Source organism: Lucilia sericata, unplaced genomic scaffold (genome assembly GCF_015586225.1).
Source record: "Lucilia sericata isolate MDLA Ls3-8-SP2 unplaced genomic scaffold, ASM1558622v1 Contig001863F_arrow, whole genome shotgun sequence".
NCBI lineage: Eukaryota > Metazoa > Arthropoda > Insecta > Diptera > Calliphoridae > Lucilia > Lucilia sericata.
In genome coordinates, this window is record NW_023995754.1 from 10,456 (window position 1) to 82,544 (window position 72,089).

Below are 72,089 nucleotides of genomic sequence, written 5' to 3' on the forward strand. Positions count from 1 at the left end.
CAAAAGCTTTTAATAAGTTTGTAGTTCTTAAAAGTTAATAAGAAGGCTTTTAGTCCTTAAAAGTTTCTAATAGGAAAGTTTTAAAAAGCTATTAATCAAAAAACTTTTAGTTTTTCTTTAGTTTTAAAAAGCTTATAATAAGAAAGCTTTTAGTACTTAAAAGCTTCTAATTAGAAAGCTTTTAGTACTTAAAAGCTTGTAATGAGAAAGCTTTTAGTTCTTAAAAGCTTCTAATAAGAAAGCTTTTAGTTCTTAAAAGCTTTTATAATAAGAAAGCTTTTAGTTTTAAATGCTTCTAATAAGAAACAGATTAGTTCTTAAAAGCTTTTAATAAGAAAGGTTTTAAAATTTAAAAGATTATATTAAAAAACTTCTCAGTTCTTAAAAGCTTCTAATAAGAAAACTGAGAAAGCTTTTAGTTCTTAAAAGCTTCTAATAAGAAAGCTTTTAGTACTTAAAAGCTTCTAATGAGAAAGCTTTTAATGCTTAAAAGCTTCAAATAAGAAAGCTTTTAATGTTTAAAAGCTTCTAATAAGAAAGCTTTTAGTACTTAAAATATCCTATAGAGAAAGCTTTTAGTTCATAAAAGCTTCTAATAAAAAGCTTTTAGTTCATAAAAGCTTCTAATAAAAAGCTTTTAGTTCATAAAAGCTTCTAATAAAAAGCTTTTAGTTCGTAAAAGCTTCATATAACCCACCAAGTACTTAATATTCTGTAAAATCAATTGTTCATTTGTAATCACAGTGAAATTTGATAGTAATTTACTATCTGTGTAGAGATTGTTGTGTTCCTAGAGGAAGAGTAGACCTTCTCGAACTGTAGGGTTGTAAATACTAACACACATACTTATGCACAAATAAAGAGAGACACTTGTGTTTACATAAAAAACACTTATAACGCACAGGTATTATAAACAAACATGTTGTACATATGACAGCCGCCTATAAGTATGCCACAAAAAATATGTTGCACGTTTACAGTCATGTTTGTCAAGGGGACAAAAGTACAATGTTTGTCTGGAATGTGTCTGTGTGTGCGTATTTTTTCATTATATTACAATTTGTATTGCAATTCATGGATGGTTTGTTAATGCAACTACTACTACTGCTGCCGCTGCTGGGAGTTGTACGGAAAACAATTGCAAACCAAAGGAAGTTTGTATCCTTCCGCTTACGTTCATTTTATAAATAAATGTGTGTACAAATATATGTATAAATTTGAGGTTTTTGGTTGGGAAATGTTTTTTCTCTGCTCCCTGCCTTATTTTATATTATAAAATATTTTTCTGTTGCTTTTTTGCCAGCCATTATATTAAAGAATTTAAATTAAAATTTTACGCATACACTCGAGGAAAAATATGTAATTGAAAACTGAAAACAAATAAAGAAACGCACTGAAAAAAGAGTCATAAAGAACTGTGTTAATTAGCACGCTCCAATATGCAGGAGAAAATATACGGTCTATCTGTATATCATTACCGGCAGTACATTCTTGTCTGCTGTATGTACTGAAAGTATGCGATAAATGTGTCCATAAAAGAAATTACTCACACAAAAAGTATGCAATAAAAATTTTTAACTTATTATTGATATTTGTTCAATAACATTAAATTATAAAAAAATTTACGCGAAAAATTCCTTTTTTCATTTAGAGGCATATTTTTTTAATGGATTTTCCTTAATCTGCTTGGGGTTTCATTTTAGGTATCGTAATGGCGAAGTGGTCAATGTTAATGATACGGAGCGCTATGAAGGTGGTAATTCAGAGAATGTAGCCTTGGTTATACGTTCTACCGAGAAACAGGATATTGGTAATTATACCTGTCAATTGTCGAATGCCATTGGCAAAGGTGTTTCCGAACAACAAATTGATTTGGATGTACAATGTAAGTTTGTGTGAAATGTAATATTTTTCAACAACCAATATTTTATTTATAAATTTAAACATCTTTCCCTTCCTACGCAATTTTAACTTTATTTTTTTTATAGATGTACCAATTGTTGAAGTTTTGATGATACCCGAGGGTCCTGTCAAAGAAAGTGACGAATCGAATGTTACTTTATTTTGTAATATCTTAGATGCCAATCCATCGGTTTTAACTAAAGTTCGTTGGTATGCCAATTCAACATTGCTCAAGGAATTGCCAGATTGTGAAGAGACTAGGGTAGGTTTAAGGTTTTGTTGTTTTCCTTTTGCTTCAATTTGTTCTTGTACAAAAGTTTTTATTTAATATTTTTCTTGTTAATATTACAATTTCTTTTTTTATTATTATTATTATATTTTGTAGGAGGATTTATGTCATATCGATCCTAGTAAATTGCTATTGGAAAGTATAGGACGTGGCTTTTTCTATAATTATTCCTGTGAGGGTTACAATGCTGCCGGCTGGGGACCACGCAGTGAAGATAAAGAATTGTTGGTAAGTTAATAAAGCAAGAAAAAATAATAACTTTATTAGAAATATTACAAATTTAAAATTAAAGATCTTAAAGAAGACAAGCAGATATTATCTTAATGCATTGAAAGCTATGTATTTAAAAGCTTTTAATAGTTTTTTATACTAAAAATAAAATAAAACGCATAATACCTTCTGCTAAATATTTCGTCTTTTAAGATATGAAGTTATTATATAAAGTTTAGTATATTCAAAGCTATTTGAGAAAAAGCTCAATAACTTATTATAAAAAGCTTTAAGATAGCCTTCAACGTTTTAGTATCTTTTGAATTATTGCAAATATTTTACAAATTATTAAAATTTCTTAAAAAAAAACGGCTAGATTTTCTTAAAAGCTTGAATATTTTAATAAATGTCTTAAGATTAGCTCAAAAGCTTTAAGATTTTCTTGAATGCTTTAATATTTTTTAAAAACTTTATGATTTTCCTAAAAAATTGTCAAATCTCAATGTATCTGCACTAAAAGTTATGATTTTTTGAAAGTTTTACTCAAAGCTTTTCGACCTTTCAAAAGCTTTTTTGCAAGCTTTTATTACTTTTCAAAGTTTTTATCAAAGGATAAAATTAAAAAAAAAAACTTTTACATTAAGCGAAAAGCTTAACTATTTTCAAAAGCTTTAAGTTCTCTTAAAAGCTTAAAGTGTTTGTTTCATACTGACTTAAAATTAAAAGCTTGACACTAAGTTCAAAAAGTTCTGTTTTCAAATCAAAACTTTTGTATTCTTCTAATCAGAAAGCTTTTTAATTTCTTATAATTTATCAAAGGCTTTTTGTTTACATTAATTTAAAAGCTTTTCATAATTATAATGTATTTAATAGAAATTGTAAATATATTTTGTGAGCTTTTTATTATATATTATTTTTCAAAAGCTTTATGTTATACAAAGTTCAAATCAAAGCTTTACTTAAAAGCTTTAAGTTAGCTTTAAATATGTCAAGCTTTTCCAAAAACATTTTGCATAAACTGTCTTGACATCAAAAGCTTATTATTTACAGTTATTCAAAAAGAAAAGCTTTTTGTTCACAAGTCGTTCAAATCAAAAGCTCTTTAATTCTAACGGTCTTTTAAATCATAAGCTTTGAAATTAAAATTTTTCTAAAACAAAAGCTTTCATATTTCCAATAAGTTTTTAAAGCTTTTTGTTCAAATTAGTTTGAAAGAAAAAGCTTTTTATTTATAAATTATTCAAAATCAAAAGCTTTTTGTTTATTGTAAACTCTTTAATTTTAACTGTCTTCAAATTAAAAGTTTCCAAATCAAAAACTTTCTTATTTCGCCTAACTTTTAAAAAGCTTTTAGTTTAATCTGACCTCAATTCAAAAGCTTTTTATTTAAAAACAAATAAAAATCAAAAGCTTTCTGTTTGCAATAAATATCTCTTAAATTTTAATTGCCTTCGAATCAAAAGTTTTGTATATAAAATATTTATAAATTTCTAAAGCTTTTACAATATAATTAATAATTTTGACAGCTTTTCGGTTAAGTCCAGATGGTTCCATAAGCGTTTAGTGAAACAGAAGTAGAAAATGCTTAAACAAACAATGTTCAACTTTAAAAGTTTTTCTCTAAAGCCTTACATTTTTTTTAAAGAAAGCATTGAGTTTGAAGTTTGTCATATCATGAAAAAACACACAAGTTTTTTTCAACTGAATGTTTAAGTTTTTTAGTTATTTAAACTGCTTAAGAGCTTTTGGTTTTTGCATAAATCGCTTTTAGATTGAAGATATTTTAAATATTGTTTCTTTAGTTGATTGCACTCTGAAAGTATTTCTTATATTAATTAAAAGCTATTAGATATTATGTAGTAGATATTAGTAGATATTATGAAACAAACACTAAATAGTTTATTCATTAAACATTTCCTTCCATCTTCTCCACAGGTACACTACGAACCCGGACCAGCAACTTTAACACATTTTCCCTTAATTGCTGTTAAAAAGAAGAGTGTTACTTTTTCATGTTCCGTAGATGATCCCGGTTATCCCGAATCAAATAGGTTTGTACAAGAAACATCCATAATAAGAAATCATACACAAAATCCTTTAACAAATAAATATCAAACATACCAAAACTCACAAACACATTATACATCAACGATATCAAAAACAAGTTTAACCAATAACAAAGCACAATCATCAATGTCATTATTATCATCATCATCATCATCGTCGGCAACATCATTGCCATTAACATCAACACTACCACTAGCATTGCCACAAATTCACTTTTATACCATACAAGCTTTAACTGCTTCTGAAATTGAAGAAGCTTATGAAGCTTTAATTGGCGAACATTTTCAAAAACAACAACTACAGCAAGTACAAATACATGACCATTACCAACACCAGCAGCAGTATCACCACCATCATCATCAGCAACAGCATGCACATTATATGCCTCAGCATAAACACAATCGAAATCCAAATCATTCTCGTCATCAGCATCATCGTCACAAACAAAATTCTCATACAAATCGTAAAGATAATAATGATGATGATGATGATGATGACGCTGATGTTGAGAATGATAATAACCAGGGCGACAATGCTGAGCAGCAGCTAGTGTATGAAGATGATGATGGTGTTGTGAATGTATATGATGATGATGGTCTTGGATACGAGCAACAGCATAAAATTGCTGCTGTTGTACAAGAGCATAAAGAAAATCCTCATGTTAAACCAAAACATGTGCTTAAAGAAACGCATGCACTAATTGATTTAACAAACAATTCCCTTTGCACACTACTCACATTGACCACATTCTCACCACAATCACAAATCTTAACATTGCTTACCCATACGCCAACAACAACAACAATTGCACATGGAATTGGAAATAATAATAATGCTGCCACAAAAACCCATACCAACACCAAATCAATCACAATGTCGTCATCACAATCATCGACATCATCATCATCACAACAACAACAACCAACCGCCACCCTTTCCTTTTATCGTAAAATGGGTAAATTCTCTTTTAATGCACGTACCACAATGCCTTCACCTAGATTCCGTTGGCTGCGTGGTGGTCGTGGCCCCCTTCAGGATATTGTCACCAAGGATTGGACTGTCGAACCCGTTGGCCTGGACAGTCGCACCAACTACTCTTGCTATGCATTCAATGAGGGCGGCAAAGGTGTCATGGCCACAGTCAATTTGGAAGTACATGCACCACCATTTTTCATTAAGAATTTGCCACCATACACTGGTATGCTGCATACGTCGCGCAATGCCAATCTAACATGTCGCATCGAGTGTGTGCCACGTTGTGAGATTTCCTGGCTAAAGGATGGTGTACCAATCGAAAAGAATGATACACGTTACTTTGTCAAAGACAAATACATGGATGCCTCACCGGCAACGGGTGATTTCGAAAGTATGCTTTCGGTGCTGGTAAGTAAATCGTTATACAGAAATAACAACAAAATAATTTTAATACAAATTCTCCAAGTACAAGGAAATATTGAGGAAAATTTCAAGCATTTCTCTTTTTTTAAATTGTTGGTAGGCGGGGGCTAAGGAGTTTTATGTATGTAGTACATTGCGAACAGCAATTGAGATTAATTAAAGTAATAAATTTTTGTTACTTGTATAAAGAAGCAAAACTGCAGCAAGTAAAAGAAATTAAATGGGGAAAAAATAAGAAAATATATCAAGTGTGTTGAGTAAATGCATGAAATTGATAGAAATATTAATGGGTTTTTAAATGAAAAGCAAAAAGCTTTTAATTAGTTCGAACAATTAATTAAACTAATATGGGAAGAATAAATAATTTTCAAAAAAAAAAGAGTTAAAGAATTTAAAGGAAAATTTACTTTTTAAGAAATAATAGTTAATGAAGTAGAAAAAAGCTTAAAATATTGTTTAAAGAGTTTAAAAGCTTTTTTTTCAATTATAACTCAAGATCATTACACATTAGTTAAATCAAGAGCTTTTGCAATCATTAAGAATACACTAAATTTAAAAATAAAGTTTTTGGTTTTAATTGTTGTAAAAGCTTTCAATTTAAAATAAAAAGCTTTTGATTTTAAACGAGTCAAAATAAATAGCTTTTAATTTAAGATGAGCTAGATAAAAAAGCTTTTGGTTTAGAATAATTTTAAATGGAAAGCTTTTCGTTTCAAGACATTTTGCATAAAGTTAAAAAAGCTTTTCAAATCTGCAGGATTATAAACAAAACTTTTGATTTTAGTTGTTCCACAAGCATTTAGTTTAAATTAAAGCTTTTGATTTGAAATCAGGTAAAATGAAAAGCTTTTAGTAAAAGCTTTTAATTTAAAATTAAAAGCTTTATTAAGCGAGTCAAAATAAATAGCTTTTGATTTCAGATTAGCTAGTTCAAACCCCTTTTGAGTTAAAATAATTTTAAATAGAAAACTTTTCGTTTCAAGACATTGTGAATAAAGTTAAAAAAAAGCTTTTCAAATCAGCATGATTTTAAATAAAACTTTTGATTTTAGTTGTCCACAAGATTTTAGTTTAATTAAAAGCTTTTGAAATCAGGTACAATGAAAAGCTTTTCTCTAATTAAGCATTTATAAACAAAAAGCTTTGCGACTTAATAGCATTATAAAAAAGCTTTTGATTTGTGGTAGGTTAGGATTAAAAGCTTATGATAAGTAACCAGTTGAAATATGAAGCTTTCGATTAGAAGTCAACCTAAACAAACATATGTTCATTTAAAAAAAAAAAGTTTGCGTTGGAAATCATTGTCAGTAAAGTTAATTGTTAAATCATTTAAAAAAGAGCTTTTGATTTTAAATAAGTACAAATAAAAAGGTTTGGGCTTCAGAAATATTTAACTTTAAAGCTTTTGAAAAAAAAAAAAAAATGAAAATGAAATGTTTTAGTTTAATTACACTAAAAGCTTTTAACATTAATTAATCATTTAAATAATAAGCTTTTGATTTTAAGTAAGTGAAAATAAACAGATTTGGGCTTCAAAAATATATATATTTTAAAGCTTTTAACTTTTATGACACCAAAAATGGTTCAAAATTAAAACACAAACTTTTTTAAGCTTTCTATATAGCAGCTCTAAAAGTTTTTTTTATGTTTTTGATTTTAAATAAGTTTAAATAGAAAACTTTTAGTTGAAAACTATTTATTGTAACCAGTCTTTAAAGTCTTTCAAAATAAAGAAAAAAGCTTTTTCAAATCTTTATTAACAAAAGCTTTCTATATGCGACATTTTACATAAAAAGCTTTCCAATTTATGTTTTAAAATAAATGAACTTTTGATCTCTGAAAATTTTGAAAGAGCTTTTTATGACAACAAAACTTTAATAACTTTTAAAATTAATAAAAAAAAAACTTTTTAAAATCATTTATATATAAAGCTTTTAATAAAGTTATTTTTTATATAAAAAGCTTTTGATTTTCAATAAGTTAAAATCAAAAAATTTTGATCTCTGAGTATTTTTAGTTAAAAGCTTTTTACTTTTATTTCGACAAAGGCTTTTCAAATAGTTGTTTTCAGTTAAGTAAAGCTTAGTTAAATTTTAGGAAAAGCTTTTGATCTGTTGAAAGTTTATACAAATCACTATTTTAAAGTAGTTTAAACGAAAAGCTTTTGACTTTTAATAAGTCAAAAGCTTTTGGTTTCAAAACATTTGAAATAAATAGTTTTGGTAAAAGCTTGTAAACGGATTTTAAACAAAGAGCTTTTAAAAAAGAGCTTTTTTAAATAAAAAAAACTCTAATATATGTGTAATAAGTTTTTGTAAACGGGAACATAATTATTTTATAAATAACTTAAATGTTTTAGTAATTATCAGAAAAGCTCTTTAAAGCTCTCAATATATTCTCCTTGTACGCTTTGTATTAATATTTTAAACTTACTCTTCATATTAAAACATACATATTTTATTTAATAAAATAATCTTTATTTACATCTATCTTCTCTCTTTCATCCTTCTTACCACTTTAAGCATTTCAATATGTCCAATTGGCCAAATAACAAATTTGACATTGAGGGAGATAATGCCAATTATACATGCGTATCCACAGGCAATACAGTGGGTCCCGGTATTAAAAGTGCCACTTATTTCAGTATTGAATGTAAGTTTTTTTTTTTGACACATTTTTTACAAAATCCCTTTTTTAGTTTTTAAATAACGTAAACAGAGAGAAAAAATCATCAAGATAATCGTATTGTTTTCTGTTCTATATGTAAAATATATGATTTTTTTTTTGTTTTAAAAATCCCTGACATATATGTCACTTGTAGTTTGTTTGAGCTTTCTTTTATTTTATGTACGTATTTTGTAATAAATACAACAAAAAAAAAACTTGTTGTGTTATTGTATTGTTTTTCATTTCATGTGACAGATGCACCCGATAATACAACGGTATCAGAAGAAGTTGTTTATGTAGCAGAGAATACAATACCAGGACGTGTCATATGCAAATCAAGAGCTAATCCGGGTAAGGGGTTGTGTTATTTTTTTCTATATTTTGTTTTTATTTTTGCTGTTGTTTTCTATTTTGTATTTATATTTTTAGTTTAAAATGTGTTTTATGTAGATTTCTTTTCCTGGGGGTTATTGGAACAGGGTAACAGTTTGATAGAACAAAGTTGAACTGAGATTTAAAATATTATAAGTAAAATTTTATTTGTAAAGCTTTATACATTTAAATGACTTTAAAGTTTTTGCATTAAAAGTCTTTCACATAATAAAAATTTGAATTTAAAAGAAGCTTTTCGTATTTTGAAAGCTTTCAAACAATTAGCTTTTGTATAAATAGTTAAATGTCAAACATTAAAGCTTAAAAGCTCTTAAAATTGCTTTTGAATAAAAGCATTTGGTATTGAAAGCTTATTTAAAGCTTTAATCGAAAACAATTTAAAAAAGCTCTAAAGCTTTTTACAAAAAAGGAAAACTTTTGAAATTAAAGCTATTTGAAAGCTTTTTAATAAAAGCTTTATAAAAAGCTTTCAGTAGGTATTCTAAATAGCATTTAAATTCAAAGAATTCAAAAAGAACTCAAATTAAAGCCTTCAAAAAGCTTTCCAAATTAAAGCTTTTCGTATTAAAGTATACAAAAAGCTTTTAAATAAAAGTTTTCAAAAAAATTTTACAATTAAAGCTTTCTATGAAAGAATTTAATAAAAGCTTTCTAAAAAGCTATTTAATATAAGCTTTCTAAAAAGCTATTTAATAAAAGCTTTCTAAAAAGGTTCTTAATAAAAGCATTCTTAAAAACTATTTAATAAAAACTTTCTAAAAAGCAATTTAACAAAAGCTTTCCAAAAAGCTTTTAAATTTAAAAAAAGCTTTAGAATAAAACTCCTTGCTACAATAACTCATAAAACAAGAACTTTAATCTTATATTAAAAAACTTTTAAAATATAAAATTTCTTGTATTTCCCTTTCCTTTCTATACAAAATTTTATTGTTTATGATTATTATTCATATTTTTTTAAACTTTATTAAAACAAAACAAAAATAAAATTAACAAAACCCTTCCACCCCTTCATCTACTTTTACAGAGCCCACTTATGAATGGCGTTTCAACAATAAAACTGTTATACGTGGCAATGCCTTGATTATAAATACACGCATGAAGCGCAATGATACTGGTCGTTACACTTGTGTGGCCTATAATAAACATGGACGCAGTACAGCCGAAACATTTATTGATGTACAATGTAAGTATTAATACTAAAACCATAACGACAAAAAAGGCAACATTAATAACAACACAAAAAGGAAAAACAGTCCATACTCCGATGTATCCACAGCAAAACCTTTTTGTATTTTGCCATTTTTTCCCACTTTATTAATAATTTTAGGAGTGTGTATTTTAAGTTTCTGTGGCCTTTTGTTGTCGTCCATATGTGACCACTTAGTATATTGTTAACAAATTTTGTACAAAAAAAAGAGAGGAAAAGGATTTTCTGTTATATTTTTGATTATGTCCTTTTTCCGGTTTTGTTAGGATTTTTGTTCTCTGTTGGGTTACATACATATATTAAGTTTGAACCTGTTGTCTGGCAACATTTGGTGTTGATTGTTATGATTATAAAAAAGGTTTTATTTAATACACACAATATTTCCCTTTTTTCGTAGGAAAGCGGTATGTTGTGCCTGATGTTTCCCAAACCCTTAAAACTCTTTAATCTTTGTCATCTTTAAAAGGTGGTAAGAGAAGTTTTTTGTTAAGGAGTGGTCAATGTTGAGTTATAAATTTTAATATAGCCACAAAATTGAACCGATAATGTTTAAATAAAGACAATATTGTATGGTTTTATAACGTCCGCATTAACAATAATATACATTTCTGGTCAAAAACAACAAAGGATATAAGAAATAATAACTTACATTTCCATGTAAGAGTGGGACCCAAGTTTTGTTGGGATAATAACTATTAGGAAGCCTCAAAATAGTCATCTAGTTTGTATCTGCAAATCATTATCGATAACAATATGTTTTCGAAGCTTTGGACAATAACATTTTCAATGTTATTCTGTTATGTGCTAGTTCAGTTCTAGTTCAGTTCTAGTCAGTTCTAGTCAGTTCTAGTTCAGTTCTAGTTCAGTTCTAGTTCAGTTTTAGTGGTAAGTTCTAGTTCAGTTATAGTTCAGTTTAGTTCAGTCTAGTCAGTTCTAGTTCAGTTCTAGTTCAAGTTCTAGTTCAGTTCTAGTAGTTCTAGTCAGTTCTAGCAGTTCTAGTTCAGTTCTAGTTCAGTTCTGTTCAGTTCTAGTTCAGTCTAGTTCAGTTCTAGATTCAGTTCTAGTTCAGTTCTAGTTCAGTTCTAGTTCAGTTCTAGTTCAGTTCTAGTTCAGTTCTAGTTCAGTTCTAGTTCAGTTCTAGTTCAGTTCTAGTTCAGTTCTAGTTCAGTTCTAGTTCAGTTCTAGTTCAGTTCTAGTTCAGTTCTAGTTCAGTTCTAGTTCAGTTCTAGTTCAGTTCTAGTTCAGTTCTAGTTCAGTTCTAGTTCAGTTCTAGTTCAGTTCTAGTTCAGTTCTAGTTCAGTTCTAGTTCAGTTCTAGTTCAGTCTAGTTCAGTTCTAGTTCAGTTCTAGTTCAGTTCTAGTTCAGTTCTAGTTCAGTTCTAGTTCAGTTCTAGTTCAGTTCTAGTTCAGTTCTAGTTCAGTTCTAGTTCAGTTCTAGTTCAGTTCTAGTTCAGTTCTAGTTCAGTTCAGTTCTAGTTCAGTTCTAGTTCAGTTCTAGTTCAGTTCTAGTTCAGTTCTAGTTCAGTTCTAGTTCAGTTCTAGTTCAGTTCTAGTTCAGTTCTAGTTCAGTTCTAGTTCAGTTCTAGTTCAGTTCTAGTTCTAGTTCAGTTCTAGTTCAGTTCTAGTTAGTTAGTTCTAGTTCAGTTCTAGTTCAGTTCTAGTTCAGTTCTAAGTTCTAGTTCAGTTCTAGTTCAGTTCTAGTTCAGTTCTAGTTCAGTTCTACTTCAGTTCTAGTTCAGTTCTACTTCAGTTCTAGTTCAGTTCTAGTTCAGTTCTAGTTCAGTTCTAGTTCAGTTCTAGTTCAGTTCTAGTTCAGTTCTAGTTCAGTTCTACTTCAGTTCTAGTTCAGTTCTAGTTCAGTTCTAGTTCAGTTCTAGTTCAGTTCTAGTTCAGTTCTAGTTCAGTTCTAGTTCAGTTCTAGTTCAGTTCTAGTTCAGTTCTAGTTCAGTTCTAGTTCAGTTCTAGTTCAGTTCTAGTTCAGTTCTAGTTCAGTTCTAGTTCAGTTCTAGTTCAGTTCTAGTTCAGTTCTAGTTCAGTTCTAGTTCAGTTCTAGTTCAGTTCTAGTTCAGTTCTAGTTCAGTTCTAGTTCAGTTCTAGTTCAGTTCTAGTTCAGTTCTAGTTCAGTTCTAGTTCAGATTCTAGTCAGTTCTAGTTCAGTTCTAGTTCAGTTCTAGTCAGTTCTAGTTCAGTTCTAGTTCAGTTCTAGTTTCATGTTCTAGTTCAGTTCTAGTTCAGTTCTAGTTCAGTTCTAGTTCAGTTCTAGTTCAGTTTCTAGTGTCAGGTTGTAGTTCAGTTCTAGTTCAGTTCTAGTTCAGTTCTAGTTCAGTTCTAGTTCAGTTTTAGTTCAGTTCTACTTCAGTTCTAGTTCTGTTCTGCTCTAGCTATGTTCTAGGTCAGCTCTTAAATATTTTTCAATCTAAAAATAATTCATTAAATTTTCTTATTTCATCCTTAATTCTTCAAAGCTTTCTTTTATTTACTTTCTCAGTTACTTAATTAATTAAATTACATCAACAATTTTAAATTATTATTTACAGTCACCCCACGCTGCGAAATTGAGAGGCAAGAGATTGAGGATAAGGATACGTTAATTTGCACAGCATATGGTAATCCGGAAGAGGTAAGAATTATTTGTAACACAACAAGCACTTATATAAAAACAAATGGGGAAAAATACAAAACATCAGTAAAAAATCCTATTACACTAAACTTTAAGTAAATACAAATAAAACCATTCACGCAATCGAGGAGAGAAAAAACATAAATAAACTACAAAAAAAGTTTAAACTTTTGCATATAAAATAAATTAAATAAATATAAAAACACAAACTGAACGTAAAAAACAACATTTATATTGTAATGAAATATTGTAGTGAAAAAACACCAACAGACAGTTAGTACAACTGACATATAGACAGATAGACTTCGCAGCGACCAAACGTCATCGGGGCTACAAACACATCGTTTATCAACTGTTATCTCCATATGAATAGTGTAAAACCCCTACACTTTGCTGTCTTTTTTAACCTTTTTTGTGCAGAGAGTGTTACGCCCGAGATTAAAAGGTAGAAGGTGTTACGACAGTCATCCTGCTATACAACTCCTCTCGTACCCGTACAATTGTATGCATGTCTATAAACATTACACAAAAAGCACCTGTTAAGTGGATAGAAAGTATGCAACAAAAAAGTTAACTTTTAAAAAAACTACAAATCAAATAAATATGTAGCGTTGAAGCAGAAGAGAGAGGGAGAGCAAAAAAATTCAGTGCAACGTGGGGTATAAAAATGTGCGTGTTAGTCGAGGAGTTAGAGATTTACTTTAAAAATAAAAAAGTTTAAGTGGTGTATTTCTTTTTCGGGGGGAAATGAGGGAAATGTGAGATCCACTGATTATATAATGATAAATTTTAAAAATTTTCGCAAACACATGTAAATATGTTCTAGTTTTGTTCTAGTTCTAGTTCTGTTCTAGTTCTGTTCTAGTTCTGTTCTAGTTCTGTTCTAGTTCTGTTCTAGTTCTGTTCTAGTTCTGTTCTAGTTCTGTTCTAGTTCTGTTCTAGTTCTGTTCTAATTCTGTTCTAGTTCTGTTCTTGTTCTGTTCTAGTTCTGTTCTAGTTCTGTTCTAGTTCTGTTCTAGTTCAGTTCTAGTTCTGTTCTAGTTCTGTTCTAGTTCTGTTCTAGTTCTGTTCTAGTTCTGTTCTAGTTCTGTTCTAGTTCTGTTCTAGTTCTGTTCTAGTTCTGTTCTAGTTCTGTTTTAGTTCTGTTCTAGTTCTGTTCTAGTTCTGTTCTAGTTCTGTTCTAGTTCTGTTCTAGTTCTGTTCTAGTTCTCTTCTTGTTCTGTTTTTGTTCTGTTCTAGTTCTGTTCTAGTTATGTTCTAGTTTGGTTCTAATCTCTCCAAATTTCCCTTTCTAGTTTTTACTAGTACTGCAGCCACGTTGTATAAACACATGCACATAAATAAAATGTTTTGCTTATAAAATACGTGTTTTATTTATTTTTTTTATATTTATATATTTTTTTCGTTACCAACCTTTTGTAACTTTTGCTTCTGATATCTACTACATGTTGCAGTTATTGTTGCATTTGTGTAGTGGAAAATAAAATTCAAAACTCATATATCAATTTTTAAGGGTTTTTCCACTATCTTACTTTCGAATTTTAACCAGAATTTTCAATTTCTATTTACGTATGACTGATTATTTGGCTCAACACGAGTAGCTTTTTTGCACGTTTTAGTTTAGTTTATTTATGTTTGCTCTTTGGGGTTTAAATCATTACTTGAGATTTTTTATATAGGAGCCAAAAATAATATATAGTATTAACTAAAAGTAATAACAGTTTGGCTAACATACGTTAGAGTTTAAGAATATATATTTTTAAATTTAAAAGAATTTAAATTCCTTAATTTCGAAGTCCTTCTTATAGCTAAGCCAACAACTAAAAATATGTATGTAACTGCAGAAGTCTCTTAACCTTTACCCATCAAGTTTTCTTAAAGTCATTATTGTATTTCTGTTTATGCTTTTTAACTTTATATAACAACAGTTTTTCCAAATAACACCCTTTTTTATTTGCTTTGGAAAATAAGGTTCTTGCTGTTAATTTTCTATAAATAAAATATTTTATATATTTACATTTACATGCCCAATTGATTACTTGTTCTTTTATGACGAGATGCAGAAATAAAAATTTTATAAAATGTAAATAAAAAGTAAACATATTAAGGAGACTATTAAAAATGTATGTTAACAAAACATTTAACCGAACAGTTGAATGGACGGTCGGACAGGCAATGATAATCAAATTTTATACACACACTTCTGCAGATAACAGTAAATTTGTGCACATGTTCTGGAAAATGTCCTGCAGACTTGCCAATGAATTTTTATACAATTATATAAACCATTTTCTTTTATAGTTTTTTTTTTTGTATTAACATTTAAATACATTTTTATTGAATTAAATGTGTCACATTTTTGGAATAAATTAAATTGTGAAAACTAAAGTTTAAACTTGGTTAACACTAAGTAAACTTAGTTCTGTTCTAGTTCTGTTCTAGTTCTGTTCTAGTTCTGTTCTAGTTCTGTTCTAGTTCTGTTCTAGTTCTGTTCTAGTTCTGTTCTAGTTCTGTTCTAGTTCTGTTCTAGTTCTGTTCTAGTTCTGTTCTATTTCTGTTCTAGTTCTGTTCTAGTTCTGTTCTAGTTCTGTTCTAGTTCTGTTCTAGTTCTGTTCTAGTTCTCTTCTAGTTCTGTTCTAGTTCTGTTCTAGTTCTGTTCTAGTTCTGTTCTAGTTCTGTTCTAGTTCTGTTCTAGTTCTGTTCTAGTTCTGTTCTAGTTCTGTTCTAGTTCTGTTCTAGTTCTGTTCTAGTTCTGTTCTAGTTCTGTTCTAGTTCTGTTCTAGTTCTGTTCTAGTTCTGTTCTAGTTCTGTTCTAGTTCTGTTCTAGTTCTGTTCTAGGTTCTGTTCTAGTTCTGTTCTAGTTCTGTTCTAGTTCTTTCTAGTTCTGTTCTAGTTCTGTTCTAGTTCTGTTCTAGTTCTGTTCTAGTTCTGTTCTAGTTCTGTTCTAGTTCTGTTCTAGTTCTGTTCTAGTTCTGTTCTAGTTCTGTTCTAGTTCTGTTCTAGTTCTGTTCTAGTTCTGTTCTAGTTCTGTTCTAGTTCTGTTCTAGTTCTGTTCTAGTTCTGTTCTAGTTCTGTTCTAGTTCTGTTCTAGTTCTGTTCTAGTTCTGTTCTAGTTCTGTTCTAGTTCTGTTCTAGTTCTGTTCTAGTTCTGTTCTAGTTCTGTTCTAGTTCTGTGCTAGTTCTGTTCTAGTTCTGTTCTAGTTCTGTTCTAGTTCTGTTCTAGTTCTGTTCTAGTTCTGTTCTAGTTCTGTTCTAGTTCTGTTCTAGTTCTGTTCTAGTTCTGTTCTAGTTCTGTTCTAGTTCTGTTCTAGTTATGTTCTAGTTCTGTTCTAGTTCTGTTCTAGTTCGGTTCTAGTTCGGTTCTAGTTCGGTTCTAGTTCGGTTCTAGTTCTGTTCTAGTTCTGTTCTAGTTCTGTTCTAGTTCTGTTCTAGTTCTGTTCTAGTTCTGTTCTAGTTCTGTTCTAGTTCTGTTCTAGTTCTGTTCTAGTTCTGTTCTAGTTATGTTCTAGTTATGTTCTAGTTCTGTTCTAGTTCTGTTCTAGTTATGTTCTAGTTCTGTTTAGTTCTGTTTTAGTTCTGTTCTAGTTCTGTTCTAGTTCTGTTCTAGTTCTGTTCTAGTTCTGTTCTAGTTCTGTTCTAGTTCTGTTCTAGTTCTGTTCTAGTTCTGTTCTAGTTCTGTTCTAGTTCTGTTCTAGTTCTGTTCTAGTTCTGTTCTAGTTCTGTTCTAGTTCTGTTCTAGTTCTGTTCTAGTTCTGTTCTAGTTCTGTTCTAGTTCTGTTCTAGTTCTGTTCTAGTTCTGTTCTAGTTCTGTTCTAGTTCTGTTCTAGTTCTGTTCTAGTTCTGTTCTAGTTCTGTTCTAGTTCTGTTCTAGTTCTGTTCTAGTTCTGTTCTAGTTCTGTTCTAGTTCTGTTCTAGTTCTGTTCTAGTTCTGTTCTAGTTCTGTTCTAGTTCTGTTCTAGTTCTGTTCTAGTTCTGTTCTAGTTCTGTTCTAGTTCTGTTCTAGTTCTGTTCTAGTTCTGTTCTAGTTCTAGTTCTGTTCTAGTTCTGTTCTAGTCTGTTCTAGTTCTGCTCTAGTTCTGTTTCTAGTTCTGTTCTAGTTCTGTTCTAGTTCTGTTCTAGTTCTGTTCTAGTTCTATTCTAGTTCTGTTCTAGTTCTGTTCTAGTTCTGTTCTAGTTCTGTTCTAGTTCTGTTCTAGTTCTGTTCTAGTTCTGTTCTAGTTCTGTTCTAGTTCTGTTCTAGTTCTGTTCTAGTTCTGTTCTAGTTCTGTTCTAGTTCTGTTCTAGTTCTGTTCTAGTTCTGTTCTAGTTCTGTTCTAGTTCTGTTCTAGTTCTGTTCTAGTTCTGTTCTAGTTCTGTTCTAGTTCTGTTCTAGTTCTGTTCTAGTTCTGGTTCTAGTTCTGTACTAGTACTGTTCTAGTTCTGTTCTAGTTCTGTTCTAGTTTTCGTTCAGTTCTAGTTCTGTTGTAGTTCTCGTTATATTCTAGTTCTCTTCTAATTCTAGTTCTGTTCTAGTTCTGATTGATTATTTTATCACGTCTCTTTCAAAATTTAATATAGTAATCATTTGAATTCTATGCACCACTCTTCTGGAAATATAGGCTTCCCGAATAGTCCACGTGTCTATCGGTTTATGTGTAAACTTTGGTATCAAACTGCGTAGCTCCCAGACAGTTCAAATATAATCATATAGCTTATCACAAAGTCGATTTAGATCTACTCAATTTCCCTATTAATTTTCATCTTACTACTTACTAAACTACTCCTCTATAACTGTTTACATATTCTTTTTTTGTCTCCTTTACAGGCCGATTTTTCATGGTCAATTAAGGGTGATAACGAAACAGTCGAATGGCTGGGCAACGGTGACCATAAAGCATTTAAGGATAAAAGCTATTATGAACTAAAAGAAGATTATGCCATAGCACGTACCTATCGTTGTGTGGCCAATAATACAGCGGGTGCTGGTACATTCTGTGAAATCGAAGTTGCCGGTAAGTACAAAAAGAATAATTTTAATAATACACTCAGAAGTAGGAGTACGTATGTATGTATAAGTAAGGGATGCACGATGACTAAATAGTAGTTTGTATGTACTCTCGTAGTAAAATTAAACTGCAGTTGCTGCAGCCGCTTTAATGACAGTAAATAGTAGTAAATGTTGGACAGAATTTGTAGAAAAACTAGAGTGAGTTAAAAGGAAAAAATTGTGCATTGATTATGTGCCTAAATGGTTTATAAAAAAAGTGTATAATGTTTTAAAAAGCTTTCAGTATACTTTGTTTTTTCACTCACTCTTGCAATAAGTGTTTCATATACTATATTTAGCTTTAAATGGCTTTAAAGGACTTGCAAAAGTGTAAGACAATAACAATTGAAACTGAAATTAAGTGATGAATGGTCTTTTAAGTGATGAAAATAAACGCAAACAATAAGAAAATAAAAAAAAGAATATAAAAATCACTTTAGTAGCTTTTAGCTCTATTTCCTTTCTCTTTTTGTCAAGACAATGGTAATTTGGATAGAGTTCAAATTAAAGTTGTGCGAAACAAAACAAAAAAGAAGACTATTAAGTGTAAATTGAAGACTATTTGCGTTGAGTAACGTTTTTTTATTTTCCTAAAGAACAAAAGTGGAAAATGAGTTAAATTTAATTTAAATAAGATAGATGTAAAGGATTTCACTCTAGCGAAGAAAGTCTGCTTGGTCTTTTAACAGAGGAATTCAAAATTATACCGGAAAGTTCATAAAAAATGCAATAATTTACTTTCTGTAACAGCGAAGTTTTTCCTTTGGAAAAGCCTGAAATAGCGAAGGATATTCCTTCTTTGATACAGTAGCAGCTAGCCATGGATGTATTCTCTTTAGCACAGCTTTAGCTAGCGATGAATATACTTCTCTTTTGTACAGCTGGAACTAGCGATTGACGTACTCTCTTTAGTACAGTTTGAGGTGGCAATGGATATACTCTCTTTAGTACAGCTTGAGCTAGCGATAGATGTTCTCTCTTTAGTACAGCTTGAGCTAGCGATGAATGTACTCTCTTTAGTACAGCTTGAGCTAGCGATGGATGTACTCTCTTTAGTACAGCTTGAGTTAGCGATGGATGTACTCTCTTTAGTACAGCTTGAGTTAGCGATGGATGTACTCTCTTTAGTACAGCTTGAGTTAGCGATGGGTGTACTCTCTTTAGTACAGCTTGAGTTAGCGATGGATGTACTCTCTTTAGTACAGCTTGAGCTAGCGATGGATGTACTCTCTTTAGTACAGCTTGAGGTGGCGATGGATATACTCTCTTTAGTACAGCTTGAACTAGCGATAGATGTACTCTCTTTAGTACAGCTTGAGCTAGCGATAGATGTACTCTCTTTAGTACAGCTTGAGCTAGCGATAGATGTACTCTCTTTAGTACAGCTTGAGCTAGCGATAGATGTACTCTCTTTAGTACAGCTTGAGCTAGCGATGAACGTACTTTCTTTAGCACAGCTTGAGCTAGCGATGGAAGTATTCTCTTTAGTACAGCTTGAGCTAGCGATGGATGTACTGGCTTTAGTACAGCTAGCCCTAGCGATGGATGTACTTCCTTTAGTACAGCTTGAGCTAGCGATGTAGGTACTTTCTTTAGTACAGCTTGAGCTAGCGATGAATATACTTTCTTTAGTACAGCTTGAGCTAACGATGAATGTACTTTCTTTAGTGAACCTTGAGCTAGCGATGGATGTATTAACTTTAGTACAGCTTGAGCTAGCGATGGATGTACTACCTTTAGTACAGCATGAGCTAGTGATGGAAGTACTCTCTCTAGCAAAGCCTGAATGAGCGATGGTTGTACTTTCTTTAATACAGCTTGAGCTAGCAATGGATGTACAGTCTTTAGTACAGCTTGAGCTAGTGATGAATGTACTGTCTGCCTTGCAAAAGGAGAAACTTTTTAATTTAAAATCACATTTAATTTCAAATATTTACTTCCAATTTACAGTGCCAATCGTATCGATATAAATCTCTAACTACAGATTTACTTTGCCATCTAATCCTTATATTTATGTTAATATTATTCACATAATTTCAACAAAAGCCATTGATTTTCATGCAAAAACTAAAATAAATATTGTTTTTTAGAATAATCAAAAATTACAACAACAAAAAACTTTTTAGTTAAACATTTTTTGTGTCAGCTGTTTAAATTAACTTAACCTATACCAATTGTGCTTTTAGAAAAACAAGGGCCAAATAAAAACCTCTCGAACTCTTAAAAGTAAACAATTCTCCCTAAATAAAGAGGAGGGAGGGAACGTAACACTGCTAAAACTAAATCACAAATTTTGTAGCATCGAACAAAAGCAAAAAACTAACTAACGAACAATTTGAATTGTTGAACCAGAAAAAAAACGCGATGAAACCACCACAATCAAGTTGAAATAGTATTAAGAATTAAGGCACAGAAAAAATACTCTTACTAAAACAAAATTTTAATTCAAATACTCGCACACATACATGCATACATATATACACAATGGCATACTAACAAATCCGTGGCAGTATCTGTGATAAAATGAATAAACGGAAGCTGATTACTGTCAATATTTGTTTCGACTGTGTTTTAATACAATACATTGCAAATGGCAGGACTGTCAATGTGTATTTCTGTGTGTGTGTGTGTGTGTGTAAGCGTCCAACTAAAGAGGGGAATTTTTCGTGGGTCCTTGTCAATGTTATTGTTGCTTTTGGCCAGTTTCCTGTAAAACTGGGTTTTCAGTTCGATTGTTTTGTTTTGTGATTGTATGTGTGTGTGTGTGTTAAAAGGCGTTAAAACGAAACAGCTACAAGATTCTCAACAATATTGCAATTTTTGTTATTGTTGTTGTTTTATTTTGGTTAAAACCACCATGACTTTGAATTTACAGCACGTGCTGTTTGAATTCTAACCACCAGCTAAATTTTTTTTCGTATTCATCTTCAAACACTCCTCTATGTTTCCGTTTCCTCTGTAAGCAGCTTTTGATTAGGATATTGTAACCATCTTTTACAATTTTTTTTTTTGTTTCACTTCTTTTCGGTTACAAACTGCAGCTGACGCTTTTTAGTTTGTTGTAGTGGAAAAAAGTACATTTTCAATTTTGTGAGTTTATTATTTTTTTTTTCTTTTGTATTTATTTCTTCGATAATTTTTTCTCTCTCTTGATTTTAAATTTAATGTATTTTGTTGGTTTTTTCTTTTCTTTTGACTGAACCCTTGGTTGGTTGGCTTGGCATTGGTTGTGATTTTATTTATATGTTTGTATTAGGAAAAGGAAATTGATTTCGCTGTGTTGTTACACTTCCTTTTAAACAAGAAGAACAAAAAAAAAAAAAAAGAGTTTTCTTTCCATTCGTGCATGTTTCTCTTATTTAGCTTTTTTTGTTGGTGGTTTTGGTTTGAAAATAATAAATATTTGTATTAAATAGAGATAATATTTTAAGCTTAAGATTTATTGTAAAATTATATTAAATTTTTAAAGAATGATTTTTTAAAAGAATTTTGCTTAAAACTTTCAACTGATCGATAAAAGAAGTAATGATGAAAATAATTTTTAGAACAGTTTGATCCAGTGATGGATGATGAACTTTCTTTAGTACAGCTTGAGCTAGCGATGGATGTACTTTCTTTAGTATAGCTCGAGTTAGCGATGGATGTACTTTCTTTAGTACAGCTTAAGCTAGCGATGGATGTACTTTCTTTAGTACAGCTTGAGCTAGCAATGGATGTACTTTCTTTAGTACAGCTTGAGTTTGCGATGGATGTACTTTCTTTAGTACAGCCTGAACTAGCGATGGATTTACTTTCTTTAGTACAGCCTGAGTTAGCGATGGATATACCTTCTTTAGTATAGCTTGAGCTAGAGATGATGAACTTTGTTTAGTACAGCTTGAGCTAGAGTAGGTTCTGAGTTAGCGATATATGAACTTTCTTTAATACAGCTTGCGCTAGCTATGGATGTACATTCTTTAGTAGAGCTTGAGCTAGCGATGGATGTACATTATTTAGTACAGCTTGAGCTAGCGATGGATGTACATTCTTTAGCACAGCTTGAGCTAGCGATGGATGTACATTCTTTAGTACAGCTTGAGCTGGCGGTAGATGTATTTTCTTTAGTACAGCTTATGTTAGCGATGGAAGAGCTTTTATTAGTACAGCTTGAGCTAGCTATGGATATACTTTCTTTAGTACAGCTTGAACTAGCGATTGATGGACTTTATTTAGTATAGCCTGAGCTAGCGATGTATGTACTTTCTTTTGTACCATGGATGTACTTTTCTTTAGTACAGCATGAGCTAGCGATGGATGTACTTTTCTTTAGTACACCTTGAGCTAGTCAAGGATGTACTTTTCTTTAGTACAGCTTGAGCTAACAAAGGATGTACGTTCTTTAGTACAGATTAAGCTAGCCAAGGGTGTACATTCTTTAATACAGCTTGAGTAGGCTAAGGATGTACTTTCTTTAACACAGCTTGAGCTTGCGATGAATGTAGTTTCTTTAGTACAGACTGATCAAGTGACGGATGCCCTTCTTTAAGTTCAGCCTGAGCTAGTGATGAAAAAACTTTCCATAGTAAATCTTGAGCTAGTACTAAAGTAGAACTAGTAGTTTCTTTACAATGAGCTTGCGGTGAAAGAACTTTTGACAGTGCAGGGCTGGAAACCGAATTCGAAGTTTTGTGTTCATTTCCATTTATTTCTTATTAATTTTGGTGCTGGTTTTTAATAATCTATACTTGTTACAAATGTATTTTACAGCTACTCATCCTTTTATCATTTGGTGGAAAGGTAAAGTTTTCAGAAGAATTTTGAAAAAGTTTAAAGCATGTCAGTTTTTTTCCTAAAAAACAAATCTGAAAGCTTTTACAGAAAAACTTGAATATTCTGTATCCTATACCGAGTCCTTGTACAGCACTTATTCCTAAAACAAGTATACAATATTTTTCGTTTAATACATAATCATACTTTACCTTTACTCACAGCGATCTAACAGGTTTCTGCAAGTTGTTCAACTAATTTGAATCATATTCCTAATCACAGATAACTCGTAATAATGACTTAAAGGAGTGAATAATAAATAAGAGAAAAACTCAAATAAACTGTTAAACTAGATAATTTTTTAAAACATTGATTACTTTGTTGTAGACATTTTAAACTATAGAGTTAACTGAACTTAAAATTATTTTTAATATTATAATTTTTAAGTAGTCGTAACTTAATTTAGCATAACAACTGGGTGTTGGTAATATATGTATATATATATTTGGGTAAAAAATTTATTTTAAATTTAACTTTATAAAAGCTATTTTTTACAATAGAATTTAAAAAAATATTTAAAAATTATAACTCTCCTCTTTTTTCCCCCTACTGCTTTTTAAATTTTGATAACCACTTATAAATGAAAACATGCTTAACTTGAACGCTTAAATATGCTTGAAAAACACACACAAAAACAAAATCCCAAAAAATTAAACTACAGTGCGCCTTAGAAGTAAGTAGACAAAAACGGAAAATAATTGTTCAATTCACCAACGATGTTGTAACAACCTAAACAGCAACTAAAGTGAATTAAACAAATATTAAAAATATAATTAAATAACTTTTAATAATAGAAATTTTATATTGTTGTTAAATTATAATTTTTATTAAATTTATGTTCGAAATTTTTTTTGTTTTATTTCCTAAGCAAAAAGCTCTTCCTATTACCTAAAGAGCTAAATTTCATTTTTCCTTCAAATCCCTCCCCTTATGACTTCTGACACCTTACTTTTGTCAATGACTTATTTAATAAAAAGCCATTTAATACTCATATACATAACTTTACTTAATAAAAACCTACATTCTCTATACAACTTACTCATATAAAATTCATAAATTTTACAAATAGTTTCATATTACAAATGACGGAAATATTTGAATATGACTAGACAGTTTATATATTTATGTCGTACCTACATATGTGTGATAAAAACATCAGCGCAAAGAAATGTCACAAGGAATTACTTATTTACGACAGAATAGAAAATGGAACTCAACCCAGCAACATTTTAAATTTTAAAGGGTTTTCTACTTAAAGTAAACTAGAAAAAATGTTGCCGGTTTAAAATTTCTCTTCTGCTCTATTTGCTATTGAAAAACAGATTTTTTTATACATATGACTACTTGAGGGTATATAAACCAGGAAATTTTATTTAATTCCCTGAATTGTATTTGAGCAGTGAAAGGAAAAAATTGTTGTCATATTTGATAAATTATTAAGGTATAAAAGTAAAGAATGCAATGCAACTCATTTGACATAAAAATGTAAAAAAATATGAAACAGAAATATATAAACAAAGTAGCATAAGGTGTAAACTAGAAAATGTACTAAGAATAGAATTGATTATAAAATAGAATAGACAAGAGACTAGACTGTAGGCTAGGCTATAGACTAGACAATATACTAGACTTTCAACTAGTTTATAGACTAGACTATAAACTAGATTACTGACTAGACAAGACAATTGAATAGACTTTAGACTAGTCTATAAAATAACCATAGCTTAGACTATAGACTAGACTATAGAAAAGACTATAGACTAGACTATAGAATAGACTATGGACTAGATTATAGACTAGAATAAAGACTAGACTATAGACTAGATTATAGATTAGACTATAGACTGAACTATAGACTAGACTATAGAATAGACTATAGAATAGACTATAGAATAGATTATAGAATAGACTATAGAATAGACTATAGACTAGAATATAGACTAGACTATAGAATAGACTATAGACTAGTCTATAGACCAATCTATAGACTAGAATATAGACTAGACTATAGACTAGACTATAGACTAGATTACAGACTAGACTATAGACTAGACTAAAGACTAGACTATAGACTGGACTATAGACTAGACTATAGACTAGACTATTGACTAGACTATAGACTAGACTATAGACTAGACTATAGACTAGACTAAAGACTAGACTATAGACTAGACTAGACTATAGACTAGACTATAGACTAGACTAGACTAGACTAGACTAGACTAGACTAGACTAGACTAGACTAGACTAGACTAGACTAGACTAGACTAGACTAGACTAGACTAGACCATAGACTAGACTAGACCATAGACTAGACTAGAAGAGACTAGACTAGACTAGACTATAGACTAGACTATAGACTAGACTATAGACTAGACTATAGACTAGACTATAGACTAGACTATAGACTAGACTATAGACTAGACTATAGACTAGACTATAGACTAGACTATAGACTAGACTATAGACTAGACTATAGACTAGACTATAGACTAGACTATAGACTAGACTATAGACTAGACTATAGACTAGACTATAGACTAGACTATAGACTAGACTATAGACTAGGCTATAGACTAGACTATAGACTAGACTATAGACTAGACTATAGACTAGACTATAGACTAGACTATAGACTAGACTATAGACTAGACTATAGACTAGACTATAGACTAGACTATAGACTAGACTATAGACTAGAATATAGACTAGACTATAGACTAGACTATAGACTAGACTATAGACTAGACTATAGACTAGACTATAGACTAGACTATAGACTAGACTATAGACTAGACTATAACTAGACTATAGACTAGACTATAGACTAGACTATAGACTAGACTATAGACTAGACTATAGACTAGACTATAGACTAGACTATAGACTAGACTATAGACTAGACTATAGACTAGACTATAGACTAGACTATAGACTAGACTATAGACTAGACTATAGACTAGACTATAGACTAGACTTGACTAGACTTGACTAGACTTGACTAGACTAAAGACTAGACTATAGACTAGACTATAAACTAGAATATAAACTAGACTATAGATTAGACTATAGACTAGACTATAGACTAGACTATAGACTAGACTATAGACTAGACTATAGACTAGACTATAGACTATACTATACACTAGACTATAGACTAGACTATAGACTAGACTATAGACTAGACTATAGACTAGACTATAGACTAGACTATAGACTAGACTAGACTAGACTATAGACTAGACTATAGACTACACTATAGACTAGACTATAGACTAGACTATAGACTAGACTATAGACTAGACTATAGACTAGACTATAGACTAGACTATAGACTAGACTATAGACTAGACTATAGACTAGACTATAGACTAGACTATAGACTAGACTATAGACTAGACTATAGACTAGACTATAGACTAGACTATAGACTAGACTATAGACTAGACTATAGACTAGACTATAAACTATACTATAGACTAGACTATAAACTATACTATAGACTAGACTATAGACTAAACTAGACTAATGACTTGACTATGGACTAGACTATAGACTACAATATAGACCATGGACTATACTGCCGACAAGACTACTGAGTAATCTATAGACTAGATCCTAGAACGGACTATGAACTAGACTATTGACAAAACAAAGAAATAGTCTATAGAATACATATTTGACTAGAATATAGATTCGACTGTGAACTATTAACTACAGTATGGACTAGACTATTGACTAGAATATAGACGTTACTATAGACTAATCTATAAATTAAACTTTATGATATAGAGTAGGCTATATATTATAAAATTGACGACAGACTAAACTATAGACCAGACTACTAGACTAAATTAGACTATTCTAAACTATACTCTCGATTAGACTTTATACTAAGCTCTAAACTAGACGTCATAATAGGCTCTAGAATAAATGGAGTGTAAACTTGACTCTAACTATAGACTACACTATACTATATACTCAACTCTATAGACAAGAACAAGGCTCTAAGCCATTCTCTTGACTAGACTGTTAATTGGTCTTTAAACCTTTAACTAAACACAAATTTATAAAGTGTGTTTGTCAATAGACTAAACTCAATCGATTCACTTGAAATAAGTCCTGTTTGAAAATCCTATACTTTCCTGGACACACTGTCACTTCACCAAATAATGTATATACACTGAAAGAATATATTGTGTATACTGCAGGCATGTTAAGGAATTTATTGGATTTAACAAATATTCATTATTTATAATTTTCTTTGTTAAATATTATAACTATTTTAAGTTTTTCACATTTTCAATTTAAATTGTTTTATTTATCCTTTTTTGCAATGTTAAGCAATTTCTTTTTTAAAAAATATTAATTAATTTTATTTTTCCAACTAATTTAGAACAACTTGCTTGGTGGCAGCGTTGGGATACAACAACATTAATCATTCTGGTGGCCAGTATATTGGTCCTACTGTTGGCTGTCATTATTATTTGTTGTATTATTATTTGCATTTGTCGTCGTCGTAGACGTCAGGATAAATGTAAGTACCTTGTATTAAGTTTTTGAAAAAAACAATATACCAAATTCCTTAAAAATTATATTTAATTATTTTTATGTTAAGTTTAAAAAATAAAATTATAAAAATATTGAAGAGTAATTTAAAGAAAATGTTTAGGGTTAAATTAAGTTTATTTATGTTTTATAATTTATTAAGTTTTCTTTGTTTATGATTTTTTTTTAATTTTTTATAATTTTTATGATTTTGTTTTTATAATTTCGTGTTTGTTTTGTTTTAAATTTAACAAAATTTTTCAAGATTTTATTAAAATTTTTTTATATTTGAGCTTTTGCATGGCTTTTTGAGAATGAATTTGTTTTTGTAACAAAAGCATGTTGAGGAATGTTTCGTTTTACAATAATTTTCTTAAAAAAATCTGATCCCAAAATTTGACTGAATATATTAATACCTTTTAATCTCAAATTAGTACCAGAAAAGCTTTTATAATTATTTTTCTCTAATCCTTATCCAATGCTATTCTTTATAACAAATGTTCAGTATAGTTTGCCCCGAATTAAATTAGAAAATTTCCTTTAAAAATTGGTCATTAACCATATTTCCCATATTTAGACACAAAAAGCTGCTCCTTTGTTTCAGTCAGAAATCTTTAATTATTTTATTTACAATTTATTTAAAACCATTAAAGCTTTTTCAATAAACCCATGTTTCTCACAAAGTGTTTAGTGCGTGTCAATATAATTATATTTTTTTCTAAATTTCATTTCCAAATAAACATTAAAATATTTACTTTTAATAAATCCTGTATTTTTCAAAGCACGTCCCCTTACCCCTCAAACAACCCTTCGCCAAAAAAAAGAACTCATTATAAATGCATGACATGTCTACAAATAATATGTTTTTCTACATAAAAGCTAAATTTCTAATAATTTTTAATTACAATTTATTTAATTTAATTAAATAAATAAATAAACATAAACATTATAAAAACATAATCATTATGCGTTTATTAAATAATTTAAATGTAATAAATTTTAATATTCATAATATTTTTTCCTAAACTAATAATATAAAAATATTAATATATAACTGGAAAAGTGTGTGAGAGAGAGAACGTGTTGCAAAAAACAGTTTTACCAGGCTGTGGTTAAATTAGTAATAATTAGAATAAATAAAATAATTATAAATAATGAGGTTGATAATCATAAACAAATGAACTGATAAACTATTAGAAAGATTGGTAAAAATTAAAATTTAAATATATTTAGCTAATGAGAAAATAAATACATTTTAGATTGGACTTTAAATTGATATACAATATAAGGTGGACTACAGACCCAAATTAATGCTTAATTAAAGACTAGAGTATAGACTAGACCATAGAATGGACTACAGACTAGAATATATACTAGACTTAAGTATATAAAATATACATAGCTAGACTATATACAAGACGGTGGAATAGACAATGGACTAGACAGTAGACTAGACTAGACTAACCTTTACTAGATTATAGAATAGACTATACTACAGACTAGAATATAGACTAGATATAAGAATATAATATATACATAGCTAGACTATATACAGGACTGTGGAATAGACAAAGGACTAGACAATAGACTACACTAGATTATCCTTTACTAGATTATAGACTAGACTATAGACTGGACTATAGACTGGAAAATAGACTGGACTATAGACTGGACTATAGACTAGAGTATAGACTAGACTATAGACTAGCCTATAGACTAGCCCTTAGACTAGACAATAGACTAGAATATATACTAGACTATAGACTAGACTATAGACTAGACTATAGACTAGACTATAGACTAGACTATAGACTAGACTATAGACTAGACTATAGACTAGACTATAGACTAGACTATAGACTAGACTATAGACTAGACTATAGACTAGACTATAGACTAGACTATAGACTAGACTATAGGACTAGACTATAGACTAGACTATAGACTACACTATAGACTACACTATAGACTACACTATAGACTAGACTATAGACTAGACTATAAACTAGACTATAGACTAGACTATAGACTAGACTATAGACTAGACTATAGACTAGACTATAGACTAGACTATAGACTAGACAATAGACTAGACTATAGACTAGACTATAGACTAGACTATAGACTAGACTATAGACTAGACTATAGACTAGACTATAGACTAGACTATAGACTAGACTATAGACTAGACTATAGACTAGACTATAGACTAGACTATAGACTAGACTATAGACTAGACTATAGACTAGACTATAGACTATAGACTAGACTATAGACTAGACTATAGACTAGACTATAGACTAGACTATAGACTAGACTATAGACTAGACTATAGACTAGACTATAGACTAGACTATAGACTTAGACTATAGACTAGACTATAGACTAGACTATAGACTAGACTATAGACTAGACTATAGACTAGACTATAGACTAGACTATAGACTAGACTATAGACTAGACTATAGACTAGACTAGAAACTATAGACTAGACTATAGACTAGACTATAGACTAGACTATAGACTAGACTATAGACTAGACTATAGACTAGACTATAGACTAGACTATAGACTAGACTATAGACTAGACTATAGACTAGACTATAGACTAGACTATAGACTAGACTATAGACTAGACTATAGACTAGACTATAGACTAGACTATAGACTAGACTATAGACTAGACTATAGACTAGACTATAGACTAGACTATAGACTAGACTATAGACTAGACTATAGACTAGACTATAGACTAGACTATAGACTAGACTATAGACTAGACTATAGACTAGACTATAGACTAGACTATAGACTAGACTATAGACTAGACTATAGACTAGACTATAGACTAGACTATAGACTAGACTATAGACTAGACTATAGACTAGACTATAGACTAGACTATAGACTAGACTATAGACTAGACTAAAGACTAGACTATAGACTAGACTATAGACTAGTCTATAGACTAGTCTAGTCTAGTCTATGGTCTAGTCTATAGTCTAGTCTATAGTCTAGTCTATAGTCTAATCTATAGTCTATAGTCTAGTCTATAGTCTAGTCTATAGCCTAGACTATAGTCTAGTCTATAGTCTATGGTCTAGTCTCTAGTCTAGTCTATAGTCTAGTCTATAGTCTAGGCTATAGTCTAGTCTATAGTCTAGGCTATAGTCTAGTCTATAGTCTAGTCTATAGTCTAGTCTATAGTCAAGTCTATAGTCTAGTCTATAGTCTTGTCTATAGTCTAGTTTATAGTCTAGTCTATAGTCTAGTCTATAGTCTAGTCTACAGAATAGACTAGACTGTAGACAAGGCCATGCACTGGACTATAGACTATAGTGCAGCCTTCCATAGACTGGACTATAGACTATAAAAAAGAATAGGCTATGTACAAGACTATAGACTTAACTTTCTGTCGATTATACGATAGACAAGACTATGGACAGAACTCAAGACTAGACTTCGGACTAGATTATTAACTAGACTGTAGGTAACATCCTTGAATAGATTGTAGGATTTAGACTAAATTATTGGCTAGACTATAGACTAGTTAGTAGGCTACTATAGTTTAGACTGTGGACTATAGACAAGACTACAAACTAGACTATACGACTACAAACTATAAGACGACTAACTAGACTAGTTAGATTTTAAAGAAGATTCTGGACTTTACTCAAGGCTAAACTAGAAATATAGACTATGTATAATATAGACTATGGGCTATAGATAAAGTGATATACTAGACTACAAACTATATTTTATAATATAATCTACTCTAGGCAATGCTTTAGACTTGATACTCATCCATAGACTATACTACTCTAGACAACTTTACATACATTTTGCAAATTTTATCCAATTACTTCTTACAGAATGTCGTACACAAAAAAAAGTGCTCATTAAAAATAATGCTAGAAAAAATTTTATGATTTTTACTTAATGACTCAATTAATGAGTAATTTAAACAATTGATTTTAATTAATTTTTATTAATTCGTGCTTGTTAAAGATATATTAAATGTATTGTCATTATAGCAATTAGTTGAAAAAATAATAATTTATAGTTGATTTTTGTTTAACTAAAAGATATTAATGAGATTATTAATATGGCAGCATTTGGCAAAGAAACTATAGAAAAGAGAAACTGATAATAGAAAAGATATATATAAAAAACCTTTAAAATTATGGAAAATTTTAGTAAAATATATGAAGTAACTTAACAGAGCAGTGCTTAGATCAGGCATTAGCTGAGAATGGAAAATGAGTTCGTTCTATAGTGGTTATTGTTTGTTGTTTATGCCAAGGTGAGCTATAGAGTGTAGGAAGACAAGAGACTCTATCTCTATAAGTTAATGAACAATTTCCTTTTTTGAAATGATTCTATAGCGTGTGACTTGCGTTGTATGTATTCATTATTTAAGCCCAATTTTTTTACATTTTCAGCAGTCATAGGTTCAACTCTCTCTCGCTCCCTTTTTTATTTGCTCTTTTTTTTTCATGCTTTTCTTATTTACTTACATTTATTTATGGCCTTTTTTTTAACAATTATTGTAAATATTTATATTTGTTTTCAACAATTAATTAAATATAAAAATCTATAACTTTTTTTCTCTTTTTCAAATGCTTTTTTGTATTATGTTACTGCTTATGTGTTGCAACTGTAAATAACAAAAAAAAAAAAAAATATATAAAAACAATATTTTTGTTTCAAAAAAATAACGCTTTTTGTGTGCAACGACTCATCAAATAAATTTTTTTGTTTTAAATAAAAAAAAATTCTTTTAAACAACAAAAATAATGATATATAAAACTAAAAAAAACAACAACAACTATAACTTTTTAACATCAAACAATAAACCTCATCCAAAAAAATAACACAACAACACAAAAACACTTGAAACTAAAAATAAACAAAAAAAACATTAACACATTTTTAAAACAATTAAAACTAAAAAAAACAACAATAACAATAAAAACATAAACATAACAACAACATACATATAAACATAATACAATCATCTCACCAAAATAAATACAAATAAAACTAAAAATAACAATAAATATAATTAACAAATAATGAAATGAATTTGAAAACTAATTAAATAAAATAAATAAACAAACAAAATTTCAAATTAAAAAATCAACAACAACAACAATAACAATTTAACATGAAAATTACATTATTACATACACTAAAACGCTAAAAACAACACAACTACAAACCTAAACTTTCATACAAAAACAACAACAAAAAAACTAAAATACTCAATTTAATTAAAACAAATAAACATTACAATACCTGCATTTTATAATTACTATCCCTCCATTTTTAATTTTTTTATTTCTCCTCTCTATTACAAAATTGTGTTTATGTGTGTGTGCGTGTAAACCAAAACTGGCTTTTACTTGTTTTTTCTTCATGTGTTTGTGTGTTTTTCCTTTTATGTTTTTGGTGCCTAAATAAATATTTATGTTAAATTTTCAAACCTTTAATTTTTTTCTACATTTTTTTTTTTGCTTGCAACTAAACTTTTACAAAAAAAAAATATAAATATAACAACAACTACAAATTTATTTAATTAACCTCAAAAACATGCCCAACTAATGTTAATAAATTTAAATAAAACAAAAAAAAAAAAAAAACGTTGCAAATAAAACTCATCATTCAAATCAATGCTTCATCATGTGCGTTTTAACATTGTTTTCTGTTAAAAAACATTAATTTAAATTAAAAAAAAAAAAACAAATCAAAAACAAAATTTTGTTGAAATTTTTTTTAAAAAAACTAAAAGATCGAACTGATGTTTCTATGAGTGCTACACACAGGTAAGCAAATTTTTAATTATTGTAATTTTGTTTACTAGATCAAGTAATTTAACTGTTTTAAAGAAAAAAAAAAAAAACTTGAAATTTCAAAGGCAACTAAATAGCGTAACTTCAATTTACTTTGAAATCTTTAATAATTTACGGTTTACTAATTTAAAACATATACTAAGGCGTATTCCAAACGGAATCTCTTCGACTCTACTTGACTGTTCGCGCGCAGTGAACTACCACGATAACCATACTAAGGCGTATGAGCATTATTCAATATAACATAGTCTCATAAGCCCTGGTGTACTGGCTTATTTTGGACACTCTTAAATAGTTTAACGTCAACTTCCTTAATAGCACAGCTTTCAAAATCCTTAATAATTTACTTATACTTAGGCGTATGAGTGTTATTCTATATAAAATAATCTCATACGCCTTGATGTACATGTTTATTTTAAACATTTCTCATTTTTAATGAATTTAAAATCTTTAATAATTTACGTATACGAAGGCGTATGAGTGTTATTCTATATAAAATAATCTCATACGCCTTGATGTACATATTTATTTTGAACATTTCCCATTTTTTAATGAATTTAATGGAAAATACTAGATATTTTACCACACAGTCTCATACGCCCTGGTGCACCGGCTTATTGTGGACACTATTAACTAGATAACTAGTTTAACGTCAACTTCCTTAATAGCGCAGCTTTCAAAATCTTTTTATAATTTATGTATACTTAGGCGTATGAGTATTATTCAATATAAAATAATCTAATACGCCTGGGTGTGCAAGCTTATTTTCAATATTCCCAATTTTTTATGAATTTAATGGAAAATACTAGATATTTTAAAGAAAATTAGACAACTTAAAACAACTATTTGAATTTACTTTTGATTTTACTTCGGAAATCTTTAATAATTCACATTTTATTAAACTAACATGTTTCTTAAGGCGTATGATTACTTTCAATAAAACATAGTCTCATACGCCTTGGTGCACCGGCTTATTGTGGACACTATTAACTAGACAACGTCAACTTCCTTAATAGCACAGCTTTAAAAATCCTTAATAATTTACGTATACTTAGGCGTATGAGTATTATTCAATATAAAATAATCTCATACGCCTTGATGTGCAAGCTTATTTTCAATATTCTCAATTTTTTATGAGAATGAAAAAAACTAGATATTTTAACGAAAATAAGACAACTTAATACAACAATTTGAATTTACTTTTGATTTTACTTCGGAAATCTTTAATAATTCACATTTTATTAAACTAACATGTTTTCTAAGGCGTATGATTATTATTCAATACCACACAGTCTCATACGCCCTGGTGCACCGGCTTATTGTGGACACTATTAACTGGATAACTAGTTTAACGTCAACTTCCTTAATAGCACAGCTTTCAAAATCCTTAATAATTTACGTATACTTAGGCGTATGAGTATTATTCAATATACAATAATCTCATACGCCTTGGTGTGCAAGCTTAATTTACATTTTTTATGAATTTAATGGAAAAAATAGATATTTTAAAGAAAATTAGACAACTTAATACAACAATTTGATTTTACTTCGAAAATCTGTAATAATTCACATTTTATTAAACTAACACGTTTACTAAGGCGTATGATTATTATTCAATACCACACAGTCTCATACGCCCTGGTGCACCTGCTTATTGTGGACACTTTTAACTAAATAACTAGTTTAACATCAACGTCCGTAATAGCACAGCTTTCAAAATCTTTTTATAATTTATGTATGGCGTATGAGTGTTATTCAATATAAAATAATCTCATACGCCTTGGTGTACATGGCATTTTTGAACACTTTCAACTAGTTAGCGACTTTGAAAGGAGGATGTATATAGATATGTACATCAAATCAGAAGAAATAAACCAGGGACCTAGGTCAGGCCTGTTGTGCGCTCCTTAATCTATGCATCAGGTGTGAATCGAACCCACCACTTCCGGTCTACCAGAAAAGAACAGTAACCACTATTCTCCACTAATCTTCCAGGGGTCACTTTCAACTAGAATCTTTTGAAAATCTTTTATAATTAACGGGTTATTAAATTAACGCGTACACTAAGGCGTATGAGTATTCTTCAATATAATAAAATCTCATACGTCTTGGTGCTCGAGCTTAGTTTGAAAAATCTCAACTTTTTCAAGAATATATGAAGTACAAATGTTATATATCATAAATAAATTACATGATTTATATGATCATTAAAGTTAAGAAGCTATTAGAAATAAGAGTACTAATACGCCTTAGTGTAGAGAACATAATGTTGTCTAAAGGTTATGTTGAACTTGAAAACCAATTTAACGCCAAAGTCTCTCAGAGCACAGCTTAAGCGAACGTTAGAATTCTCTTCTAAATCTTTAATAATTTACGGTTTATTCAATTAACACGTTTACTAAGGCGTATGAGTATTATTTAATAAAATATAATGTCATACGTCTGGGAGCACCTGTTTTATCTTGACACTTTAAATTTTTTTAACAAATTTATCAAGAAACCCTTTATAAATTGTGTATAAATATACAATTAAGTTTAGAAGCTATTACAAATGTTGCTCATACGTATAGGGATCTTACAGTTAATAAAATTTTGCTATTATTCTTAACTTATCAAAAGTTAGGTTAGGTTAAAAAGAGATTGTATATATTGTGCGCTAATTTTCGAGTGATCTATGAAAAAAAAAATGATCGTTCAATATTCTGAAACACAGTTTCTTGAACAAATATCCTTATAATTTGGATCATGGATTTAGAAAAACAACGCTATCAAGTTATTTGAATCTAATTTCAATGAAAGCCTAACTTGCTCTACATTTGTCTTAATCCGTTTGTTCATTTATTGTATAGTTGTGCAACTAAACCTGCAAGTTCACAAAGAGTACGTATCATCATTCAAAGGAGACTTGTCATTCTGCTCTTGTTTTAGTCATTTCATAGAATCTTTGTTGTTGTAAGCAACAGTTTATTATTTCAAGTAGTCGTATGGGATTCCCTCGTTCATGTTTGTAATTCAGCTGGGAAAGCTTTTGCATTCATCTGATTAACTTACTCTTACCTTTAAAGCGAATACGTTTGCACTTTCTTTTCGATCTCTGACAAGTGGCCTGATAGTCATATTATGCAAAGCTAACCTGAGTATTCCATTATGGTCTTTTACAGTACAATAAGGTCTTAGATTGAACCTTATCAGCTGAATACCTACTGAATGCCGAAAATAAGTTAACCTCTGTGATCGAGCTGTTGAACAATAAATGGTTGGAGAAGTGTTGTATGCCGCAAGCATCTACTCCACTCGATAAGCACTAGAATCCATTTTGAATCCTTTTAGTATAATAGAAGTTTAGATTAGCTTCAGTAGGGTTATATACCTCAAAGTCTTCAGTCTTCACTATATAAATAAATAAATAAATAAATAACACCATAGTGGGAGTTGTTATCAGAGCATTAGATATGAGCAGAATAGAAGATCTCATATAGTCTCAACACTGTTGATAGTGTCACGTAATATATTGATGAACATCCCATAATAATGACAAAATTTATAAAGACAGACGGATATTACTAAACTATGAAAGAAGTCAATGATTTTCTCAAAGTAACCAATGATTTTCTTACTTTCATATTCAAGGTCAAAGGTCACAATAATTGATTATTGCATAGTTTAACTTATTACAGCTGTAATAAGTAAAACTTCAAGAATATGGTTTTTAAAGGTTTAATCTTTAAGCACAAGTGGCCCTTAATGGGCCCAACACCTTGAGATCCCAAGGATACTAGAGAAGGGTCTTTTAAATTGTATACATTACTTTGAAATTTCAAGTTTTTTCTTTAGCTTTTTGTGTAGTTTAATTAAGCTTAATTTTTTTCTTTGTAAATTTTTTTTTTTAATTTTAATTTCTGATTTTTTATTAATCTTTTTCATTTCGTTTCATTTGTTAAACAATGTAATTGCACAAAATAAAAAACAATATATAAATTTTGGCTTATGTAAACCTGTATGTTGTATGTGTTTAAAATATGTTGTGGCTTGTTGTAAATGCTTTTTTGTTATAAAAAAAAAAACAATAATTTTTTAAAAAACATAACATCATTACCACAAATACAATAAAAAAAATATCATCAATAACCAAACAATTTCATCACAAACTGCCATTGAATAAAAAAAAAACATTAACAAAAAATGCATAAAAATTCATAATAAAAAACCAAAGTGTTTTATCATATCAACCGCATATGCCGCAAGTGTTATCAGCCAATACGGTATTGCCCGATACACTTAAGGTGCCCATTATAAGCAATATGTTACTGCCGGCCATGGCCGGTGGTCAACAATGTAAGGATAATGTCAACAGTGTAAAAGCAACACCCATTATGATACAAACAACAGCAACACAATCAACAACACCCATACAAACAACGCCCATACTTACAAAACATTTAAGTAACACCACAGCAACAAAAACATTAACATGTAGCAATAGTGGTAGTGGCAACAACAACAACAATAATAATAATACAAATAATACAGATATATTGCAACATATAATAAATAGCACAACAACTGCAACTACTAGCAACAACACCTCCACTACTGTTACAACACCACCAACAACAATAACAACCACTTTAGTTACAACACCCACATTAAGTGTACGTTTAGGCGGTGAGGGTGCACAGATACCCAAATCACCACCCCGCTGGCCATTGAGACCCGGTGTTATGGTGCATGTTAGCAGTGATACTAAAGAAAATTTAGCCGTTAATCGCATGACTTTAAAACCCACTGCTACATTGGCTAATTTGACAGCCAACTCGACAGTAAATGACAGTTCGGTGTCTTCATCAACACTTAATAATAGTGCTGCCACCAATACAACACAAACAACATTACTCAATGTCACTAGACAATCTTCTGGTACCATGACTCTGGGACGTATTGGTAGACAAGCTAGAATACAGCAACAACAACAACAGCAACAACCACTGCATGACCAGCAAGATTTACAAGCACTTAAGGTGGAGGCTAATGAGCACGTTAGCAGCAGTAAACAGCAATTATCATTATGTCAAACTTTACCCATAAGAGGTAAACAAACAATTGCAACAAATTTGACAGTTACTACAACACCTCATGTAATAAATTTAAACACAACAACAGATGCCTTAACAGAGGAAACAAATACTTTGGAATTAACTCGTACACATCACAATGAAGAGGATATAGTACAACAGGAAATATCAACTAATCAAGGAAATCCCTCAAACGAAACGGAAGTAACACATTTGAATGTTAAACTTTCAAATTTGAAAAAAGTAGAGCTTTTCTTTAGTAATATGTTTTTCAAAAGATCCACTAAAACCGATGGCTGTCGTGACAGTCAAAGAAGTCATGTGGGCTTATTGGGTGGGAAATTTTGGAAACGTTCAGAGGCCGCCTCCTCGCAGCAATCGAGCAAATCTCCGTTTAGCACAGAACATCGTTTGAAAGGCATACGCAGCAGTGGCAGTGGTAATAATTAATTTTATTTTTATTTTCATTTAATTTCATTTATAAGTTTGCTTTAAATTTTCTTTATAATTTGCTTAAATACTTTTCATTTCATTTTATTTTTAATTTTTTAAAACAATCACCTTAGTTACTTATAAAAAATGTGCTAAAACCACAGCCAGAAAAACTGACTCAAGCTTAAGTAGTTGCAACACCATTACAACCTCAACCAACACTTGCATAACATCTCAAAACAACAACAACAACAATGATTCAGAAATCTTAAATACTATAGGACTGATCACAACCACAGCACAGGCTCAACAACAAACACCAGTCAAGACTACAACCATACAACACACTCCACAAACAACACAAGAACAACCTCAACAACAACAACACCCATTACCAGTATCAGTGATCTCAATGTCGCCTTCCTTAAATATCAATCACCCTCCTCAAAACATAGCCGCAGACGAACGCCATGTCGCCGCCATAATGCCCAACGACAGATCCGTAACAACGGTTATACAATCTATACCATCGACTATAGTGTCGAGCCGCGTAATATCACGAAATCCCAGTCAGAGTTCGATACAACGCAAGGGTATACTGAAAGCACCCACACCACCACCGCGGCCGCCTCCCATTATGCGAATGGCTGCTGCGCCCCTGAAGCGTTCAGCCAGTCAAACGGAGAAATCGCAGAAAATCGAAAGAGTTCAAAGTAAGATTTTTGGTTTTTAATTTTCTTTTTTTCTCCATTTCAGTTTTAGTTTTTCTTTTTTGTTCCATCATTCATTTCAATCATTCACAAAATCATGTCATTATAAAAGTCTAAAAGCTCCAGAAACAATTGGTAGAATTCTCATTTAGTTAAAGTTATTATAAAGGGAAAGAAAATGTATAAAGTTTAGGGGGTGGAAAAAGCAAAAGCTTTTAAGAAAAGTTTCATATAGAATAAAAGTCTTAAAAAAGCTTTCAAGCTTTATTCCAAAACGTGAAAGTAAAATATATTTTGCAAATATAAACTAAAGCTTTCAATAATTCCGAAAAAGCTTTAAAAATGTTTTGAACCTAATACAAGTTCAAGTTCAAACTTTAAAAAAGCTTTTTAAAGGAAACAAATTTAACTTTTTAAAAGAAAGCTCTTTATATCTTACAAACTAAAGTCAGTTAATTTCTAAACAAGAGCTTATGTAAAACATTTTGAAAATTATAAAAAGCTTTATATTTTTTAACAATTTGTCTATAATGCTATAAACTTTTTGAAAGGAGCCCGAAAGCTCTTTTAAATCTTACAAAATTAAAGTTAGAAAATTTCCTAACAAAAGCTTTTATAAAACTATACTCTAAAGCTTTAGAAGAGCTTAATAAATCGATTTCTAAATGATCTTAAATTCATATAAAAATTCTCCAAAAAGCTTCAAGCTATTTTAACTTTTTCATCATTTAGGCAGTTTTTGAGAAGTTATTGGAAAAGTTTAGGCTCTTTGAAATATTGTAAAAGAAGAACTTAGGAAGCTTTTTTGTTTTAGAAAAGAGGAGTTTAGATTCCTCAAAGCTTAAAAATACTTAAGTCTTTCAGCTGTCGTTTAAAAAAGCTTTTCGTAAATAAGCCATATCAAACGTCATCCTTATCTTTATTCATCTATATATGTAAATATTTTCTGTTAGTAAAAGCTTTCCTTTTTATTACTTTAAGATCGTCAAGTTCTAGACTCTATTCATGAAATAATGGTTTAATTATAAATGAATTTAAACTAATAAATAACTTGTTTAAAGCTTGAGCAAATAAACGAGGTTGGTATAGCAAGGCTTTTAAGATAAATAGAGACTTTCACATAAAGCTTACAAAAAGCTTGTTGTAATATAAAAGCTTGCCTTTTTAAATTGAAGCATAAGCAGAGTTTAAAATTCTTGAAAACTCATAATAAACATCATTCTTAGAGCAATCACTATCATTTTTGGATTTGATTTAACAAAAAGCTTTTTTAAATGCTACTATAAAGCTTTTGTCTACAAATATTTTTCTTTGAAACTTTAGCATTATTATTTTGTTTAATGTGTCAAAATAGACTTACAAATATTAGGTAACATAAATGATTTTAAAGCTCTTTAAAGTTTATCCATAAAGCTTTTGGGCCTTTACAACGTAAAAGCTCAAACTTTTAACTGCTTCTACATTCAGAAAAGTATATGTTTTTCTTAAGCTTATCCAACCAAACATTGTGCTTAAAATGCCTCCTACCCCCTCTGAGCTTTACACATTTACCCCCTCCTCACCAATTTGTTGTTTATAGTGCAAACTTTTAATTTATTTCGTTTAAATGTTATTATCTTTATTGTTGTTGTTAAATTTTAACATCTCTAATTCAAAAAAAAAATCACATTTCTTAATAATTGTTGTAATTTCTTTGTGTAAGTAATCTTGAATTCTTCATCGTGTGAAGTACTTATTTAATTATGATCAAAATATTTATGATATTTAATGAACAAAACTATTTATTAAATCAATTAAATAAACTACAACAACAGAAACAAGTAAGCAGTTTTTTCAAAGTAATTAAAAAAAAAATAATTTGTTTTTTTGTTCGCCTAACCCTATTAAAAAAAAAATAATAACAAAAAGCCTTCCTTAACTTTGCTTTGCTGTGTTTTTTTTTTCGAAGTTTAACATACAATTTGTTTTTTGTCTTTTAATAAGAAATATTAATTTTGTTTCAATTTTATTTTAAAAAACACAATTTTTTTATATATAAGAATGTCTTTTTTTTTGGCTAAACAAATTTTGTAAAAAACAAACTTAACAGGAACTTTTAGTAGTGCTATAATTGTCCGTCTTTCTGTCTGTTCGTATGAATGCCTATCTGTCTATCTATCTCTCTGTCTGTCTGGCTATCAGTTTGTCTGTCCGTCTGTCTGTCTCTCCATCTGTCTGTCTGTCTGTCTGTCTGTCTATCCGTCTGTCTGTCTGTCCATGTAAACTTTGATATTAATTGAATCAAACATTGAGAAAGGTTCGACTTGGCTGTAACCATCCATCTGTTTTGTTTGTCTGTCCGTCTGAATGCCTGTCTGTCTGCCTATCTGTTTCTCTATCTCTCTGTCTGGCTATATGTCTGTCTGTCTATCTTTCTCTCTGTCTGGCCATCTGTCTGTATGTCTGCCCATGTAAACTTTGATATTAATTGAATCAAACATCGAAAAAGCCTCGACTTAGTTATAACCATCCCGTCTGTCTGTCCGTCTGAATGCCTGTCTATCTCTTTGTCTGTCTGACTATCTGTATGTCTGCCTATGTAAACTTTGATAGTAATTGAATCAAACATTGGGAAAGGTTTGACTTAGTTATAACCATCCGTCTGTCTGTCTGCTTGTCCATGTAAACTTTGATAACAAATAGAATCAATTATCTGAAAAGCTCTTATTTTTGGCGTTACCAAAGACGAGGCACTACAACAAAAAAATGGGGTATTTTTTGAAATTTTGAATGAAACAAAGTATTGTCCACTATTGGATGTTCATACATTTTTCAAATTGCTGTCAACATATATATTTCGTTCTAAAATAATTGGTCACCTTTTTAGAGCAACAACGAATCAAGCTAATGTTGGATACCCTGTTCTGAAGTGAAGTATAGTAGTCTGACAAGGCAAGATCTTGACTATAAGAGGAATGAGAAAAAACCTTCCCACCTCTTCTTTCTAAATTGTGTTTGCTATATATCATGATGGACATATCAGGCCGCATTTTTTTGGTCCTTTTACCATTAATGCTCACTTCAGATGAATCTTTTGCAATCGTATCAGTTTTCCTATGATGACCAGAGCAAATTTCAGCATCTCATAATTCATAGGACTGTTATGGTTCCACCAAATACTTAACATTACATGTTTTGAAGTAAAGCATATCATTGAGAGAGCGTTCTGCATCGATCGAAGCAAATAGTAGCTTGACAAGGCAAGATCTTGACTATAAGCGGAAAAAGAGAAAGCTTTCCCAGCACTTCTATCTAAATCGTTTTTGCTATATGTCATGATATATCAGGCCGCATTTTTTTGGTCCTTTTACCATTAATACTCACTTCGGATGAATCTTTTGCAATCGTATCAGTTTTCCTATGATGGCCAGATCAAATTTCAGCATCTCATAAGTCATAGGACTGTTATGGTTCTATCACATACTTAACATTACCATAACGCCATGGATTTTTGATATTTCTGTCCATGTTCTGAAGTGAAGCATATCTTAGAGAGAAAGCATTCTGCAACGATCGAAAGCTTGACAAGGCAAAGTCTTGACTATAAGCGGAATGAGAAAATACTTTCCTACCACTTCTTTCAAAATTGCTTTTGCTATATGTCATGACGAACATATCAGGACGTATGTTTTGGTCGTTTTACCACTGTTACTGTTTAGCCGATCTCTTACTTCGTCTTATAGTAATAGATCCAATAGTAATGATTCGATACAAAACTCTCTTCATCTTTCATAGTATTCAAGCAGAAGGTTCCTTAGCTACATCTATTTGCTTATCATCGAGCTTTTTTGAAAATGGGCGGACAACTCTATGACACAATCGGGATCACATAGAAACCTTTACTAAAATATAAACGATCGTATGCTTACACAAGAGTACCTTTTTATAGCGTTCCAGCATTAATTCAAATTGAACGTTACCCAATTTCCCGGCTTTTAGACGAATCCAGCTTTTGCAAAGGTTTTAGAATTTCTGCTTGATTAGCTTTCAATGATTTTGCAAAGAGATCGTGCATAATTCTCAATTCAACTTAAAGCTTTTTTTGGTTGGCATGGGCAAACTTTGCCCGCCGTATCAATAACATCATTTTAGAACCGTATAAACCTTATCACATCTATTAACATTTAGGGAACTCATTCGATATAAGATTTGGTTAGTTTTTAATATTCTTCAGTGATACTTTTTCTTCAGTAGTTTATACAGGATCTATTATTGACACAGCTGTTTAAGTGTCATATTGGCATCTAAGTTTGAAAGTTTTTTTACAAAAATATTGTCTTTTTTTGTTTAAATTCTTTATTATCTATGATTCTAAAAATTTTGTTTGAAATTTTTACTAAAATTTAGTTTTATATAGATGTGTTTTCTTTAATTAAGTTAATATAATTGTTGTGTTTTAGTGATGAAAAAAAAGCATGATTGTTCTTTTTATAAAATATGTTTTCTCTTTACTAAAAACAGAAAAAAAATTAACACCAGTTTTTAAAAAATTAAGAATTTTTTTTTTTTTTTTAAGATTTTCTTTTAATAATTTTGATTTTGTTTTCATTTAAGGGTTAAGTTTATTTAAATAGATTTTTTAACTTAAGAAGTACAATCATTAAGTGGTTAATATAGAAAACTAAAACAGTTTTAGCAAATTTTAAGAAAATTAAGAAAATTTTTAAATTCTTTAATTTCTCTTTAAATTGAGAAAAAAAACTCTTTAACTACTTAATGATTTTTATCGAAAATTTCTGTTCCTTTATAAGTTTATAACTTAAGTTAATTTTAATTATTTTTAACTTAATATCTTTTATACTTTAGTTTACTTTAAAATATTAATAATTTTGTTCTTAATTTATTTCTTTTTTTTTTTTGAAAATTTTTTATTTACTCCATATTGAAAATAAATACCAATAACGCGCTACTTATACTATATAATGTATAACAACTACTTTACAACAACCACAACAACAACTTGAACTATAACTTGAAAAAAATCTGAACCCGTGTGAACAACCTCTTGTTACTGTAACTGGAAAAAATGCTGTTGTTTTTATATGAATTTGTCAACAGCAGTACAAGAGAAGTCGTCTTCTATGGCGGATCCATTAACGGAACCTGGAGAGTATGAGAATTTGCCCTTCCATGGTCTACAAACGGCTCCTAACAAGGTACTTAGCTCAAATTTATTTTCTTTTTTTTCTATAAAAAACACACTTTTTTAAAACATGGTTTTATTTTATCTAAAGATTGCTTTAACACACATTTTGTTATTTATTTAGTAAAAACACAACTCAAAAACATTTCATTCATCAGCTCATCATTTACACATTTATAACTGTTTCATTTTTCCATTTGATTTCATGGCTTAATGTCTATATTTTATAATAATTATATCTCTTTAACTATTGTATGGTCTTTTCACATTTATCATTTCATTATTTCGTAAATCAATCAAAGCATTTTAGCGTTTTTATTACTCGTCTGTGTACAAAAAAAAAAAAAAAACGCGTTTTTTTCTCTTAAATTTTTCTTAAATGTATGTTTAGTTTAGAAACAAAAAAAAAATTATTAATTTTATTTATTTTGCCTTAAAAAAAAACAAAATTAGTTGTTGTTTGTATATTTGTTTAAAATTTTTAGTTTCTTAGGAACTTTATATGTATGGTCGTTGTTATATTTTCTTTTAGCAAATATTTTTGGCTAAAAAGTTTTTTTTTACAAAAAAAAAAAAAAAAAACTAAATTAAAGAATTTATTTTTCTTTATAATATTTTTTTGCCTTTCTTCTTAGTTTTTTAGCTACTTTTTATTATTATAAACAATTTGTTTTTGGTTTCTATTTTTAGTTTAATTGTAGTTTAAGTTTATTAATTTTTAAAATTATTTCTTAATTTATATGTATATTTAATAATTTTATTTAATTATTTTTTAGTTTTATTATAATTACTGTGTATTCTTGATTCATAAACTTTTATTATTAAGAGTTTTATCTTTGTTGTAATTTTTAAGAATTTTGTTTTTTAAATATTTTTGAAAAGCTTTTAAAATTGGGTTTTAAATTTTACAATTAACCTTAATGTTATCATTATTCACTTCTAATTTATATAAGACTTTCGTTTGACGGTCAGTAGTAAGAGGTTTTTGTGTCAAAAGTTGTTTGGATCAATATAAATCAATGTACCGTTAAGAAACCCAAATTTAGAGTCTAAAATAATCTAAAGCCTTGCCTAGAGTCTAACCTAAAGCCTAGCCTAGGGTATAATCTAAAGACTAGTCTAAAGTCCAGCACATAATCTAGTCTACTGTCTAGGCTAGAGTACACTGCAGTGTATAATGTAGTCTATATTCTAGGCTACAGTACAGTCCAGAGTATAGTCTAGTCTATAGTCCAGAATAGTGTCTAGTCTATAGTCCAGAATAGAGTCTAGTCTACAGTCTAGTCTAGAGTCTAGTCTAGATCCTAGTACATAGTCTAGTCTATAGTGAGACAAGAGTATGCTATAGAGTTTAGCCTAAAGTCTATGCTAGAGTCTAGTCTATAGTCTATTCTAGAGTTCTATCTATAATCTAGTAGAAAATCTAGTCTAAAATTTGGTGTAGAATCTAGACTAGATTCTAATATACATTCCGGAGTAGTATTTAGGCTAGAGTCTAGTTCAGACTACAGTCTAGTCTAGAATCTGGTCAAGAAATTAGTCTAGAGTCTTGTCTAGAATCTAGTCTTGAGTCTGACATAGTCTAGATCAGTCTAGTGTCTTGTTTAGAATCTGGTCTAGAGTCTAGTCTTGAGTCTAGTGTATATTCTTGTCTAGAGCGTGATCTAGAGTCTAGGCTATAGTGTAGTCCAGAGTGTAATCTAGTGTCTAGTCCAAAGTCTAGTCTAGTGTCTAGTATAGAGTCGAGTCTAGTGTCTAGTCTAGAGTCTTATCTACAATCAATTCTAGTCTACTAGTCTATTCTACAGTTTTATCAAGAGTCTAGTATTAAATCTAATAGAAAGTTTAATCGAAAGTCTAGAGTCTATACTACAGTCTAGATTCTAGTCTAGAGCATTGCATATATTCTGGTCCACTGCCCGGTCTAGAGTATAGTCAACATTCTAGTCTACAGACTAGATTCCAGGCTGTAATTAAATCTAGAAACTAGACGAGAATATAGTCTAGATGGGAATCTAGTATAGTATAGAATTACGTATATATTCTATTTTAAAGTATAATCTAGTCTACAGTCTAGAGTGACCTCTGGTCTATTTAAGAGTACAGTCTTTAATCTGAACCAATGTATATTTCAGAGTATAACCTATAATCCAGTCTATAGTCTCATCTGTGGGCTGGTTTAAAGGATTGTCTACACTCTAGTCTAGAGTATAGCCCAGATAGAGTCTACACTAAATTGAGTCTTGAGTTAATTCTATAGTTTAGTTTAGATTCTAGTATAGTCTTGTCTGGAGTCTAGTCGAAAGTCTAGGATAGATCTATAGTGATCTCTAGTCGAGTTTTTAGTTTAGTATGGAGTCTGATCAAATGTTGGTTGAGTCCAGAGTCTAGTCCAAATTGAGTCTTGAGTTCAGTCTTGAGTCAATTCTATAGTTTAGTTTTGATTCTAGTCTATATAGTATTGTCTGGATTTTAGTCGAAAGTCTAGCTGCTAGACTGTGATTTGGTCTATAGTTTAGTCAACTAGATCTCTAGTGATCTTTAGTCGAGTTTATAGTTTAGTATAGAGTCTGATCTAATGTTGATTGAGTCCAGAGTATAGTCTAGATTGAGTCTTGAGTTCAGTCTTGAGTCAAATCTATAGTTTAGTTTTGGTTCTAGTCTATATAGTCTTGTCAGGAGTCTAGTTGAAAGTCTAAGATATATCTCTAGTAATCTCTAGTCGAGTATATAGTTTAGTATTGAGTCTGACCCAATATTGATTAAGTGTAGAGTCTAGATTGAGTCTTGAGTTCAATCTTGAGTCAATTCTACAATTTAGTTAAGATTCTAGTTTATAGTCTTTCCTGGAGTCTAGTGGAAAGTCTAGCCCATAGACTGTGATTTAGTCTATAGTTTAGTCTACCATAGATCTCTAGTAATCTCTAGTCAAGTTTATAGTTTAGTATTGAGTCTGATCCAATGTTGATTGAGTCTAGAATCTAGTCTAGATTGAGTATTGAGTTCAGTCTTGAGTCAATTCTTTAGTTTAGTTTAGATTCTAGTTTATAGTCTAGTCGAAAGTCTAGCCTCTAGGCTGTGTCTATAGTTTAGACTAGCATAGATCTCTAGTGATCTCTAGTCATGTTTATAGTTTAGTATAGAGTCTGACCCAATATTGATTAAGTCTAGACTCTAGTCTAGATTGAGTCTGACTGAACTCAAGCCTTGAGTCAATTATATGGTTTTGTTTAGATTCTAGTTTATAGTCTTATCTGGAGTCTAGTCGAAAGTCTAGCCTCTAGACTGTAATTTAGTCTAAAGTTTAGATCTCTAGTCGAGTTTATAGTCTGATCCAACGCTTTTTCTAGAGTAAAATATATAATCTAATCTAGATTTCAGTCTAAAGTCTAGTAGGAGTGGTTCTTTTCTGGAGTCTAGTCTAGAGTTTAGTGTAGGTCTAATCTAAAGGCTAGCCTAGAGTCTTGTCTAGATAACAGTCTTAAGTCTAGTATAGATTCTAGTCTAGAATCTAGTCCATATTCTGACCTAGATTCCAGTATAGAGTATATTTTTAAGTCTGATTTAGAATTTAGTCTAGATGTTGATCTAGAGTCTTGTAAAAATCTAGTCTAAAGCCTAGTATAGAGCCGTTCCTAGAGTTTAGTTTTCAGTCCATTATCTAGAGTCTTGTCTATACTATTGTATAGAGTCTAGTTTATAGTCTAATCTTGAGACTGTCCAAGAATCTAGTCTAGATTCCAGTCTAGAGTCTGGCCTACAGAATTGTCTAGAGTTAGCTTTAGTTTAGAGTTAAGTCATGAGTCAAGTCTACTTTAGAGTTTAGAGTTATTGGTTTGCATTTAGTCTTGTTCTACTATATAGTCTTTCCAAGATACATACGACCCAGGAAACTTAAAGTGACACCACTTATATAGAGGCTTTTGAGTCATTGTACCTGGTTTAGATATATTGAGAAGGAAGCATAAGCTGAAGTTTCATTAATAATGATTTTTTCTGCACAGAAGTGGTTTTGTGTAAAATAATCAAATTTAAAAGCTTTTCAAAATGTTATATTAATTTCTAAATTTGTCTAAATGTTTTCTTTATTTTAAGTCACCAAAATCAACTCAATGTATTTATTTTTAAACACCCTTTACAATTTTTTTCTCCCACAACCAGAAAAAACAAAATCGAAATTTTTATTAATATTAATGTATAATTAACCCTAAAACCCTTTAATTAACCCTAACTATATTATTAAACTAAACGTTAATATAAAAAAATAACCCATTTCTTTATATCTTTTTTATGTTTATTTTATATGTGCATTAAAAACCCGCTCCCTACTACAAAACAAAAAACATATTAATAATTAATAATAAAACAACTAATGCTTGAAATGCTTGTGCTACTGTAATTAAAACCAAAATGCGCCAAATAATGCTCTCCCTCCAACAAAACAAAACACACTCTTAAAAACAAAACACTGGAATTTTAAATAAAAAAATATAAAAAAAAAATAAATAGTTTACTACTCCTACGACTCCTACAAATTTTAATAACAACACAAATGTGGTGCGCAGTGTACCACGACCCAAGAGACTCAATGGAAATATCAGCCAAAATACAGGAACAGCAGCAACAACAATACAAGCAAACTATTACGATGAACATGAAACGGAAACACAGCAGCCACATACACAACAGTATTATCAGCAGCAACAACAACAACAATACAGTACCATGCCCTACAATCGCCATCCAGCAACTACCAGTGCATCAGCAACATTGCCTGGTATGCAGACATTAATACCAAACTCAACAGCAGCAAATATTGTTAGAAATGATGCCGGTATTATAGTGCATAATGGCAGCAACAACAATACAACAGCAGCAACGACAAACACAAATCCTCATCAAATGACATATAATCTCAATAATTGCTTTCCCAAAAGCTACACAGAATACTATCAACAACAACAGCAGCAACAACAACAACATCCTCATTCCCAGCAGCTGCAGCAGCCGCCTCAACAATTTTCACAAAAATTTAATAATGCAGGTGGCATAGCTGGCGCCTCCTCTCACCTGATAAATGCAATTGAACATGATTTCAATACATACGCTGTGGTCGAACGTCAACAGCCACCACAGCAATCAAATGCAACAAAATCAACAAATCCCTTTTTGGCTGTTAGCAATTTCAAGAAATTCGATACATCTGGTGATGAGGATCTGCAGGCGGGAAACTATCAGACAGCTTCCATGAAAAGACAAGGCAAACGTAAAACATTTGCCGATAAATTGGAGGATAAACGTTTCTATTCTTTGAAATTCACCGGCAACAGTAACAAACAGAAACAACAGCAGCAGCAGCAGAGCAACAAATCATCAACAGCTGCCGCAGCCTTAAATATCAATCACTCATTTAATGGCTCTACCTCTGCAGGCTTAACCGGAGGGGGTGTTTTCGGTTCACTATTGTCTTCAGCCAATAAATGTAAAAGACATCATTCTTTTGCTGGTGGTAGCCTTGGCGATATTGATCCCAAGGGCCCTGTAAGAAATCCTCATATGAATTTCTATGATCCTCCTGCTTATGAGAATGTTAATGATGCCGTGCAGGTACATAATGCAGCTGTTAGTGATATGGAATTGCCTGAGGGTCTAAATGGTTCCGCTCAAACAGCTACTGTTTTATTGCATCCCTTGCCGTATGGCATTGCGGGAGGATCACAGGGTCCTAAGAAAAAACATCACCAACGCCAACACCAGCCTAAAGAGGATTTAAATCTTATAGAACCCGAACGTCTGAGTATTTATCGCAGTGACTCGGGCATTTCGAATTCATCATATGAATGTGTAACACCTTTGCCCTCTAGCACACAGACACCGGGCAGTACTCCACCCCCGGGTAAAATGCCTAGAACTCCTAAAACCCCCAAAACACCCAAGGGTCATAAGAATCAAACTCTGGCTCATACAGCCGTCACCGCCCATTTTAATTCGTCGCACAAAAAACCGGCTCCCCGAGTGCCTCCCACTCCTCTCTATATGAATGTTAACGATCAACAACCGCCTCAGCAGCTTAACTCTAACAATATCTCTAATTTAGAAAGGCCTTCCTCACCCTCTTCAACTATGGCCACCTCGGCCTATGAGTCCGCCTCATCATCGCAAAATGACAACACCTGCAATGATCCAATTTCTCTGTCCTCCACTACATCTCTCTATAGCGGCGGTGGAGGTAATAATAAATCTTCATTAAGCGCTATTAATCAGCGTTGTAATCGTCATCAGCAACCTCCGGAAATCTCAACACCCGAAGAGTTTGAACAATATCAATTGGGTCATCATGCCCATGCTCATTCTTCGTCTTCGCTTTCGGTGGCTAGCAGTGTTAGTGCTAGCGGCAGTAATGCTGGAGGAAGAGTTAAATGTAAAAAGCAACAACAGCAGCAGCAAAGACTTAATGGTCAGGGTGCTCTTATTAATCATATGGAGGTAAGTTTTTGTGTTTGAGAGGAGAATTACCAAAAAAAAAAAAAAAAAAAAACAATACAAGAGTGTGTGTATATAAATGTGCTTTAAAGCTTTTGTTAATGCTTTTTTATTTGTAGTTTTATGTAGCTTTAAAGGAGTAAAATTTTAGAATAGTACAAGACGAGATCAATATTTGAGCTAGAAAAGCTTTCCAAACAGACTTTCCACCTGTAGGCTAGAAACATTATTATGGACTCTTGTAAAGCTGAATGACGAGAGCTTAAATTTTCATAAAAAGCTTTTGTTATAATTTGAAAGTTTAAATTGTTACACTTTCTAAGCATTTAATAACTTTAGTTAGTAACGATAAGTCTTAATTTTTCTGAAAGCTTTATGTAAAAGCTTTCATATTTTCATATATTAAAAGTGTTTTCACATGAGAAAATGTATAAAGAAAAGCTTTTGGAAAAGCTTTCAAAAGTTTAAGAGCAGACAATTAACTCTTAAATTGAAAAGCTTTTCAATCGTCCTGAAAGCTTAAAGTTTTAAAAGATCTTTAGAATAAAGAAAGCAAAGGTGTTAAAAATAATGTTTTGTAGAGTCGTTAAAGACATAAATGTTTAAGCTCATAAAATATAGCTTAAATTGTAAAAGCTTTTCAAACATAAACATACTTTTGATAGCTTAAAGTATCAAAAGTTCTTTAGAATAAAACAAAAGACGCTAAAAACGTTACAATAGTTTTGCGTAGTCTTCAAAGATTTTATTGTTAAAGCTTTTCAAAAAGCTTGATGAAATTTTAAAAGCTTTTAAAAAAATTCTTTCAATAATGATAAAAATATTAATAGATATTGAAATGTTTTCTAAAGCTTTCTCTAAATTATAAAATTTTTGTTGGAAAAGAGCTTATAGCTTTCAAGCAGATTTTTGCATTTACAAACCTTAACAAAAGAAAGTTAACTCAGTATGAAAGCTTTTAAGAATAAACTTAAAAATAATGTTTTGTATAGTCTTCAAAGACACAAATGTTTAAGCTCACAAATCAAAACTTTAATTGTAAAAGCTTTTCAAACATAAACGTTCTTTTGAAAGCTTAAAGTATCAAAAGTTCTTTAGAATAAAACAAAAGACGCTAAAAACGTTACAATAGTTTTGCGTAGTCTTCAAAGATTTAATTGTTAAAGCTTTTCAAAAAGCTTAATGGAATTCTTAAAGCTTTAAAAAATAATAATGATAAACATATTAATTGATATTGAAATGATTTCTAAAGCTTTCTCTAAATTATACAATTTTTGTGGGAAAAAAAGCTCATAGCTCTTAAGCAGCTTTTTGCATTTACAAACGTTAACAAAGAAAGTTAACTCTGTATGAAAGCTTTTACAAGATAAAGAGTAAACTTAAAAGCATAACATAAAAAGCTTACTTATTTACAATTTAAATACTTTAGATAAAGCAAAAGTTTTTTCTTGATAACAGCGTTGATATTGAGTAAAAAGCTTTTGATATAAAATTTTTGAGTTAAAAAATTTTTACTTAGAAATCTTTGAAAAGTTACAATTTTAAAGAAAGTTTCCAATTTCAAAAGTCTGGATAATAAGTAGTGATGAAGTTTTAAAGCTTTTCAGTAGCTTAGATGCTATAGCAATAAAAATATGTAAAAAAGCTTTCCACAAATAGAAAAATCAATTGATAAATAACACCTTCGAAAGATTAGAAAAGAGTGATCTATTTATATAACTGCACGAGAAAAGTTGTATATATTAAAAGATTTTATATAGTAAAATATAAACAAGAGCAAATGCTGAAATTAGAATGTTGAAAGAAAAGCTTTCATTCTTCAGAACGATGTATAAACTTTAAAAATACTGATCTATTTATAAATCTGTACTAGAGAAGTTTTATATATTAAAAGCTTTTATATAGTAAAATATAAACTAGAGCAAATGCTCAAATTAGGATGTTGAAAGAAAAGCTTTCATTCTTCAGAACGATGCATAAATTTTAAAAAGCTCGTTTTTTAAGCTTTATAAACCTTAAAGTTCTGTCATGTGGTGAAAAAATACTAATATGAAGCTTTTGTCATTGAAAGCTATGCAGTTTGTAAAAAAGTTTTTACAAAATGAAAAATCAATTCAAAAAGACAAACGTTCTGTTATGAATAAAAACTTGAGGAGTAACAAATTTAAGTTCGATCTATAAAAGTTAAATTTTTAAAAAATTTTAAGATTTCTAAAGTTTTAATTTTTTTGTAAAAAATGGCTTAAAGCTTTTGTTAAAGAAGCGTTTAACCTTCAAATAAATAATTTTGAGTTACAAAATTTTTGAAAGTAAACATTTTAAATAAAAGCTTTTTCATAGAGAAAAGTTAGTGGAATTATTATAGAATTTTAAAGTATGTAGGAAACTTTATATACAATTTAAAAGCTTTAGTATAAAAGAAAAGTTTTAGAATTATGTGACAAAATAGGATTATTTACCAAAATTGAATAGCAGCCATTACACTTGACAAATAGTATTTGACTCCTTTAAAAATGTGTTGATTTTATTTAATTTATTTAAATCTGTTAAAATAATTCTATAAACTTTTTATTTCATTTTCCAATTAATGTTTTTATTTTTACTAATTTAATTTTTATTTTTAATTCATTTTTTTTGTTTCTTTTCATAAAACGAAAATTGTTAAATGTGTATGTCCTCTCCAACCACCGCCCCACCTAATAAAAACACAACAAATGTGCATGTTAACACTAAATTAATTTAATGGATTTTATGTTTCTGTTTTAATATGTTGCTTTTTTTGTAAAAATAATATTATTTTTTTTTTGGTTCTAAACAAACACTAACCGCAACACTAAATTGAAATGAAACATAACTACACACTAAAATAACTGCAACTAACCAGCTAAACAAACGCAAATCCCTTGCAAATAATCCATTTTTAGCAACAAATCCTGCCGCCGCCACCGCCACCACCTGTCATAAGAAATTACATCGACGACAGACTATCAGCGACCCCTACGCACATATCAAGCACATCAACGAATGTCGACGACAATCTAATAACACCAACATCAATAACAGCAGCAGTCACAGCAGCAACAACAATAAAACCCACAATTATTGCGCCAAATCCGCGAACGCGTTCAAGGCAGCAACAACAACAACAACAGCAAGTGACACCCAATCATCAGCACCAGCAGCAGCAACAGCATGTAGCCCTTATAAATCACAACAACAACAACAAACTGGCCTACAACAATACAACAAAAATCAACAATCTACATCATCATTATCATACTCCTCAGCATGTAATGCAACAGCAGCAACAACAACATCATCACGCCAACAATTTGCCACACATCATCAACAACAAATGCTAATGCACAAAAATGCTGTCCACAACAATAACAACAACAACAATTGTAAAATTGCTTCTGATGATAAGAAACGTATACATAATGAAGTCATCATACATGTTGCTGATAATGAGTATAATGTTAATGCTGTCGCTGCCAAAGCCACCCATGACTATCAGGATAAGGGTGAACAAACATTTAGTCAACCACATCGGAGCTTAAATTGTGATGTGGTGGATAGTGTAGAAAAAAAGAAGAGTTATGTCAATCAAGTGGTTAGAACTGGTCATAATAGAAGTTTGTCTAATACCACCAAACTATATACAACATTAGAAGATAACGCAAATACAACAACAACACCCTCCCAAATAGAGGGTTTTATGGAACGTCCTGTTAAATTACCTTTACGTAAATATCATAGTTTTCATTTTCAGCCCACACAAACTGTGGCTGGCCAAGACATATGTAAGCTACAACAGCTTAGGTTACAACAGCAACAACAACACCAACAAAGTTCTTTAGAATCCCAATACTCCTCACCAGATATTTCTAGTACGCAACCTTATGCTAAGCAGGGTCCTTTAGTATTTCGTCCCTATAAACTCGACGAAAATGTTAGTTTCAAACCCATACAACCTTCCGAAGAAAGTGAGGATTCGATTGACTATGTTAGGGAATATGTGGGCACCGTAGAGATGTTTCTAAAAGATGAGGAGAAATATATGGACTCGGGAGATTTTACAAATTTAACACAGCGTCTGAAACGACAAGAAGACTTTCTAAATGATCCCTATTCCTCGCAAACTTCCGAAGTAGAGGAGGCAAGTTCTATAAGTTTGAGGGAATTTAATGCCGATTCTCAAACCAACTCTCTATATGAGGATATACATTTCAGACCACCAACCTTAGCTCAGACAAACAAAGTTACTCTAGAAACCGTCAAGCCTAGTAGAGAGGATCTCGGCAAAGGTCAACATTTTATTAATTCTCCACGGGCTCTCAATTTACTTAAAACTGTTATAGAGACTGATTCTTCGACAACGAAAAATGAACCTGCAGAGAAATCCTCTCAATTTATACATTCTCCAAGAGCTCTTAATCTCTTGAAAACTGTCATAGAAACTGACGCATATCAAAGTGATGCAGAAGAAGATCAAGTTTGCCAAACTACAGCCAAGAAAGTTGCAACACCAAGACATTTGGAACACGTATCAAATCCTCATTCCCCCAAAGTCTCCTCCTTAAGTAGAACAAATCAAGATACCTCCCCTGCAAAGGTTGAGCCTGATTACTCGGTGGCTCGGTGTGTCCGTAGAGAAAGTTCATCGAAAGTCTCTACCATACGTAACTATTCCCAGGACTCTATAGATAGTGGCATTAATAGTCAAGTTTATAGAACCTCTTCTAACACTTGTGTTCGTAATGATAGTGTAAAGTCTTCGGGCTCTTCGAATGTGTCCAATTATTCCAAAACTCTACAAAATTCTTTAGATTGTGAGAGTAATGTTTCAGCTAATTCCAATACTACTCAACACTCTTCTATGACTCAATCGCTACAAGATTCTAAAAATATTAGAGAATATTTCCAAAACTCTCCAAAAGTCTCCACTACCTCCAAAACTTTTGATAATTCTGAAAATTATACTTTCTTCATGGATGAGAATAGAAATGCTCAAAGTCAGATGATTTCAAGAGAGTCTACAAACTCTCCAAAGGTCTCCCTTTCCTCCAAAATTTCTGGAAATTCTGGAACTTATGCTTTAGTTATGGATGAGAATAGAAATCCTCAAACTTCAATAGATTCTCCTCAAACTACCAACTCTCCTAAAGTCTCCACTCTTAATAGAACTTCTCAATTAAGCGAACATAGGAAAACAGATCTAAATGCTAATAGGAATCAGCAGAAGAACACAAATCCACAAGATTTGCATAACTCTACAAAAGCTCTCTCTAAAACTAGATTTACTCAGGATCACAAAACTCTCTCACAAGAAGCACAAGCTTACAAACTTTCCACTTTAAGTAGCCAAACTGATACAACAAACTCTCCAAAACGTTCCACATCATTTTTAGCCCGAAAATCATTGGTGTTTGCTTCTTCTTCTAATAAGCTAAAAGATCAGGCAGAAATCTCTCAACTCCCTTTAGAAGAAAGTATTTTAACTGAACAGGACTTAGCCAAAGTTTTCAAGCCCTATAAAGAACCCAAAGACTCAAACCCCTTAGACTCGAAACGACCAGTTTCTACGGCTTTAAATCCAGCAGCTTCCCTGGAAGCTTTAGAAATGTTAACTAAATCCAATCCTGATCTCTGGACCAGTAATCAAGCTGGCAGTAGACACAATTTACATCAACTAGAACTGTTTCATACACTGCAACAGCAAAATAAAAAACAATTAAGCAAAAACTCCGCAGCACAAGAGAATGACGAAGAAGATTTAGGTTATTCCTTTTGTGAAGATGAAAACGATGATGAAGAAGATTTAGAAGAGAAACAGGCAACTGTTTCACCCCATGTTAACGTTATAATGGCAGCCAATAGTCAGACAGCCAGCCAAGTAAAATATGTTTTAACCCAAAATCATGGTGAGGTACATATTTAGTGAAAAAAATAACCTTAATTAACTGTAAATAGACTTTAATATAAAACTAATAACAAGCAAAAAAAAACCAAAATCTAAGTAAAACAAATCCTTGGCTTAAAAAACCACAAACCAAAATTTTATATTAAAAACACATTAATATATATATATATATTTTCTGTTTATACACTGAAAGAAAACTTTAAGATAAATAGTAAATAAAAATGACTGTAAGTTTTTTTCAATTTTTAGTTTTTGTTTTGTTATGAAATTATTAAAGAAAATACAAAGAATTTTTTGAAACAAACAAAAAAAAACTTTAAGAAATATTTAAATAAAAAAACTTAGAAACTAAAATAAAAAATAAATTAAAATTTAGTAAGAAAACTATAAATAGTTTTCCTTTTTTTTCTAAGTTTTAGCCTTAAGATTTAGCCAGTAGTTTAACAAAACAAAAAACACAAAAAAAGTTTATTATTAAAAATATTAAAATTAACTAAAAAATAAAAAAAATACAAAAAAAAAATATAAAAAAAAATTAACAAAAAATTATAAACAAATTATGAAAAAAAGTCTATGTGTATGTTATAAACATTTTCCTTATGTCTGTGTATTATATGTGTATATTTCCCCATAAAACCCACAATAATTTCTATAATTTATTAATTTATTTATTCCAAAAAAAAAGAAAACTAAACATAATTAAGTTTGCAATAAGTTTATTTTTATAAGCAACCAAATAAAAAGCAAAACAAACAAAACGTGTAGAAAAACAAATCCGAAAAGCAAAGGTAAACGGAAACATAAATTCACTTTCCTAACTTAACATACATTCCCTTAATAACACAAAATTATAAACCATTCTCTCTGTGTGAACTCAATATTACCAACAGTGTGAACACATTACTCGCCCAAGCAGTTTAATTAAAGCTTAACACACCTAAGCAGGGAGAGTAATGCCTCATTGAAATGTTTCCGTTTTTTGTCTTTGTTTTTAAGAGCTTGTTAACTCTTACTCTATTTTACCAAATATTCCTTTAAGTTAAAATTTGTAGTTTATTTTTTTAGGACAACCACAAGACTTATTTATTTAAAAATAATTTATTAATATTTATATATAATTTAAGTATTAATTTATTTCCTCATTTAAATAATAATTTATTCCTCTATTTATTTATAAACTTATTTATTTATTTATGCATTTAATTACTATTTATAACAACCACTTGTTTGAAATTATAAGTATTAGATTAAATTTCTAGAAACCAAAAACAAAACCATTTAACAAAACAAACAAAAAATAACATCAAATAAAGGCTTATAAATCCTTAACAAACAAAAAAATAATAATAATGATTTAAAAAAGGCAAAAATATATTATGGCGTTTTATTACTAATAAAACTTGTCTGAAAACATATGAAAATATTGAATTTCAGAAGTACTCAAGTACCATATTAGATGAAAATTTTGTTCAATTTAGGTAAGTGATATGGACAAAAGGAAATAAAAAGATGTTATGGTATACGCACAATTGGGACGAACGACGAATTTCGCATAGCACGACGAATTAGTCGAGAACAATTCGTTGCGTAAATTCGTCGAATGGAACACAATCAAATTATTCGTACTACGAATTCGTTTCAAAATTTGTTTGTTCGAAATTCGAAAAAAGTAAGAAAAAGGAACAAAAATTATAGTTTTGTGAATCTTCACGATTTTGAGATAATTTTAACAGCTTTAAAATTTATTCGAACATTATTTCGAAATTAGAAAATGTAAGAAATTGGCCTCGAAAAAAACAAATTATATTTTTGTGAATATCCCCAATTCTGGGATTATTTTAATAGCTTCAAAATTTTTTCGAACATTACTTCGAATTTTCGAACTTAATTTAAAATATTCCAACATTGCATTGTAGTGTCATCAAGTGTACTCCAGACTGCCAAATTTCAAACAATTCGGGCCACGAGAACTGGTTTTAATGGCTTAAAAAAATTTTCGAACTTAAGTTCGAATTTTCGAAAATTTTATTTTTAGTTTTTATGACCGAGAGATTATTTTAAAAGCATAAATAATTTTTCGAACATAACTTCGAATATTCGAACATAATATTGTATTGTCATTAGCTGTACTCACAACCGCCAAATTTCAGCAAATTCGGGCTACCGGAATTGGTCATAAAACAATTTTCCCCAATTAATTCGTCGTTCGTCTGCGTAAGAAATAGAAATAATCTTATCGCATAGTTCGTTACGTACGACGAATTTCGTCATACGCAATGATTGTGTACATTTTCATATACCGAAGTGTGTTCTATTTCTGACGACGAATATTTGTTCCGAAAAATTCGTCGTTCGTCCCAATTGTGCGTATACTATTAACAAATACTTTATGAACCCTAAAAGATAAAAAAGATAATTTCTACTTGTTCTTTATACCCTACACCGCTAAAGTGAGGAGGGTATTATGCGTTTGTGCTGATGTTTGTAAAACCCAAAAATAATTGTTCGACATCCCCATTAAAGTATACCAATCGATTTAGCTATGTTCGTCTGTCCGTCTGTCTGTCTGTCTGTCTGTCTGTCTGTCTGTCTGTCTGTCTGTCTGTCTGTCTGTCTGTCTGTCTGTCTGTCTGTCCGTCTGTCCATCTGTCCGTCTATCTGTCTGTCTGTCTGTCTGTCTGTCTGTCTATGTGTCCATCTAAAGATTGTGCGCACTCTACTGGTGGCAATTTTCAAGATAATTTAATGAAATTTGGCACAACTCCTCTTTTGGCGGAGACGAAGTACGAAGCTTATTGAAAATGGTTAAAATCAATCCATTATTTTGTATAGACTCCATGCAACCATAACACTCGAATAGGGCTTTTGAGCTCTTGCTGTCCATTGTTGTTCGCATTAGGGACACACTTGGGTTCACATCGCTGATCCCTTTGTGATACCTGAAAAGAGAAAAACGGTCGGCGTATTAGTACACTTCTACCCATCTACTCTGATTTTCTATCCAAACCATTTTGTCGCACGAATAAAGGAATCTATCCTTCGGATGTCAGCCTCGAATAGTTCCGTTTAACCGTGCATGACATTGGCAGATTCAATCTATGCTCTGCTAGAGCAGGACACCAACAGATGAAGTGAACAGTACTCTCTTCTTCCTCTTCGTCTTGACAGCTCCTACATAAGTCATTACTAAGAAAGTCTAGTCTTCTAGCATGGAGCCCAAAAGGCCAGTGGCCAATCACCACTGCAATTAAGTTTCGTAGATTTGCTGTCCGAAACTGAATAAGGGCTCGTGATCTACGTGGATCATACGACGGCCATATGATCCTCGCCAGTCTACAGGTAGCCTCAATCGACCATATGTATTGCGTAAGCTCGTAGAGCAAGCGTTTGCAGCTTGAACCCACTTTCGCCAGAGAGTCCGCGATGGCATTACCAGGTATCTGTTGATGACCTGGAATCCAGTACAGTCCCACTGTGGAATGTTTCGCCATCTCATTTAGAAATGCCCGGCATTCTAGGACTAGGTGTGATGTTGTATAAACACCACTTATAGCCCTTAGGGTAGCCTGACTGTCGGTATAAATTCTAATATAATCATGGTATATTCGATAGAGCCTGAGCCAGTTTGCAGCCCATTTTATGGCTGGTTGTTTAGCCTGAAATACGCTACATTGGTCAGGAAGTTTGAAAGAAACTTCAAAGCCATCGGTGAAGACCTGATACGAACCATCAAGGAGGATAGATTACATCTCATTTGGATCGTGTTGAATCGACACTGAAAAGCTTCTATCAACTACCATGTGGAAGAGCCATTTTGTATTCTTATTCTTTTGCATGAGTATAGAGGCGCAGCCGCATTGTTCACTCTGAATTGAGTGTTCAAGTGCGATGATAGTTTCGAATCCAGGATAACTCCTAGATATTTCACACTATCAGATAACTCTAACTCGACCCCATTCCAGCAACGAAGAGTGAAAGTGGGTAACTTGTATTTTCTGGTGAAAAGAAAAAGTTCCGTTTTGGCTGGATTGTACTCTTTTGATCTCTTAAATATGTTAAATGTTCCCTGGTTTGAACCCGAAGTCAAATCATTCAAAGTAAAACCGAAGGACACCCTTGATTATATCAGCAGTTTATAGTCCCTGCAGACTAGAGGTATTGGTAGCACCTCTTTTCCGCTGGATTGCAACAGCACCAGGATGAAGGAAGAAGTCCGAAACTCTGTTCTGTGTGCTGCTGCTTCCCGTGGTACCAGATTATGTAGTTCTCTGAGGATACATTTGCTCATTAACAATTTATATTCCATTCCTCTTCTCTCCCCGATTGAGATGAGGGAAGATAATCACGGTAACATGCTCCCGGGTGGAAAGACCATATAGAGCGACAAACAAGAGTAGTTCAAGCACAATTCTGAGATCGGAGAGACTCAACAGCCTCAACGCTAAGAAGTTCTTATTCCATCATTATTGATAAAATACCATAAAATCAAAAAAAAATAATTCAGTCCAAAATTAGAAAATAATTATGAAAATATAAGAATATTTTTTTTTTAAATTTCAACACGAAATCAATATTACCAGTTATGAAAAGGAATGAAATCATTTAAGAAACATAGGAACAAAATTATTTTAATTGGTCCATGTTAAAAACACGGTTATGGATTTCTTTTAAACAATTACATTTTAATAACAAATTACACCATTTGTTTTATACATATCACCACCATACACCACACACAGACTTTCAATCACACTTTCAAAACATTTCTTTTAAAAATCTTCTTAACTAAAATTCAATCAACCCAAAAAAAATCTCTCTATAATTAAATTTTTTCTCAATTTTTCTTAGCAAGATTTTGTGGATCCGTACAAAGGCAGTAATACCTATATATTTTAATACCTATTACTTTTAAAAAACGAAAAATATCACAAAATATAAAACACAAATTCTTTTTAACTAAAATTGATTAAAAAAAAAAAAAACAAAGCAAAAGGTAATTTTTTTTTAATTTTTTAAACAACTTTAAAATAAGCTCCTCTAAGAAATCTTTCTACCTTTTTAAATAGCAAGTAAAATAAAATAAAGTTAATAATTTATAAACTGTCGTTTGGAAAAAAAACAAACGAAATTTTTTGGATGTTTTAAAAAAAACCCAAAATAAAATTCTTGTCCCTTTGTTAAATCTGCTACGGGTTTGAAAAAAAAAGTTAATTTGTTATCACTCATTATTTCATGGTCATTTATATCAACGTTCGTTGTGTCGTTCTTCAGCTTTTTATTGTTTGTCGTTTTATATGTTGTCTTGTCCTTGTTAATAAATGTTTAACTTTTTATGTTGTTGTTTGTTTTGTTTCTAATGACGCACGACAGTTTAATAAATTATTAACTTTTATGCATGTTGTTTTTGGAAGACATTTTCAAGAAGAAAGAAAATATCTTTTTAACCAGTCTAACTAAAATTTTGTTTCGAGCGTATGTTCATTAAAATGACTACGAAGAGGTACGTAAGTATTACTAATAAAACTAATATATATGTAAATTTATGTAATCACTGAATTGAAACAAATTTTAATCCGAAACTAATGCACTAATATCCTACACTCTTTCAAAGAGAACAAACAGATTATTAGATGTGATTGTCTTAAAGACTGTAATATAGTATATTATCTAGTCTATATAATAACATAAGTAGCCTATGTATATCCTCAACTACAGTCAAGACTTCCAGTTCATTTCAGCTCTAGTTCAGTTCTAGTTCAGTTTTAGTTCAGTTCTAGTTCAGTTCTAGTTCAGTTCTAGTTCAGTTCTAGTTCAGTTCTAGTTCAGTTCTAGTTCAGTTCTAGTTCAGTTCTAGTTCAGTTCTAGTTCAGTTCTAGTTCAGTTCTAGTTCAGTTCTAGTTCAGTTCTAGTTCAGTTCTAGTTCAGTTCTAGTTCAGTTCTAGCTCAGTTCTAGTTCAGTTCTATTTCAGTTCTAGTTCAGTTCTAGTTCAGTTCTAGTTCAGTTCTAGTTCAGTTCTAGTTCAGTTCTAGTTCAGTTCTAGTTCAGTTCTAGTTCAGTTCTAGTTCAGTTCTAGTTCAGTTCTAGTTCAGTTCTAGTTCAGTTCTAGTTCAGTTCTAGTTCAGTTCTAGTTCAGTTCTAGTTCAGTTCTAGTTCAGTTCTAGTTCAGTTCTAGTTCAGTTCTAGTTCAGTTCTAGTTCAGTTCTAGTTCAGTTCTAGTTCAGTTCTAGTTCAGTTCTAGTTCAGTTCTAGTTCAGTTCTAGTTCAGTTCTAGTTCAGTTCTAGTTCAGTTCAGTTCAGTTCTAGTTCAGTTCTAGTTCAGTTCTAGTTCAGTTCTAGTTCAGTTCTAGTTCAGTTCTAGTTCAGTTCTAGTTCAGTTCTAGTCAGTTCTAGTTCAGTTCTAGTTCAGTTCTAGTTCAGTTCTAGTTCAGTTCCTAGTTCAGTTCTAGTTCAGTTCTAGTTCAGTTCTAGTTCAGTTCTAGTTCAGTTCTAGTTCAGTTCTAGTTCAGTTCTAGTTCAGTTCTAGTTCAGTTCTAGTTCAGTTCTAGTTCAGTTCTAGTTCAGTTCTAGTTCAGTCTAGTTCAGTTCTAGTTCAGTTCTAGTTCAGTTCTAGTTCAGTTCTAGTTCAGTTCTAGTTCAGTTCTAGTTCAGTTCTAGTTCAGTTCTAGTTCAGTTCTAGTTCAGTTCTAGTTCAGTTCTAGTTCAGTTGTAGTTCAGTTCTAGTTCAGTTCTAGTTCAGTTGTAGTTCAGTTCTAGTTCAGTTCTAGTTCAGTTCTAGCTTAGTTCTAGTTCAGTTCTAGTTCAGTTCTAGTTCAGTTCTAGTTCAGTTCTAGTTCAGTTCTAGTTCAGTTCTAGTTCAGTTCTAGTTCAGTTCTAGTTCAGTTCTAGTTCAGTTCTAGTTCAGTTCTAGTTCAGTTCTAGTTCAGTTCTAGTTCAGTTTTAGTTCAGTTCTAGTTCAGTTCTAGTTCAGTTCTAGTTCAGTTCTAGTTCAGTTCTAGTTCAGTTCTAGTTCAGTTCTAGTTCAGTTTTAGTTCAGTTTTAGTTCAGTTCTAGTTCAGTTCTAGTTCAGTTCTAGTTCAGTTTTAGTTCAGTTTTAGTTCAGTTCTAGTTCAGTTCTAGTTCAGTTCTAGTTCAGTTTTAGTTCAGTTTTAGTTCAGTTCTAGTTCAGTTCTACTTTTCTAACAAAAATTCTTTTCAATAACTAACTTATCTTTAAAATCATTTATCGCAGAGAATACATTCCTCTTAATACTTGTTCCCTAAAAATATTTTCAAAATTCAAAATTTAATTTCACAACTTTTAATCGTTTATTATTCTCTTAGCCCCTAAATGCTTTGAATTTCGATGATGAATTAATCTATGCCGATTTGGAGAGTCAACATTATGGACCCATTGATTATAAGGCGGCTTCCATATACGCTCAGGTCAAGAAGAACAAACAAGGAGCTTTAAAAGAAGTCAAACCATAAAATCCCAAAAACATCAGCATAATAATTTTATAATATACATACATACTCATAATAATGTTAAAATAAATTTAAAACTAATAAGTGCATTTTAAAGAATTAAATAAATAATATTGTTTTTGTAAGATTTAATAAATAAATAAGAAATAAAATTGTTAAACATAACTTTTTACACTCAAATTTGTAATTTTATTAATTAGAGAGAATATAGCGTAAAAATTGTGTAAAATGTGTAAATGTTAAATCAGCTAATATTTGCCAAAATGTATAAGTTTTGACAAATTGGAATCCTTATACAAATTATACAGTAATATACATTGTTTTTGTTAAATTAAGTTTTAATTTATATTTAATTGTTTTATTATTTTGTTTAATTTCCTCACTGTATATTATATAAATTATATATTTATGTATATGTTGTTGTGTTTTTTTTAAATAATTATTATTGATTTTTATTGCTTTTATTTTCTCAATTAAATATTTTTTTATTTTATTTTTAATTGCTATAACTATTTTCATTATAAAATATATTTTTTTTAAATATACAAATAAATTGTTGTTATAATTAAAGTTTTTTAAGTTAATATTAGTAAAAAATTTTGCAAATAAAATAATAAATAAATTTATAATCAAATAACCTCCTGCAATAAAGAAATAATTTTTTTAACTTTTTGTAACAAAAAAGTAAGTATTAACACAAAATAAGATTTAAGCAATATATTCTAGTTTATTCGAAATTAATGAAAAATTCTAAAAATACCATGTGAAGAACGAAAAAGTACCAAATATACCATTTTTATCGATTCTCATTCAAAAAGTAATAAAATAACAACTACTTTTAAAATTTATTAATATAACATTTATTTAGCTAATCTATGACACTAAAGAAAATCAATTTTAAAATTTTCAATCATATTTATAAACTAGACATAATTACCTATCCACTGATATATAATTTGTCAACCTTTTGTTTAAATTACATTTCAAAAAAATGATTTAAATGTAGACTCTCGTAACAAAATATTATAACAGAAATAAATTCTTACTATTCACTTCTCATTAATTCATGTACCTAACAAATTACGTAGTGTTGTTGTTATTGCTCGCTTGTGATTGGTCGTTGATTAACAAGCAGGTTTTTTTCGTAACGCAGCTTAAGTACTATTTTGTGAACGGAAAAAACGTCCGAGACTTCAATATTGCGCCGTAAACTACAAAGAATGAAACAGATGGATTTTTTTTTAATAAATAATTTATGAAGAATAATTAAGTTATATATGATTTTTTTATTAAAAATTATATTTAATAAAGGATTATGAACAAATTATGCAGAGGTGTTAATCTCTATTTCTCGAAAGAGAGTTTTTGTAGACTTGTAGATTATCGATTTAATCACGAAGAGCTAACTAACTAACAAACTAACTAACTAACTAACTAACTAACTACTAACTAACTAACTAACTAACTAACTACTAACTAACTAACTAACTAACTAACTAACTAACTAACTAACTAACTAACTAACTAACTAACTAACTAACTAACTAACTACTAACTAACTAACTAACTAACTAACTAACTAACTAACTAACTAACTAACTAACTAACTAACTAACTAACTAACTAACTAACTAACTAACTAACTACTAACTAACTAACTAACTAACTAACTAACTACTAACTAACTAACTAACTAACTAACTAACTAACTAACTAACTAACTAACTAACTACTAACTAACTAACTAACTAACTAACTAACTAACTAACTAACTAACTAACTAACTAACTACTAACTAACTAACTAACTAACTAACTAACTAACTAACTAACTAACTAACTAACTAACTAACTAACTAACTAACTAACTAACTAACTAACTAACTAACTAACTAACTAACTAACTAACTAACTAACTAACTAACTAACTACTAACTAACTAACTAACTAACTAACTAACTAACTAACTAACTAACTAACTAACTAACTAACTAACTAACTAACTAACTAACTAACTAACTAACTAACTAACTAACTACTAACTAACTAACTAACTAACTAACTAACTAACTAACTAACTAACTAACTAACTAACTAACTAACTAACTAACTAACTAACTACTAACTAACTAACTAACTAACTAACTAACTAACTAACTAACTAACTAACTACTAACTAACTAACTAACTAACTAACTAACTAACTAACTAACTAACTAACTAACTAACTAACTAACTAACTAACTAACTAACTAACTACTAACTAACTAACTAACTAACTAACTAACTAACTAACTAACTAACTAACTAACTAACTAACTAACTAACTAACTAACTAACTAACTAACTAACTAACTAACTAACTAACTAACTAACTAACTAACTAACTAACTAACTAACTAACTAACTAACTAACTAACTAACTAACTAACTAACTAACTAACTAACTAACTAACTAACTAACTAACTAACTAACTAACTAACTAACTAACTAACTAACTAACTAACTAACTAACTAACTAACTAACTAACTAACTAACTAACTAACTAACTAACTAACTAACTAACTAACTAACTAACGGTCCATGTACAAGCACTTTGCTCAAGTACTCACACTATTATTGTCCCGTTGCCCAACTTCCGATATGCAAAAACATCATTTGTGTTTACAACCACGCAGATCGGATAGTTTCTATTGGGTCGGCAACAGCACTTCGGTAGTTCGAAACACGAATGCATCTAATAAGCTGAAGGCTTTGTTTTTGCTCACAGAGGACACTCAGCGGTAAATCTGGAATGAACAGAGTTTTCCCTGAACATACCTGGACAAGAACGGAAAATTCAATTGTATCACTTGTATCCATCATCATTCAATCGAGCGCATTTCTCATTCATCCGACACACCCATAAAGAACAACAACGACACACTCACTCTAGGTATACGGGCAGGTAAGATTTTTATACCCCTACATTTTAGTCATATAGACTCTGCATCAAATAAGCCGAGGGCTTGTTTTTACTCACAGTGACACACTGTGGTAAATCTGGTATGAACAGAGTTCATCCTGAACATACCTGGACTAGGAAGGAAAATTCAGTGGTATCACTTGTATAAGATACTTTTCAACATCATCAACATTCAACCCAGCACACCCTAATCATTCATCCGACACACTCATAGAGAACAACAACGACACACTCACTCTAGTTATAGGGGCAAATAAGATCCGTATTCATCTGTACACTTAACACCAACACATTTCCAACGCTGAGTCCTACAGTCACTCCTTTGTGCGGTATCCTGAAATATAGATTTCACCGTGCATCAGTCTTTTAAGCGCAACTTACCCTTTCCGCTAATTTGAGTTTAAACCACAGCCACTCCGTGCATCCCTAACCAACTGACTAGCCAGGACAAGTCCGGCGAGCAACTGGCCACCCGTATTACCAGATTGTGTGGTTCTCTGTTTAGAGAGTTATAGACTAGAGGTATTGGTAGCACCTCTTTTCCCCGGTATTGTAATCACACCAAGATGGAGTCTTTCATCAAGGTTACATGCATCCGGGAGAGGTAGATGTGTTGTTGTTGCTAAAGTAATGCTAGAGTGGAAAAAATGAATTGAATTGAAATTTGATAAAATTAATCGTTTTTTTAAACACACTATGGTGAAGTGAATATAAGATTCGACCAAGGCGTATATAGACTTCTTACTTGTTATTTTAAACTTTAAGTCAAACTCATATTGACCCAATTTTTGTTACAGTTGTAATCCAATCACTCTCTCGTACTCTTCAAAACTTTAAGCACTTAGCCATACATTTCGGTTAAAGTCATTCATTTCATGCTATTCCAATAACTTTTCACAAAAAATATTTGCAAAAATAAATACACAATTATAATACATAACTGTAGTTATAGTTTTTGAATTTAATTATTTATTAATCAATTAATAAATAAGGATTATATGAAATAAAAAAAATTAACAAACTTTACTAATAGGACGTACAAGCCCAAAGTACTTGAAACAAATTAATGGTGAAAACTGAAAAAATAAGCAATAAATAATAAATGCAGACCTTAATCCAGGCACATACAAATAAATATTTAAATAATTATATATTTGTTTTAACTAAATTTAAAAAAAATGGGAAATTAAGCAAATAGTTATTAAAATGTATTGAATAGGGGAGATTTTGCTTCCAGTAGAAAACGAATTTAGGAAGCCACTACAATTAATTATGATAAAAAACAGTAAAAATAGTAATATACACTATATCTGATATAAAACAAACTTCTTTATCTTACATTAAAATAGCTTGTGATTGTTTAGTATAAATATCCTTGAAGTGTTTCACAAATTCGTTTAGCTTGTCTTTTTTACATTGAGTTGCCTCTACGAAAAAAAATTTAAAATTTTCAATAACTCTGCTTATTTTTTTTTATTTAATTATTAGTGTTTTTTATCATTAAGAATGCCATCAGTTAAAAAATAATAATTAATTAATAATTAACAATTTAATGACTGGCTATAAAAAACATACACGCACACATGCATCATCATTAAACAATAACATTTTTAAATTATTACTACTTATGCCATTGGCATTTTTTTATTATTATTATTTAAACAATTAAAAATAAACATAAATTCAAATAGTAAAAAGCTTATAAATAAACAAACAAAATACTAATTTATATTATTGTATTGAAGGGTTATGAAAATATTTAAAAAAATAAATGCAACTGTAATTTTTACTTTTCATCCTTAAAGTATGCTATAGTTTTTGTTTATATTGTTAGAAAAATAACGGAAATTTTGTAAAATGTTTGGTAATGTATTGAAGGTTCTTATAAGAAAATTTAGTTTTCCAATTTTTTTACCACCTAAAAGTAGGCAACATTTTCTAGTTTGGGGAAGTGTTAGTGGGAATCCCCAGCAGTTCGACAAAGAGTCAATGTATGCGAAAAATACAGATATTTTTTCTAACGTCTAACTACCTGTTTGGCTCTAATTCGTCTTTCGTCACGGATGTACTCTTTGTAAACGAGGGTGAGGATAATTGTAACTTTAGTGTCCCCTCTGTAAGCAAGAGAGTGGACAATTAAAAAGCAAACTTAAGCTTTTTGTCTGTCTCTTCGTAATCTATGGGATGACGAATTACTTCCTCGTAGGACAAGCACATGTTAAAACTCCTGAGCGTTTGGTGGCTAATGGTAACCATAAGTGGTTTGGGACTGTTCGACCGAATTGCTGGGTATGACACCATGTGATTTCTTGTCGAATTTTGTTGATTTTTTGGAAATATATCTTACATTTATAAACGGGTGGTCCAAACAGTTGGCGCTGCGCTATAGGTGTTCAAATTTAAATTATGTAAAAATTGTGAGGATCGCTTCATAATTGACTCTAAGCTGAGCGGTATCAAATATCAATAGTCTCGATTTTAGACTGGTCTATAGTTTCGAAAATCTCGAATATGTGCTGATCTGCAGGACATATGTATACTTATGTATATCGCAACCTCTATTTCCTATAATCTCGAATATGAAATGTTTATAAATTGGTCTCTATCCATGACCACAGATTGATCTATAGTTTCGACTATAGACTAATTTTTAATCTTGAGACCATTAATTTTTGAAGCTTATCCAACAGTTTTTAGCATGGTTTCATTATCAATTCAAAGTATTTTTTACATTTAATGGCCAAAATTATTAATAAAATATGGCCACCCTTTATAAATGAATGTAATATTTTCTATAAATCCATAAAGTATGCTACAACAAAAGTTTTATAGAATTCGTTTTAAAGCAAATTAGAAATAGTATTTGCAACAACACATCTATTCAACTGACTAAGAAATTATATTTAACACTGTTCCACGCACTTGTAAACAGATGCATCCGTGCACATACATATATACAAATGTATATACATACATATACATAAACCTCTTAAAGTTTTAAGTAACCCAACAGTTTTACGAGGAGTTAGAGTTGCCCTCTATGAACAGTCAAATTTCAAATTTTTAGATAAATGGTTGACTTTAGTTAACAAAATTTTTTTTATTCATTTAATACTTTTGAATGAGAAGAGGAATAAGTCAAGTATTCCTAAAGAATCATACCATTAGTCAGTCGTTATTATCATATTGCCAAGAAATCTAGAAAGACTACAGACAGGCCTATAGTCATGTTTTTTGATATGTTTAAAGTCTCGACTACGACTTGTCAAAGACTAGCTGAAGAGATATCAGACAATCTCAACTATTGACTGGTCCATATACTCAACTATGACTAGACTATGGTTTGCCAAAGAGGAATCGGCCGATTTCAAGACTATAGACTCAACAGGGGAGTTGTCTATAGTATCGACTATACACAATCTCTACTTTGAACTGTTATATAGTATTAACTACACTACAGTATGAACGAAGAGGAATCAGGTAGTCAGTATCGACTATAGAATGATATATAGTTTAGATTAGGCTATAGACTGATATATCGTTCCGACAATAGACTAATTTATAGTCTGGATAATAGACTGGTCTGTTGTGTCGACTATAGTATCGACTATAGAATGATATATAGTTTAGATTAGGCTATAGACTGATATATCGTTCCGACAATAGACTAATTTATAGTCTGGATAATAGACTGGTCTGTTGTGTCGACTATAGACTGGTCTGTAGAGTTCACTTTAAATTGATCTATCTTTTCGACTACAGAGGATCATATTCTTAGCTAGAAGATAAACTATAGTCTCGACTATAAACTGATATATACTCCCAACTATAAACTGATATATGTATATGTAGTACCTACTATATACTGGTCTATAGTCCCGACTATAGAGCGCTCAATCGTGTCGACTATAGCCTGATCTCTAGACTCTACAATCATGACTATAGACAGGTCTATAGACTGGTCAAAATCAGCTACAAATTAATGTTTTCGAATATCACTGATCGACTGTAGACAGGGTCTCTAGTCTCGTTCAAAAACTGATCTATTATTTTGAGCATAAACGTATCTATTATATATCCTACAAATTAAACTCTAGTCCCATCTATTAACTTAACTATAGTCCAGATTATTCTATTGATTCAACAATGAACTGATATATCACCCCGGCTATAGATTGCTCTACAGTGGAGACTATAGATTCATCTATAATTCTATGGACAGGTCCGTAGTTCAATCGACAGTTTTGTATATATAGTCTTGGCTATGGATTTGTCTTTATTCTTGACTATAGACTATAGTCTATAGTCTCACCTACAGAGTAATCTGATCTATACTCTAGACCATAATCACGGCTATAAACTGGTCTATGGTCTACACACTTGTACACACCCGAATATGGGCTGAAATGTAGTCTTGTCTAAAGACTGATATATAGTGTAAATCATAGACGGGTTGCCACGACAAGAGATTGATTCATAGTCTCGACTATAGACAGGTCTGTAGTCTCTTCTTTGAACTGATCTATAGTCCTGACTATGGTCTAAGACTTGACTATATAACTGAAATACATATCTTCTAGAGTATATAAAAACCTATGGTCTCAACTGCCAATTGATATCTAGCCTGTATTAAAGACTGGTTGGCTTAGGCACTCCGAGCTGTAGGATTAAGAACCCGCTAAGGTAAGTAGGAATGTGTGTGTGTGTGTGCGTTCAAAAGGATAAACTTCTACACGAATTGACTCGGTGGCTTGATTACTGTTGTTGTGTTTATAATACTAATTTGACACTAAAACCAGTTGACATTGTCTGTTATGTACCACCCCCATTCCAACTTCAATTCATCCAATATCAAGTACACGTTATAATTAT

General features: G+C 30.6%; 1 protein-coding gene across 5 annotated transcripts; it reads left to right on the top strand.

Moving 5' to 3' along the window:
* The first annotated feature begins 1,705 nt into the window (after positions 1–1,705).
* LOC119612879 lies at positions 1,706–57,033 on the top strand. Of its 5 annotated transcripts, XM_037968766.1 has the most exons (16): positions 1,706–1,885; positions 1,989–2,164; positions 2,288–2,419; positions 4,337–4,452; positions 5,467–5,851; positions 8,389–8,518; positions 8,789–8,884; positions 9,951–10,109; positions 12,670–12,752; positions 17,557–17,743; positions 26,981–27,121; positions 37,515–38,495; positions 38,770–39,201; positions 44,296–44,393; positions 48,890–50,866; positions 53,748–57,033. In XM_037968766.1, the coding sequence occupies exons 2-16, from the start codon at positions 2,012–2,014 to the stop codon at positions 56,802–56,804; spliced, it is 8,127 nt and encodes a 2,708-aa protein (XP_037824694.1). In that variant the 5' UTR covers positions 1,706–1,885; positions 1,989–2,011; the 3' UTR covers positions 56,805–57,033. The 5 variants fall into 5 exon arrangements, with proteins under 5 accessions (XP_037824694.1, XP_037824690.1, XP_037824692.1 ...); XM_037968762.1 differs by lacking the exons at positions 37,515–38,495; positions 38,770–39,201 and adding an exon at positions 22,525–22,554 and having other exon boundaries at positions 53,748–57,028; XM_037968764.1 differs by lacking the exons at positions 37,515–38,495; positions 38,770–39,201 and adding an exon at positions 23,246–23,257 and having other exon boundaries at positions 53,748–57,028.
* Positions 57,034–72,089: the final 15,056 nt, after the last annotated feature.

What these genes read in the sequence shown, in the direction of transcription:
- LOC119612879 (XM_037968766.1), top strand. Translation starts at nt 2,012, where the DNA reads ATGATACCCGAGGGTCCTGTCAAAGAAAGTGACGAATCGAATGTTACT. An exon ending in CTGTGAAATCGAAGTTGCCG is followed by an intron (nt 17,744 to 26,980) that starts GTAAGTACAAAA and finishes CAACTAATTTAG; the next exon opens with AACAACTTGCTTGGTGGCAG. An exon ending in TCGTAGACGTCAGGATAAAT is followed by an intron (nt 27,122 to 37,514) that starts GTAAGTACCTTG and finishes CAAATAATACAG; the next exon opens with ATATATTGCAACATATAATA.